Here is a 71717-nt window from a genome sequence, read left to right on the forward strand (position 1 = left end):
TCAGCTGTCCTGCTTTATACAGCCTTGTACTTTTTCTTTGGCCGATTTTCCAAGGAAAGAGGGAGGGTGCTTTAGTCCCTATAAATAATGGTTTGTTTGGTGTCCTAGCGATAACAGCTTTGCAGGACATAGCAAACGTGATTAGATCCACATAAATACATACATCAAAAGCCTGTGCTAGAATGTGGATCGAAACCCCGGCCCAAAGATCAGGATCAGACTGTACACATCAGGACACCTGCTCACGCGTATCAATGCAGTTAAGAACATAAGAACATAAGAAATTGCCTTGCTGGGTCAGACCAAGGGTCCATCAAGCCCAGCATCCTGATTCCAACAGAGGCCAGAACCAGGCCACAAGAACCTGGCAATTACCCAAACACTAAGAAATCCCATGCTACTGATGCAATTAATAGCAGTGGCTATTCCCTAAATAATATTGATTAATAGCCATTAATGAACTTCTCCTCCAAGAACTTATCCAAACCTTTTATGAACCCAGCTACACTAACTGCACTAACCACATCCTCTGGCAATAAGTTCCAGAGCTTTATTGTGCGTTGAGTGAAAAAGAATTTTCTCCGATTAGTCTTAAATGTGCTACTTGCTAACTTCATGGAATGCACCCTACACCTTCTATTATTCGAAAGTTAAAATAACCGAGTCACATCTACTCGTTCAAGACCTCTCATGATCTTAAAGACCTCTATCATATCCCCCCTCAGCCGTCTCTTCTCCAAGATGAACAGCCCTAATCTCTTCATCCTTTCCTCATAGGGAAGCTGTTCCATCCTGCCACATAAGGCTCTTCCCTAACAATCCCCTTTATCATTTTGGTTGCCCTTCTCTATACCTTCTCCATCGCAACTATATCTTTTTTTGGATGCGGCGACCAGAATTGTACACAGTATTCAAGGTGTGGTCTCACCATGGAGCGATATAGAGGCATTATGACATTTTCCGTTCTATTAAACATTCCCTTCCTAATAATTCCTAACATTCTATTTGCTTTTTTGACTGCTGCAGCACACTGAGCTGACGATTTTAAAGTATTATCCACTATGATGCCTAGATCTTTTTCCTGGGTGGTAGCTCCTTATATGGAACCTAACATTGTGTAATTACAGCAACGGTTATTTTTCCCTATATCCAACACCTTGCACTTGTCCACATTAAATTTCATCTGCCATTTGGATGCACAATCTTCAAGTCTTGCAAGGTCCTCCTGCAATGTATCACAGTCTGCTTGTGATTCAACTACTCTGAAAAATTTTATATCATCTGCAAATTTGATAACCTCACTTTCCAGATAAATTCCTTTCCAGATCGTTTATATATATATTGAAAAGCTACGGTCCAAGTACACATCCCTGAGGCACTCCACTGTTTACACTTTTCCCCTCAGAAAATTGACCATTTAATCCTACTCTCTGTTTCCTGTCTTTTAACCGGCTTGTAATCCACAAAAGGGCATCGCCTCCTATCCCATGACTTTTTAGTTTTCGTAGAAGCCTCTCATGAGGGACTTTATCAAACGCCTTCTGAAAATCCAAATACACTACATCTACCGGTTCACCTTTATCCACATGTTTATTAACACCTTCAAAAAAATTAAGCAGATTTTTTAGGCAAGACTTCCCTTGGGTAAATACATGTTGACTATGTTCCATTAAATCATGTCTTTCTATATGCTTTACAATTTTGTTCTTGAGAATAGTTACCACTATTTTTCCCGGCACTGAAGTCAGGCTCACTGGTCTATAGTTACCTGGAACGCCCCTGGAGCCTTTTTTAAATATTGCGGTTACATTGGCCGCCCTCCAGTCTTCAGGTACAATGGATAATTTTAATGATAGGTTACAAATTTTAACTAATAGATCAGAAATTTCATTTTTGAGTTCCTTCAGAACCCTAGGATGCATACCATCCGGTCCAGGTGATTTGCTACTCTTTAGTTTGTCAATCTGGCCTACTACATATCTTCCAGGTTCACAGTGATTTCGTTCAGTTCGTCTGACTCATCACCCCTGAAAACCATCTCCGGAACTGGTATCTCCCCAACATCCTCATTTGTAAACATGGAGGCAAAGAATTAATTTAGTCTTTCTGCCCCTCTGTCATCTAATGGTCCAACCGACTCCCTCACAGATTTCTTGCTTTGGATATATTTAAAATAAATTTTATTATGAGTTTTTCCCTCTATGGCCAATTTCATTTCAAATTCTCTCTTCGCCTGTCTTATCAATGTTACATGCAAAAGGTGAAGCACTCCGGGGCGAACGGCATGTTTCACACTGCAACCAGAGCAAACTACTCACCCTGGAGCGTCCCGTTCTCCGGCTATCGAGCCTAGGGGCTACGTGAAAGCGAAAGCCGTGCTTTTCTTCCACACGTCAGTCAATGACATCACCCAATCAGTGCCATGCGGGCCGGGGCCGGGTGCTCCTGAGCTTGCCCCGCCTTTCCTGCTGTCACGGCCCCGCCCCCTTCCGTCCCTTTTACGTTTCTGACGTTGACGTTTGAACGGGTGGACGTCGGGCGGCTAAGATGGCGACGACCGGTGGGAATGGCAGCTCAGCCGGAGCGAAGAAGGCTCACCTGGGCATCCCCGAGGCGGTGTTTGTGGTGAGGGCCCGGGTGCTTTCCTCTCCCCCGCCGCATGCTTACATGGCAGTTAGTCGCTGCCTGCTGCTGCCCTGCCCGTGCCACGGCCGGGGGTCGCGCCGCTCGTACAGGGAGTGTGGGGTTTAGCCAGACGTTTCAGGCCTTTTGCTGAAGGTGTTTTTCAGCAGCTCCCTTCCTGTGCCGGCGCAGGGCAGGAAACTTACCCCCCTCGGAGGTTAGGTGATGCTCCTTTTGTACTGAGTGGAACAGGGAAGCAGGATCTCGGCTGTACCTAGATTAAGTGATGGGTACCTGCTCCTAGCTTAGGTTAACATCAGTCATCCGGCTCGCTGCCAAGAAATAATGCGTTAACGTGCATTTGATGCCACTTACTATGTAAGCTGTCCATTTCAGAGTTATAGCAAAGTGATGATTTCTCTTCAGAACTAAGTATAAAGATGTACGTTTGAGTCCCTGTTGAAAAGAGCAATGGAAAATTGAAACTAGTTCGTACCTTTGAGCCATGTGTGGTACCGTTCATCTTTTCTGTTAGCAAAGGTTAAAAATTTATTTTTTTGTACGGTATTAGTATGGTGAGCCCTAGTGTACGTTAGGCACTACCAAAATTAGTAATGGTTTTCACACTCGGAGCATAGAAATTAATGGTAGCATGGGATAGCTAGTGACTTTCTATTCCGGATCTGAAAAGTCCTCCAAAACGTGCTTGTCAGGGATAAAAGGATCTTGCCATGTACTTTATCTTTCTCCTTCCTCCCCCAAACATATCCTTTTTTGGAGGGGAGAGAAGGGTTAGGAATGCTGGGAAAATATGGTAGTACAGTTCTTCCTTGATAAGTGCACATTCCCATACAACCCTTTCCCACTCCACCTGGGTGCAGCCCTCTCACTCTCCTCCCATACTCCCCATCCTGGTGTAGCTCTCTCACTATCCCACTTTTCATCCACTGCACTCTTCTCACTCTCCTCCCTTTCCCACCCCATCAGGGTGCAGTATTGTCATCCTCCAGTCCTTTCACTTCACACCATACCCTGCAGTCCTTTCAGTCTACACCCTTTCTTCCCTCATCCCTCTCACTCTTTTAGTCCTCCCACCCTTCCTTCAGCCCTCTCTTACCTCCCTTTTGCCTTGCTGCTGCCCTGATCACAGCAGATGATGATTCTTTTCTATCCAATCCCAATTGGGGACCATTTATACTTCTGCTGCTTTTTGCACCACAACTGGTTTGTTTCTTTCTACTCCGCTGTTTCACTCAATGGCAGAGTAGTAATGTTCCCTTAGTTGGCCTTGCTGAACTACTTCTACTTCCCAGCTTACTATGGAGGTTCTTTGGCCTCATTCTACCTACTTGCTGGCACTCAGTCAACTCAACAGCAATAGGTGAACAAGTGTATTTTCGAAAGCCTGGCAACACTGTAGATTGAATTTGGTCTCCTGCGTTACTATCACTTCCCCATTGCTGAAGATCATCTGTGTTTATCTTGTGCCATAGTTATACTTCTGAGGTATTAGAATGTCTATCTTAAGTTGTTATGGCTTCAATGGAAATCAGGTATATACTTTTTTTTTTATTATTTATTTATGAATTTTCAGTAATCCAGTACACACATAATTTGTTGTCTGAAATTACAGAAAAAGAAAAAGAAATAAAAATAAACAACAAAGGAAAAACATAATATATGTCCTTAAAATAATAGCATTATTTTTTTTTCCTTGTTCAAAACTAACTACAGGAAAATAGAGTAAGCTCTGTGAAAAACCGCAAGTGAAATTATTATATTGTAATCTTAACCTATTTGGTAATGCTATGGGGTTCACCATTTATTTCTATACTAACCGGATGTTTTCCCCCCAAGAAAATTTCTAAGCTGCTTTGGGTCTAGAAATGAATAATTCTTTCCCTCACACTTGATAATACACTTTTCCTGCTAAGCTGGGTGGCCCTAACCAGATCAGGAAACATCCACATTTTTGGTCATTAAAAGGTTTTAGATGTGTTACGGAAAAAGAGTTTCAATATGTTGTCCTTATCTATAATAAAGGCAAACTGTTACATCAATGTACCTCTGTTTTTTACATCTAATTATTCTTGTGATTTTTGTATTAAATCTGAGATATTAATGGAAGATTCTTTCTGTGATATTATTTGTATTTGTTCTATTCCCACCTGTTCTTTATTCCTTATACCTACAAAAAAAGCCCTCACAATAAATGGGTAATTTGCGTCTGGTATTTTAAGAATTTGGGTAACATATTCTTTAAACAATTACCTTGGTCCCAGCTGTTTTATTATAGGGAAATTTGTTACCCTTAAATTAAAGCCCTAAGATTATTCTCTAGATTTTCAGACTTTTTGAAATTCATCTTCTTCCTTAATTTGATGTGTTCTAATTTTTTCCATTTGCTCACATCTCTTAATTAACTCTTTAATTTTCTTATGGTGACCTTCAACTTCTTTTAAATTCTCTTTAAGAGAATTGTTTGTTTCTGTAACTTCTCGGGTAAGTTTAACAATTGAAGCATCTAGCTTTGCAATACAATTCCATAAGTTTTTCAGTGTAATACTAGGAGCCTTTAATATCACAGTTCCAATAGTGTCCAGTTGGTTGGTTCCATCTGCCTTCACAATCTGTGTACTTTCTACTTTAGGGAGTAACCGATAGGTGTCAATTTCTTCCAAGGATTCACTTGCGGTTTGTGCTAGTTGTAATTCAGTCTCAACTAATTTAAGATCTTTAAATATTTCATTTACCTCCAGAAACTCCAGAGGGTTTGAAATATCTCGTGTTATCCCCGGCTCAGCCGAAGGGAACATCCCTTCACTGCCGGGTGGGGGAGGTGTCTCCGGTGCCCCGGGACTTAAAGATGTTTCAGGGACCATATAAGTAGGATTTCACTCTATTCCTCCCTCTAACGTGGTCGGTCCATCAGGGTTTGCTACTGGGGTTCCAAGCCATTCTGAAACACTCCATTGCCCAGAGTCAATATTTCTGGAAATTGAGGAAAGCATAAACTAGGCTTTCCTTTTAGTATGAGGCATATTTGAAAACTTATAATTTCTCTGGGCCCTTTATGGCTTCAGAAGGCCCATAACCAGGAGGAAGTGACGTCATCCCTGCAGATGGCAGCCTAAACCCGAGGCTCCTCTGACCTGAGACAGCATCTAACTGCATCAAGCACTCCAACGGGCTCTACTTGGTGCCAAGACGCACCCGGGACACCACAGCATTTAACTGATGTCAAGTCGGAATAACCGCTAGATTTTAAAAAGTATTCATACCACAAACTGGCGCTGGCTGAGGAATTGCTGGGAAGCAACATGGCGGCCGGCTGCGTGGAAGCGGCAGAATCGTCGGGGGAGATGGCGGAGGACCGGCTGGATACCTCGGATCTGCCCACTAAGGCGGATATGAAACGGTGGTTTGCGGACCTGAAGCAGGAATTAGCTGCTAACACAGCTGACCTTCGCGCCTCGATAGACGATATTAAAGGGGACTTGGCAGAAAACGGGCGGCGCCTTTTCGAGGTGGAGACCAGGGCGGAGGCCAATAGCGAGGAGGTGAAGGTAAACCGCGATAATATCACCCTCATACAACCTGAAGTGGAACGCTTGCATGAAAAGGTAGAAGACCTTGAAAATAGGTCACGGCGGAACAATCTCCGTTTTCGCGGCGTGCCCGAACTCCCTGATTATACAGACTGTGACGCTGTGGTGAAACAAATTTGCACTATGTTACTAACCGATGGGGCGACGGACCAGTCCCTGGCTGAGGAGGCAGAGGTCAAGCTCGTCCGGGCGCACCGTGTTATGGGCCCGAGGGTCAGTAATTTACCCAAAGACATCATTGCCTGTTTTCAGGACTATGTGCTAAAGGACAAAATAGCCGGTATTGCTCGGCGACAAAACAGGTGGCAATGGCAAGGTCACGAGGTTATGATTTTAATAGACCTTTCACCGGTGACCATTAAGAAACGACGGGATTTCAAACCAGTCACGGAGCTTTTGAGAAGGGAAGACATTCGTTACAGATGGTTGTTTCCCTTTGGGATGTCTTTTTCTGTGAAAGGTGAAGCGCACCGAGTGACAACTCCGGCGGAGGCTTTGCAAGTGTTACTGGCGGCCGGATATGGAGCGATTGCGGAGCTGCCTGCAGCCCCTAAGCCACCCACTCGCAAGGAAGACACGCCAAGATGGCAAAGGGTTAATCGACGGGACAAGAGGCTGCGGAGACATCCGGAAAAAGAACCCCAGGGCTGAGCTTCTTCTGGTGACCTGGCTCGTTGCCATTTTGTGCCTGGATAGTGCAGATAAAATTTCCTGGCGCTGCGCTAGGAAGGCGCAGTGAATGTCAGGATTCACAATTCCTGCTTTGTTGCAGGTTCATCAGGACTGTTCATCTTCATTACTATCTTATTAGGCACTGTTTCCTATCTTTGAAATGTTGATCATAGTCTGTTAGGTTTGTATTCTGTTATCCTATATACAGGAGTGCTTGAATGTTTATCTTTGTGAAATATATCAGGTTAATAGCTGTCAGGGGGGTGGCTACTGCTGGAATGATTGTGTCCTCCCATATTTACAGGTTATCGGCCTTTACGGAGGAACATACTACTCGGGGGGGGGGGGGCCGCGGGGAGGGGGAATAGAGGTGGGTTTGTATTATGTCTCATTAATTGTCAGGGGGAATGCCAGATGTTTGTCTCGGGGGCAGGCTGGGAGTTTGCTCTTGTTCTGCTCCAGTCCGTCTAGATTACGATTACTACTATTACTTTGCCATGACGACCATCCATATCCAGACGCTAAATGATAAGGGACTCAAAACTCCCTTAAAACGCCAGTCCCTTTATTCTGATTTGGCCCAGCAACATACCATGATCGCGTTCCTACAAGAAACGCATTTGAAAAAACGATATGAACGCTTGCTCCGCAATGGTAACTACCCAGGGCAATACTGGGCGGCAAGGCTGCTAGCCCACAAATATCTGGGGGTGGGTATCCTTATCCATTAGAATTTGCATTATGAATTTCTCGCTTGCTACCCAGAGGGAAGGTATGTTTTAGTAACTGTGGCCATTGCGGGTGTGAAATACTCTCTACTTAGTGTTTATGCTACTAATGCGGCTCAGGATATCTTTTTGGCTCGCTTGTCTCAGTTTATCGATCAGAGCGCAGAGGGCCACCTCATTATTGGAGGGGACTTTAATCTAACGAATCACAGGCTAGATCATTCTAATGGCTGCACTTCCAATAAGTGGAGGGAGCGCCAGATTTTCCATAGCTTCCTACGACGTTATAGTTTGACACCTGGCAGGTTTGGCACCCAAAACAGAGACATTATTATTATTATTCTTATTAGGGCCCATAAGACATACTCTAGAATTGACTATCTCTTAGTCGACTAGGGCTGCTCTAATCAGGTTACTCAACCTGCCATCGGGGCTATCACATGGTCAGACCATGGTCCAGTGTCCTTACAACTAGCTGTTTTGGCATATGATTCTGGACAACGATATTGGAAGCTAAACGATAGCCTGCTAGAGGATGATGGCTTCTGCGCTCTTTTGTATTCTGATATTCAGGAATATTTATTAATTAATGATACCCCTGATATAGCTCCGACCACGTTATGGGAATGTCTCAAGGCAGTGATCCAGGGTAATCTTATAGCTAAAGGGGCATCCCTCAAGAGACAAAAGCAGAAAGATAAAATGGAGACTATACAACAGCTACAGAGGCTTGAGCTTATACACTCCAACACTGGGGATGCTCGCATCTTGTTCCAGATGGACCAATTGCGTCTGCATCTGGTGGAAATAGAGGCGGCCCAGATAGCCTATCAATTGGCACGAGTAAAACAGCTCTTCTATGAAGGTGGGAATAAGGCAGGGAGAAATCTGGCCCGTAAGTTGAAGGCTAGGCAAGCCCAACGCAATATAGTTAAGGTGAAGGATGAAAGGGGGGAGATTCTTACCTCCAACACAGACATCAGGCAGCGATTTACCCGTTTCTATTCAGAATTGTACGCCTCTAATTCTCATATTAGCCCGGAAGCTATAGATGACTATTTACAGTCTATACCGCTTCCACAGGTATCTCTGGATGATCAAAAGTTCTTAACCCGTGATGTCACGGCGGCAGAGGTCCTGTGGGCGATCCAATCACTGAAAGTGGGCAAGTCCCCAGGTCTGGACGGGTTTAATGCAGTTTTTCATAAAAAATTGGCTAATATATTGGTGGCCCCCTTAGTAAAATTATTTAACTCGCTACAAGACCAGTGCTCCCTGTCCAGGGAGGCCAACCTAGCTGGGGTGACCCTGATAGGCAAGCCTTGCCACGATCCTACGGTCTGTGGTTCTTACCATCCCATCTCCTTAATAAACTTGGATATGAAACTCTTAGCGAAAATACTAGCTCAACGGCTTAACACCTTTCTACCTGCTTTGGTTCATTCAGAACAGGCTAGTATTATTCCTGGGCGGATGGCATCCGATAATGTCCGCAAGGCCATCGATGCTATGTGGTGGGCAAGAACCCAGAATATACCCATGACCTTGTTGGCCATTGATGCCGAAAAGGCCTTTGATTATGTGCACTGGCCTTTCTTATTCCAAACCCTACAAAAGTATAATTTAGGGGACACATTTTTACGGTGGATCCGCAAATTATATGAGGAGCCGACAGCCTGCTTAAAAATTAATGGCGGCTACTCTCCCCCATTTGCTGTTCAAAGGGGGACCCGGCAAGGTTGTCCCTTATCCCCCCTCCTATTTGCCCTTTTCTTGGAACCCTTTACCTATAGAATCAGGCACAATACTAGCATTTCGGGGGTTCGGGCCGGTGAGTTCTCCTCTAAACTGTACCTATTTGCGGACGATTTATTGTTTACTATTACGGACCCCTTGATATCTTTATGGATCATCACGAAGGAACTACAGGCTTTTAGTGCGGTTTCCGGTTTTTCCATCAATTGGGAAAAATCTGAACTTTTCAATGTCTCCCTAGACCCAAGGATGGTAACACAGATCGCACAATACTTTCCATATCGATGGGCTAGGAAACAGTTAAAATATCTGGGAGTCAATTTGGGGCTGGGCACCGATTTGTTTCAATTAAACTACCAGCCGTTATTGGCTAAAATATATAAGGATCTTGAGGATTGGGACCGCTATCATACTTCCTGGCTGGGGAGACTGGCGGCCCTAAAAATGAATATTTTACTTCGACTATTGTATTTGTTTCAAACTTTACCATTAGTAATTCCAGCTAAACTCCTGGACAAGTGGCAAAAGCGGTTGAATAAATATCTCTGAAGGGGTAAGAAGCCCAGGATCGCCAAGGAGACTTTAGATCTCCCGCGATGGCAGGGAGGTATGGGTATGCCCAATCTTGCTAGGTATCTAGGGGCTGCTCAGCTCAAAGCGGCGGTTGACTGGCATTGTGTTCAGCGTTGTAAGCCTTGGGCACAACTGCAACAGGCGATACTTGGTTCTCTGCCTATGGGGGCCTTGCTGTGGCAAAAGCGGTCTTCCTGGCTCCCTGTGGTGCAGTTGCCGGGATCAGTAGAGGCAACCGTTACCATTTCGAATCAGTGGAAAAAAGCATTGGTGGGGACGCAAACTGTTTTTCATAGTACATACTTATTTCATAATAAAGCTTTTCGGCCGGCGGGACACCCATGGGTCTATTCACATTGGATTACGCAGGGAATAACCCAATTTGCCCACATTTGGGAGCCAGGGGGGATGATACCATTTGCCTCACTCAGAGACCGATTCCAATTGCCTAGGGGGGATCAGTTTAAATACCTACAAGTCAGACATTATTTCCAAAGCCATCAGGTGGAAGGTGAACTGACAAAGGGTATACCTTCCTTTGAAAATATGTGTCGTCACGCGGATAGAGTGGATAAACATATTTCTAACATATATGGTTTATTAAGTGGTAGATTTAACTTATTGGCACCCCATATCAAAGCCTGGCAATTGGATTTGCAATGTGATTGGGAGGCGGAGGACTGGTTGCGGGTGTTTCAGGGATTGCGGAAAGGTTTAATATCAGCTATGCATATTGAGAATGGTTACAAACTGTTCTTTCGGTGGTACCTTACACCTATCCATCTACAACACATTGTACCGGACTCCGAAGGTCTCTGCTGGAAGTGTTGTGGGGAAAAGGGAAATTTTTTCAACCTTTGGTGGACGTGCCCTGTGATACAACAATTATGGTCCTCGGTTTCTGATTGGATTACTACAATACTGAAAATTCAGTTCCAGTTGACCCCATCGCAAGCCTTGCTGAATGAAGACAGGAAGGATGGTTACAAATATCATGATTACTTTATTAAATATGTGGTTACGGCAGCGAGATGTTTAATAGCACAATTATGGAAGGACCCACGAGTCCCAACGCTACAGATGGTACAAGTTTCAGTTCAGAATATGCACAGTTTGGGGCGAATAACAGCTTACAAGAACAAGTCACTACATTCCTTTTATAAGACATGGGGATTATATGAACGCTGGCATCAGGTTTCTTTTGGTTGACCGTTGCCTTCCCAGACTGGTTCATAGTACTTCGCAGGGGAGCGGCGTCAGATACAGCACACTCGCGGATCTTGGTGTCCTTTGGGATACTGGAGGTCTGGTGGCCTTTTTCTGGACTGAAGTGTTGAGCTCAGCTTCTTAACTGTCCTATGTACGCACCTTATTATGTTTTCCTTTGCATTGCCCTCTTTATTTTGCAACTGGTAGTACACCTCTATGGGGTAGGGGAATTGGGGGTCTCATTCTTATACTGGCATTTGCTGTTCATATGGTTAACTCACAATTCTCGTGTATGTTTTCTCACTGTTTTGTTTCTAGTGGATTGTGTATACGTTTTATACTATTGCCAATAAAGGACTTAAATATAAAAAAAAAAGAAGGCCCATAACAACATACAACATTCAGAGGTTTACTCTTATAGGAGGAAAGCTGGGAGTTTGAACAAAAGCAAATGTCCTATCTGAGGTATGATATGGAGTTCTTGAATGGTCAAGAATAAAATTAAAATTTGTTGCAAATCAAAGTCCAGAACAAAGTCCAGGCTAAACCATCCTTAACCATGCGCCCCTTTAGGCGGTGTGCCGGTGTCGGCTGCGCGCCGCAATCAAGCCCGATCTTATGGGGCTTGTTTCCGGGTTCGCCCTCTCACGCTGTGCGTCAAAAACGACTTTTCTTCATCGGGCTTGAGAGCCTCTCGCGTCTCGATTTCAGTTCAGCCCAGGTAATCTGTCTCACCTCCAAGCACACAAAGTATGCAAGCCAATTCCAATCCAATTTCTCCTCAGGTAACAGAGGCATATACCTTTTAAAGCCTTTTATAGTTTTGTAATGCCTTGTTTGATGAAAAAATCCCTCAGTTTAAAGGGGCTTCGTGTTAGATGTGAAGATGAGAAAATCTAAAGGAAACAGTAAGGTGTTTTCTTTATCTGCTGGCTTAGCCACTGATTCACTAAATTCCCCCCATATACACAGAATGGTAAGAGAAGGTATAAAAAATCAAGCCATTGATAGATCTGGCTTTGTGAATGCAGTTCCACTGCTGCTGACTGTGCAGAAGAGATTTTCATGACCAGAGTACTTTGAGCCTTCATTGTACCCATTGTTCACCACTTGGAGAAGATCATACAAGAAACACATGTATGAAGATTGCTTCTGTAATTGTACAAAGAAGATATCAAATTAGCAATCTCATTAACTCATGAATGATTGACCAAGAACACTAAACGAATGTGGCCAAAAATGTGCTAAGTGCCTGGGTATGCTGAAAGTGACTTGCTTTAGAAAAATACCTTCCACTGCATGGCAGGAGAAATAACATTGTAGTCAACTGACTAGAAGTAATTTTAAATTAATTGACTCAGAGTGATAGAATTTGAATGCCAGAATATTTAAAAATTAAGAAATCTAGCAGTTACTTAAATGGTAGTCATGGCAGATACTGGACAGCCTCTGACAAAATAAGAATGTTAAGGGGTTTGTCTAAATGGTACAGGAATAGTTTGTTGACACAAAATCACAACTCCTATAGTCCAGCTAGTAACTTCCTAGATCTAGATTTAGCTCATGGCTTTTCCTTGACTGTTCATGCTGGGTTACATTCAAGTATAGTAGGCATTTACATGTCCTCAGAGGGCTTACAGTCTGTTTGTACCTGAGGCAATGGAGGGTAAGGTGTATAATCCAAAGTCACAAGGAGTGTCGGTAGAATTTGATTTACGGCTTCCCTGGTTCTCAGCCTGCTGTTCTAACCACTAGGCCATACCTAGTTCTGTAACCACATATTTACACTTTTATGCTCTCAGATCTTGAGTTGATGTTTGATTAAACTCTCTTTGTGGTATTCTTTGTTAAAGGAAGATGTGGATGCTTTTATGAAACAGCCTGGAAATGAGACAGCTGATATAGTACTCAAGAAATTGGATGAACAGTATCAGAAATATAAATTTATGGAACTTAACCTGTCTCAGAAGAAAAGGAGGTGAGTTTGTGTAAATAACTTTTGAAGGGATTGAACAGATTACAACAATTATTATTTAATGTGGATTCTTCTCGGTCTCCTGGTTTGCCATTGCCTTCGAGGATCTTCTGTGTTCATATACAAAAAAACAGATAAATGTGCTTTCATTTTGTGGCTGCAGTGGAATAATTTGGTTCCATGACTATTCCATTATGGATGATATCCTTCAGTTGAAATGATGTGATACGGACTGTTCAGTCAATCAAGTAATGCTACTCTTGGCTTAATCTTTGGATAATTGTATTAAAAATGTGTGAGGGGCATGATCTTAGCCTGAGTCTACACCCTCATCCCATGAATGAGGAGTAATGGAATAAGAGTGAAAGGGGGTAGACTCGGGAGTAATCTAAGGAAATATTCCTTTACAGAAAGGGTGATGGACAAATGGCAGAGGTAGTGGGGACCAGAACAGTATCGGAATTCAAGAGAGCATGGGACAAGCACCGAGGGAAGGGAAGGGACACTAAAGCTGAGCAGGAGATGTGATTGGCCCTATGGTCTTTATATGACACCAAGTTCTACTTTGTGTGATTTATTTTGTTTTTGTAATGTATTTCTTTAGATTGTAATTTCTATACCGCAGTTGATATTGTCACCTTGAGCCCTGTGGATAAGGCAGATTATAAATACAAGTATAAATAGATGATCTGGGATTGTATATTACCATTCTAATTTATTTTTATTTAAATATTTTTATATCCCGACATACACTTTGAGTATCCCATCAGTTTACATAAAACATGAACTTGGCATAGTAACGCTTTACAGGGAACTGGTCTTATATACAAGTAACTTGAAAAAGTATAAATGCGAACACAGGAACTTAGCTTAAAGCGAATAACGTGAGCTAGATTTACAGTATTTACAGAAGATTCATTATCAGAACGACTTGTTAGGGGTGGGGACGGGAAGCTGAGAAAAGATTACAGGGGGGGACTAAGCAGGTCAGGAAAATGAGAGGAAGGGGGTGGGAGGGAGGAGGAGGCCTGGGGGGGACAGAAGGATGGAAAAGTGGGAGGTAAGAGCTTGAGAGTGGTTCAGGGAGGTATTTAGCCAGTGTCAGTATCTGCCTGTTTAAACAGCCAGGTCTTAAGTTTCTACTTGAACTTCTTTGGGCAGAATTCCTGGCGTAGGTTAACTGGCATAGAGTTCCATAGGGCAGGACCGGCTATGGAAAGTGATCGAGCCTTTGTTGATGCAAGGTTGTAGAGTTTGGGCGAGGGCGTGCGTAGGGTTGCTAGGTATTGATTTCTGGTTGCTCTTGTGGAGGTGTGGAATGTTAATGACTCTTTGAACCAATTCATGTCGGGCTTTGTGGATGATGGAGAGAGTTTTGTATTGGATGCGTTGTTCAATGGGGAGCCAGTGTAAGTCCCTGAGGACGGGCGATATGTGTTCGTTTCTACAGGTGTTGGCGAGGATGCGGGCGGTGGCATTTTGAAGGATTTGGAGTGGGTGGATGGTGTTCTTGGGGAGACCTAGTAGGAGGGAGTTGCAGTAGTCAATTTTCGAGAAGATGGTTGCCTGTAGTACTGTACGAAAATCGGATAGATGGAGAAGGGGTTGTTTCCTGCCAAAAGGTGGGTAATACATTCAAATACATAATACTATACTCATCACTTTATTGACTGAACATTCCATATCCTTTTGATTGAAGGATGTCATGCGCAATGGAGTAGTTACATAATCAAATTATTCCACAAAATGGGGGCTTGTTTATTTTGTATTAAAGTGCAATACTTTGAGTTCTTTATTCTTACCTAATATAAAGTCCCTCACTTCAAAGGAGATTTGTTATGGCTTTTTTTTTTTCTAGAATTTTACCATTAAACCTTTGTGTTAAAACATTACTCTACATACTCCTGTAAAAGTGACTTTGTATTGGTCTGTGGTTAGCCACTAAGAAAAGAGATACTGTTAAAATTGTGAGCAGGCCTCCAGGTCTGATCTCTTGACTCTTGCTCATTTACAAAGGCTCCTCCAACATGCACAACAAATGAAGGTAAAATTACTTCCTGTAGAAGCACAGGCATCATTTTGAGGATGCTATAACCAGTCTATATCTGTGTGGCTTGGATTGCATTGGGAAACAAAGCACTAACTTCTTGCAAATATCATATGTGACTTCATGAGATAGGGATGTGTTGGACTCTAGTCTCACTTGCGCAGCAGATGGGCTTTGTAATAGTTCTCTGACAATGCACATCAATACATGTTTGTTTTATGTTGGGGATCTCCCATTATGCTATTAATGAAACCTTTTTAAATGAGAGAAACTTGTGATTACAGCTTTAGAAATTCAGGTGAAAATGATTTACTGTAATAGGAGTTCCAATGTGTATTTGTGTAAAGTATCTTAACCCCATAATGTTTATCATTTTCTTTCAGGCTAAAAAGTCAGATTCCAGAAATCAAACAGACGTTAGAAATTTTAAAACATATGCAGAAGAAAAAGGTAAATCGGTTTTACTTTTGAAGCAAGCTACCAGAATAGAGAGAGGTAGAGCTGACTCCTCATCTGTGCTGAGGGCTTCCATGTAGAGGTACCGGAGTTTGAGAGCCGGGCTTGTAGTATAGTCTTGAGTCAGCCGGAGGAAGGCTGCATTTGCTCGCTGGTGATATCTAGATGCCAGATTTGGGTCCATGTTAACCACTGTCTGAGGGAGCAGCTTTCTGATGCTCCTGGCAGAGGAGCATTGCTTTCTTTTGCAGGGGCTAAATCAGTTGGAAAAATCTCTAGGTATTTATTAAAGCTCAAAAAGAAGCGGATTTTGAATGAGCTTGGAAGCCCTAAAGAATGGGAGGAAACTGCTTGGTCAAGAAATCAAAAAGAAAATAGAGAAAATTCTTTCTTTTGTGTTTCCTGAAATAAACGCGTGTTACATGCTGACACAGATGAGCACGCTGAAACCAGAGCTTCCAAAAAATAGGCAAGACTTGGCTGTTGGAGCATGTCTTTAGGATAAATGAATTCTTAGATTGTGTTTAGGCCATCGATTTATTAGAGGTGCAGGTCTGCACCTTAGCTTAGAGCTTCCACCTGTTCCTTGGGGGAGGTGGGGTGAGGAGAGGTTGAGCTGTAAGTGGGAATGTGGATTTCTGCCTGCCTGTAGGATGGAGTGGGATAGGAAGGGTGAGGGTGGCTTCTAGAATTGTTGGAGCAATACATTGTACTGAGGGTATTTTGTATGGGGTTAGTTGGGGTGGGAAGAGGGTAGCTATATATTTTATGTATTATTGGGAACTGGATACCTGGATGGGGTTATATTTTTATGATGTGGCTTTGTTTTTTTGAGGTTGCTATAAACCACTGAGAAGTGCCATGGCAAGTAGCAGGCACTCAAATGTAATTAATAAATGCTTTGCACTTCCCTTATTCTCGTCGTCATCCTCGTTTCTGGTCACCTGGCTAACTGGAGAAAGGTACTGATCATGTCATAAGCAAATGACATTTAGTAAAAATGGAGCTCATGGTTGCTGCACTAATTAATCTGGCTGAGGGATGCAGATTTTATGGAACTTGTGCAGAATGGTTCCATATTCCAAGGTGGGGGCCTGGGGACCTGCCTTTATCACACAGGTCAGAGAGATTTTCAGTGCTTTAACAGTACATCTGTTCTCCATATGCCCTAGGAGTATTCCTGAACTCTGGGTTTTTGTGTGTAAAACGCTCTCCACCCAGATGTGGAAACACTGGCATGGAGGCAGACGCTTGGCTGCTAGACAGAAATAAGGAACAGATGATGCATGTAAGGTTAGGAGGAATCCTATAGATGTTGCTGGTCCTTGGGCTTGTTCCTGAGAGCTTTTATCAGTAAAAACCCACTGAGAAATATGCCCCTGCTTAGGAAAAGAAAGGCCATAAGTACCTGTGTTGCTATCAGGAAGCATTTACATATATACCTTATGGGTTTTCTCTGCGCCATGGCATGTGTCATTTTTTATCTTCAGTTGGGGATGAGCCTTGTTTCCTGTACGTACCAGGATCAGTCCAGACCGCTGGGTAGTGTCTCCCTTCCCGCAGATGGAGTCAGAGAGAAAACTAAAAAGGCACCTTCTTCTTAACCTGGTGTGCTACCTGCGAACCTTCTGTATTTTCTCTGACTCCAGCAGATGAGGGTGACGGAACCTGCGGTCCTGATCCTTTAACAAAAAAAACAAAACAAAACCTTTTTAGTTAAGGAGTTGTTTTCTCCAGAGGTGTTCAGCCTCATCAAATGAATCTTTGGTTAAATCAAGTTAGTTGAAAAAAAAAAAAAAAAGGTTGGGTGTTAGTTTTATTGTTGACGTGAGCGGTGTTGAACCTCTCGAGGCTCTGACCTTGGTTGAGGCACGGCTAGGGTTGGACACCCCGATAGCCGTCTCCTGATCCCGGTAAGTAGGGGATTAACCGGTGGGCTGGTCCGTCCCCTTGCACTCTGAAACGGGTGAATTCCTCGAGTGCCGCCTCCTGTGCTGCGATTGATGGCATTTGTTAAAAATATTTTATTTCTTACTGTGCACAGGTTCCTGGGACTCTGGAGGGGCAATTTCACCATTTTTTTCAATTGTCTCTGGGATGCCGCGGGGCTCTTCATGTTCGCTGGTGATCTAGCTCTCCCGCGACGGTCTTTGTGCACGTTGCCTCCCTGGCAGTGAAGGACCGTCGGAGAGTAGCTCTGGAGCGATTTTAGCGTGCTCTCGTAGTGCAGGCAGAAAATCTCGTCCTTGCCGGGCTTGGGCGGGAACGGCGGCCGTTTTGCTTGCACCACGATCTCCTGTGGAGCTGGATGCAGGGGGAGGGGAGGCCCCTCCTCCGCTTTCTCCACCAAACTTCAGTCCTGTTAGGCCTCCAATTCAGGTGCCCGCTTCCCCTCCAGGTTCTGACCCCCCACCCCCCCCCGCGGAGGGGGGCCTTAAAGGGCCAGACTTCCTTTCATCAAAATTCGTGCTTTTAATCCACAAAGCTTTTTTGGAGGCTGAGGCAGAGTTGCAGGCTGGAGAACCTCCGCCAGCAAAGGTTGCTCGGCTCTCGAAGGGGTCAGATGCCCCTAGAGGGAGGACAGGCCATGCACCTTCAGACTCATTAGGGCCTCCGGCTTCCGTTCCTTTTGATCCTCCTTCGCGGCACCAGCTCCTCGGAAATTTGGACAGGGATGTTGATGGGTCCAACCCAGTGGAGGGGGATGATCCATGGGTTCTCCGGTTATTTCGGAGGGAACAGCTGGATCCTTTGATTCCTCACGTACTGGCGGAGCTAGGTATTGAGGCTCCGCACTACTACAGTGGATCCCGTCCTCTCGAGGCTTCGGGTCCCCCCTAAAACCTTTCCTTTTCATCCTATGCTACTGCAGCTCATGACCCGGGAGTGAAAGTCTCCTGAGGCAAGCCTTCGGGTAGGGCGGACTATGGAAAAGCTCTACCCATTGTCAGACAATTCCTTGGATGTCCTTAAGGTCCCTAAGATGGACGCAGCGGTCTCTGCCATCACTAAGCAAATGACCATTCCGGTGGCAGGGGCTACCGCTCTTAAAGAGTTGCAGGATTGGCAGCTTGAGGTTCTTCTTAAACGGATCGTTGAAGTTTCGGTGCTGTGCGTTTGAGCGGCGGTGTGCAGTAGCCTCATGCTACGGGCGACCCTTAGATGGGTGCAGCAGTTGCTCACTGCTCAAGAGTTGCCTCCGGCGGAAGCGGAGCAGGCGGATCGAGTGGAGGCAGCTGTTGCTTACAACCCGGATGGCTTATATGATCTTCTTCGTGCCTCCTCGTGCACCATGGCTTCGGCAGTCTCTGCTAGAAGGCTTCTGTGGCTCTGTAACTGGTCAGCTGATGTTTCCTTCAAAGCCCAGTTGGGCAATCCTCCCTTTAAAGGAAAATTCTTGTTTGGGGATGATCTGCAAGCCCTTATCAAGTCCCTAGGTGACAACAAGGTGTACAAATTACTGGAGGATAAGCCAAGAACCTCCAGGGCCTTTGGTTCAGCTTGTCCTCTGTTCCGGAAACAGCGCAGGTTCTGCCAGACCAGAGCACCTGTCTTTTCTCGCCGGCTCAGAGGTCTCAGTATTTCGGTCACGTGGATCGCTTTTGTCTAGCAGCCTGGCTTATGAGAGGAGGCAGTTGAGGAAGAAAGGTTAGGTTATCCTGATTCGGTTATTTCTACCCTCCTGCAGGCGCGGAAGACGTCTACTTCGCTTGCCTATGTTCGTGTCTGGAAGGTTTTTGATGCCTGGTGTAGCGGGTTGAATGTGTCCCCGCGTCGCGCCTCTATTGTTCATATTCTGGCATTCTTACAGAGGAGGGTCTGAAGAAAGGCTTGGCATGCAGTTCTCTCAGGGTGCAGGTTGCGGCCCTGGGCTTTTTGGGGGGAAGATTGATGGGATGTCTCTTGCAGCTCTTCCGGATGTGTCAGTTTCCTGAAGGGCACTAAACATTTGAACCCTCCAGTTCGACCAGTGTGTCCTTCTTGGAGTTTGAATCTGGTTCTCCGTGGATTGTGCGATCTTCCCTTTGAGCCTCTCAAACGGGCCATGTTGAAAGACCTGACTCTCAAGGCGATTTTTGCTGGTGGCTTATCACTTCGGCAAGACGAATATCGGAGCTTCAAACATTGTCCGGGAATCTTTTCTCTAGATTTCAGACTCAGGAGTGTCTCTTAGAATGGTGACCTCTTTCCTGCGGAAGGTTGTATCATGGTTTCACTTGAATCAGACCATGGAGTTGCATGCTTTCACGGATTTGCATCGTGATTCTCCTCAGGCTTGCGACTTGCAAAGATTTGATGTGTGGCGGATTCTGCTTCACTATTTGGAGGTGACCATTGTCTTTCGGTTGTTTGACCATCTGTTTGTCATATGGAGTGGTCCTAAGAAAGGACAGAAAGCCACCAAGCAACTATTGCCCGATGGTTGAAGGAAGCCATATCTTCGACATATATATGTCTTGGGCTCGCAATACCGAACGGTTTGAAGGCGCATTCAATCCAATCTCAGGCGGAATCTTGGGCGGAGAGTCAGTTTGTTTCGCCACAGGAGACTTGCAGAGCAGCTACCTGGAAATCTTTACATACTTTTGCTAAACATTACCGTTTGGACGTCTGTGATCTGGATGTAGCCTACTTTGGCAGCAGTGTTCTTCGAGCGGGACTCTCCAGGTCCCACCCCGTTTAGGGCAGTTTGGGTATATCCCAGTGGTCTGGACTGATCCTGGTACATACATGGAAAGGAAAATTGGTTCTTACCTGCTAATTTTCATTCCTGTAGTATCAAGGATCAGTTCAGATGCCCACCCATGGAGCCTGGAGAGTCTGTTCAGTCTCGTCCTTTCATTCTGCAGAATACTTTAAAGTGGACAGCATTCAAGTTGCATATGGAAGTACTTCCTACATGTACATAAGTTATGCAGTTTTCATTAGGCAGTTTGATATAGCCATTGGTTCTTAAGTTTGGGATTTTATGATTATATTTCATTCTGCCATGGTATGAATTATACTGGCACACCAGGTTAAGAGGGGGTGCCTGTTCAGTTTTTTCTCTCACTACATCATTTGGAAGGGAGACACAACCCAGCGGTCTGGACTGATCCTTGGTACTACAGGAACAAAAATTAGCAGGTAACCAATTTTCCTTTATCCTGGGCTCCTACTATTAGATATTTCGTCACCATTTTGCTGCTCTCTTCTTAGATGAGTGTGCTAATTGCTTAGTTCATAATTACTCCTGGGGGAATTCTGTGCACAAAATCTTAAAATTCTGTAACTTTTATATTGGTCAAAATAACACAATTTACATTCGTCTTTAAGTAATTTACATTCAGGAGCGGATTGGCCTGTCGGGGATCGGGCATCCCCTGGTGGGCCAGTCGCGCTAGTCACGTGGTCTGCCGAGCGCGGCCGTGACAGAGCCACGCTCTGCAGACCACGTGGTATCTCCTGGGTGGCGAATCTCCGGGTCGGTCTTCATCGGGAATCCGCCGCTGATTACATTTTAAATTATTACTTAGAGATGCAGAATTTTAAAATATTTTGAGCAGAATTTCCCTAGAAATTCACTGTAAGAGTGTCCCTTCCACTCGCTCTCCCTACTCCCCAGGCCACTTTGCCCTCTCAGGCCCCTACTCCTCCACCTGCCAGTATCTCTCCCCTCCACCTCTAGGCTCAACCTCTTCAACTCTATTGCCAGTCCCAGAGTTTGACCCCGTTCTCAGTACTGCCCCTCACACAGGCTCCCTCTGTCCCTCCCTCTCTCACGCACACGCTCCCTCTCTCTAGTACACATACACCCCACCTCATACAGGCTCCCTCACTCTCTCGCACACACACATCTCCTCATACAGGCTCCCTCACTCTCTCACACTCATCCCCTCATAAAGGGCCCTCTCTCTTGCATGCACACCTACTCAAGCTCCCTTTCTCTTACACATACATCCTCACACAGGCTACCTATGTCTCTCTCTCTCGCACCCCTTCACACAGGCTCTGTCTCACACATACACAATCCCTTCACACAGGCTAGCACCCTCACTTACACACGATCCCTTTTTCATGTACACCAGCTCCCTTATCTCTCTCACACACACACACACACACACACACACACACTCCTTCCCTCTATCTGAAACCCACAATCAAGCATCCCCCCCACTCTCTTACCTCCCATGCTGTCTCCCCCTTCCCTCTCCTCTCACCCCTCTCCTTTCTCACACCCCTCCCCTCTCACTCACACACATTCACTCTCACCGTGGCCTTCATCTTCGCCACGAGCAGAGCACACTCCGCAGCACACGGGGGCCTTCATCTTCGCACGCTCCATTCGCGGCATGCCGGGGTCTCCTCTGCTATTTTCTGCACAGAATTTGGAAATTCTGCACAGGGGGGAAATTCTGAGAAAACTCTGCGTGCCGCAGTAGTGCAGAATTCCCCCAGAACTAATAATGGTATTGGGCTTATAATAACATCTTGGTGGATGTTGCCTGTGTGCATTTCTAATCCATTGTAAAAAGACCAAACGGCCCCATGCAGTCTGCCAGCTGAGATTCTTGTGGGACTCGGTGGGGAAGGCTTGGTAGAGGGTGGATCAGTGCAGGGGTGAGGGCAATTCCCCCTACTACTACTTCTTAACCCTTGCACTCTATACCTTGACCTGCTCCCCTCTTTCTCTTCTCACCCCATGTGGTTGGGGGTGATAGTAGGATAGATGACTGTTGGGGGACAAAAGCATGGTACTGGGTGCAGGGTTTGGGGGAATAAGTACACACTTATTACCCCTTGAACTCCCCCCCCCCCTCCCCCGGTGTGGGGGGACTGATGGAGGAGGGTGTACAGGTGGTATTGGGCCAGCTGAGCCTGGGTTGTCTGTGCTCCCACTTCCTCTACCTTTTCACTCTTATCCTCCCCAGTGGCTGTGTGTAGGAGGGGGGTGGGGTGGATTATTTGTGTGCAGCTGCGGGGTATATGGGGAGGATGTGGATAGAGGACCGTGTGGGTCACACATAACTTCCTTGTTGCACTCTTCTCATGTCCCCCTCCTATGTAACTCCTCTCTCAACCTCCCTCCCCCCTTCTTTCTCACTTCTGGCTTCGTCTTCCTGCTGCTAGGGAGGCCTGGGAAACGCCTTTGTACACTCACAGAGCCTCTTTCGCTGATGGGGTCTGGGAAACGCTAGAAGCCCACACGCACCCACACACACACACTACTGCTGCCGTGGTGCCCATTCCAGTGGCCCTGGGCCCGCACAGCCTGAAGCCCCCTGCTTCAGCAGCATGCCAACCTCTCCATCAGCCCTAGATAAGCATTGCTGTCCATGTACATGTGCAGATGTGCTGCGATGCGATACCTTGCTTTGAGGCTGTGCGAGTGGAAGGTGGTGGCACAGAGAATTTGTGGATGGGGGCTGTATGTATATAATTGGGGGGTATTTGTGCAGGTGGGTGGTGGTGTGTGTTTGTTTTGGGGGTGTATAGCTTCAGTGGTGTGAGTTGAGTTGGTGGTGCAGGGGGTGCGAGTGTTGCAATTGAGTTGGTGGTTTGTATGGTGGGTGGACGTGTGTAGGTGTTGGCGGGCACGTGTAGTGCTAGGAGGGGTGAGTGTAGTTATGTTTTTGTAGTGTGAGTGATATGTGGTACTGTTAAGGGGTGAGTAGGCATGCGGGGAGTTGTATTGCAGCTGGGTTTGCGGAGGTGTGTTGAGGTCTAGTGTTGCGACAGGGTTTCCAGCAGTGCATGTGATGTAGGCTGTTGTGGTTGAGGGTATATTTTTGTGGTGTAAAGGGGGAGGTAAGTCACCAGGGGAAGGTAGGTTTGGAGGGGAAGGGGCTGAGTGTTGTGACTGGGTTTATGTGGTGGGGTAGAGGGGATGATGGATAGTGTGGCATTCTGGTGGTGTGACTGGCAGTAGGAGGCCTTTGTCGGTATGGAGATGTTTTTGGGGTGTTGGGTGGGGCAGAGGTGTGTTTGGGGCGTTGGTGGGGCGGAGGTGCATTTGGGGCGTTGGGTGGGGCGGAGGTGCGTTTGGGGTGTGGGCACTTGTTCTCATTCTGCTTCATCCTTCCTCCTGTACACACTCTGCCCTTGACTCTCTTCCCCCCTCCCTGAGCACCAGACCTGCAGTTTCCTCCCGTCTCAGGCTTGCCTCTTGGTGATTCCCGTCTCTGCTCTCCTGTGTGAGCAGACCAGCTTTTTGCACAGTCCCTGGGACTCACTTTGCACATGTTTCTACTGCTGGGGCTTGCCCTCCAACTGTTCTTGCTGATCTTGCGTGCAGTGGTGCCTGCACATGTGCCGTTGGGCTGAAGTGATTACCTGGATCCCCTAATATTCTTATAAAATAGAGATTTATTGCCCACTCTATCCACAATTCTAGGCAGGTCACAGAGAGCACTATACAAGACAACCCAATGTCCTAGCATATAAACTGCTCGATTATGATTGGCAATCCAATGAACTCATTGCTGCTTGCGGGGCGCTGTGTGCAATTATACAAATCATTTTATTTCTGCAGGAATCCACAGACCCAATGGAGACCAGGTTTTTATTGGCGGATAATCTGTATTGCAAAGCCTCAGTTCCTCCTACAGATAAAGTGTGCTTGTGGTTGGGGGTAAGTACACTGAAAGTTTTAAGTGGGTACTTGCCAGGTTCTTATGGCCTGGATTGGCCACTATTGGAAACAGGATGCTGGGCTTGATGGACCCTTGGTCTGACCCAGTATGGCATTTTCTTATGTTCTTATGTTCTTAAGTGTTCAGTGAAGTCCTAAACCCCAGGCATTAGCCTTATTCCTGGTTCTATGATTAAGGAGAGTGATGCTGAAGCAGTGCATTCCATTGTATGTAAATTGTCATTTCCTATTGTGTAGCAGATGGACTCAGGACCAATGGGTATAGTTGATAGCAGTTGGGAGACGGAGTCAGATTTCAAGCTGACGTCAGCCTACATAGACCCATGCATAGCTCTTCAGTATTTCTTCGTCTCCTAAGCAGTTTGGGACACTACACAACACTTGCACAGTGTTAGAAAATCCAGACCAAAAAGAGAAAGAAATTTTACCTCTACAAGACGAGCCCAGTCTCCTGCGGTGAATGCTAAGGGTCCCTCCCCCAGTCGAGAATTCCTGAGGTGATTTCCGAGATCCCTCAGAGGCAAGCCTCGGTCCGGTAGCCGGTTCCCGGCATGGCCTTAGCCCCCAGAGTGGCTGAGAGGCAGCTGGTGCAATACAGAGCACGGCGATGAAGGTATATTCCCTCTCCCCCCGAAGCCGGAGACCACCCGGCACAAGACCGGGTAGAAAACTTTCTTAAAGTCTCTGGTCTCCGAGGCTCGGATAGCCGCACAGATCGTCCTTCCAGCGTCTGTTACATCGGGTTGAGCATCCCCGTCTGGGCTAGTCCCCGATCCGGTCTAGGGTCCACACTCGTGGAGACTCTCCGGGGGGGGGGGGGTCGCCATCTTGTCCGCGTGGTCGTTGGCGCCATTTTCCCCCCTTGATTGCCGTATGGTCCGCATAACTGAGTCGTGCACACAGCAGCTAGCCGGGCGCACAAAAGACTTGTGCGTACAACGGTGCCGGGCGCATAGCAGCGCGCACAATGGTGCCGGGCGCACATACGCCTGTGCATACAGCGGCGCGTGCATCCCCGCTAAGCACACAAATAGTGGCCTGCACGCACATCTTCCACATCCTGCATGCACATCGTCAGCGCTCCCGGAGCGCACAACTAAGTCTCCCAGCGCACGCACCTATGCGCACAGACGAGTTTTGAGCCACTCCACACGCACAAATCATGGCACCGCCGGCCAAGAAAGCCAAAGGAAAAGCCCTCTGCCCAGCCTGCCACCTGAGAGCTGCGCAACCTGAACTGGCCTCTGCCCTATGCCTGCAGTGCGAAGAAACTCAGGGGGAACCGAAGCAAGGCCCCTTTCAGCCAGTAGAGGAATCTGGCTCCACCAATGATAGTACCCCGGACCTCTGTATCTCTCTGACCCAGCCCCTTCTCAGATGGGCTCCTCGGGGAACTCCACTGGACCTTTTCCTGGGTGGAATTCTTCAAAGGGCTACAATCCTTTCTCCAGGCACAATCAATGCAACCTGCGATACAGCCACAGTCACCACCAGAAGCGCAATACCTTCCAAGCCCCTCCCGGGTCCCCTGAGACATGCCCCAGCCGGGCAAAAGCCTCCCCCTAGGGGACACAGACACCTCGGGGGAAGAGCCTGACTCCCTGGAGGAAGGGGAAATCGCTCCAGGGATGGAACCATGCTGAACCATGATGCTGTTCTTCTCCAAAGACGAGCTGCCAGATCTCGGGTCTCTGAGCTTGAAGACACTGGCCATTCCTGATGCAAGTTCCACAGCAGAGCCAAAGATGAACCCAGTCCTGGTCGGTCTCTGTCAGGCCTCATGCTATTTTCCAGTGCTGCAGGCTGTACAACAACTGATTGACCTGGAATGGAATGCCCCGGAGGCCAGCTTCAAAGGAGGATGGGCTCTAGAAGCCCTATACTCCCTGGAACCCATGGCCAAACAACTCCTAGGTTTCCCAAAAGTGGATGCCATGGTCTGCGCTATCTCAAAATGCACTACCATCCCAGTCAAGGAGCTGCACTCAAGGATGCTCAGGACACATCAGGAATCCATCCTTTTTTTTTCAATTATCTTTTATTAGGAACACCCAAACAGGAAAATGTAACCATAATGAACAACAAAACAATAACCAGGGGCGAAGTTCCATATTTTCCCCCATTTTACAACCCTCCCCCCTAGGAATCCATCCTTAAACAATCATTTGATGTTGCAGCAATGACACCGCAAATCGCCTCCTGCTGTGCCGTGGTGACTTAGAACCGGCGATATCTTTCCTCACGGATGCGCCCTCAGACCTGGTGTGCACCTCTATCAGGGGCGTCTCATCCGCAGTGGCAGCCATAAGGCAACTATGGCGCCGAAATTGGTCAGCCGACGCGACCTCCAAGACGAAACTCACGAGAATGCCTTTTAAAGGATCCCTCCTGTTCGGAAGCGCACTGGAGAAGTTAGCCAACAAATGGGGCGAATCCCCAGTCCCTCGGTTATCGGAGGACAGGAACAAAAGAACCCAGCACCCCTCGGGCAGAGGAGCCCAGCGTTTTAGACCATATAAAAATGCAGGCAGGGCCCAGTCCTTTCAGAACAGGCACAACAAGAGGGGAGCCGGCTCAGGTACAGGCCTCGGCCGCAACCCACAATGAGAATCAACAGACCCATCCACAGGAAGAAGCCATAGGGGGCAGACTTACCCTCTTCTACCAAAGATGGGTTGAGATAACGTCAGACAAGTGGGTCCTAATCATCATTCAAGAGGGATACTATCTGGACTTCCACAGCATCCCTCCAGACAAATTTATGAGATCACCGTGCCACTCCCTCTCCAAGACGATGGCGGCGGAAACCACACTGACAAAACTACTTAGCCTAAAGGCGATAACATCTGTGCCCATGCACCAACAAAGTACTGGTCACTATTCCATCTATTTTTTTTTTTTTTTTTTTTGAAATATATGTTTATTAACTTTTTGTAAAACACAAGCATTAATACATACAAAACAAGAGATAACAACTACAAGCATAAATGCAAATAGAATCTGTGTAAGTCATACAATTCCCTGCAGGTTAATAGCAAGTGAGGTAACTGTTTGTACCGGGAGTTATGCGAAGCCTGAGATAGCGGACACTGAACAGAGGTAGTATAAAGCAAAGAAAACAGGCCACCTAGGCTGTGTTGCGTAAATCAGGTGTGAAATCCTTATAGTATGACAATAAGCATGACAAACCAGTGAGTCATCTCTATGGCTAGTACAGTAAGTCCCCTATAACCTCCTTTCCCCTCTCCCTCTACTTCGGGGATCCCCCTCCCACCCTCCCTGCCTGCCGGGGTAGCTAAGTTGAGCTGTGAAGAGGAACTTCAAAGTTAGATCCTGCAAAACACACTTCCTTCCAGAGAACACAAACCCGTAGGGAACGCAGTAAGCAGATGTGTTGAGATAGCTGGCATATTCGGTGAGGAATGAGAGTACTATCCCATATATGCAAGTAAGTGAGCTGGAAGCTCAGGGACACCACTACATAACTGGTCGTATAAGCGACTTGGTGACCAGGAATTAATGAATTTATCCAGGGTGAACAGTAGGTTTTAGGTATTGAAACAAGGGCTCCCAAATGTCTTGTATGAGTTTGAACTTCTTGAACGAGGTGTTCCGAGCCGTGGTAAATTCAAGACTGCACAACGAGATCAACCTCGAAAACCAGGAATCCACCGAGGGTGAGTTAGCAGAGAGCCAGTGTATAAGAATCTGTTTTTTGCCCAACAATCCCACTCTGTGTAAGTAGTAAATGGATGGCAACGAAGGTTCCCAGGTCAGCAGCGTGTGGGAGCCAAAAAGCCAGAGGTTGGGATCCACTGGTAAGGTATGGCCTATGGTCAATGAGCAGAGATGAGCCAGTTCTGTCCAGAAGGTGCGTATGTGGGGACAGTCCCAAAAGCAATGGATGTAGGTGCCTGTGTGTGTATGGCACTTGGGGCATAGGTCTGTAGGTGCAATATTGAGCAATTTGGCTTTGGAAGGAGAAATAAAATACCTCCAAAGGAACTTATAATGCGTTTCTTGTAAAAGTACATTGTCGCTAATATGCTTGGTCATCGTGAAAAGTTGTTGAAAATCCTCAAAGGATACGTTAAAAGATGGCCATGTTGACCATTTGTGGTAGAGCTGTCGAATTGGTTCAGAGGTACCTAGCTTAGAGAGAGCCTTATAATACCATGTAATGATAATTTCTGCGCAGGGTGTTCAGGGAAGAGCTCCTTAAGCTTGAGAAGAGAGGGAGTAGGCGAGAGACTCTCTCTTTGACTGTTGAGGTAGTGCTGAACTTGAAAAAAGGCAAAATAGGCGTCAGTAGACAAAGCAAAGCGGCCTTGTAATGTAAGAAATGAGTTAGGTTGGTGGCTGGTATCATCAAAAAGTTGGTAGATAAAACGCAACCCTTGTCGGTACCAAGTGTGGAAAGGGGAGGCCTGGGCTCCTGGCGCGAAATCTGGATTATGTACGATGGTGATAAAAGGCGTCAATCGAGAAGGTGACCCAAAAAGGTGGAGTAGGTGGCTCCACACTCTACGACAAGTTCGCAGCAAAAGGTTGAATTTAAGATTTCTTGGTAAGTGATTCGAATCCAGCTGCAGGAGGGGATTGAGCCCCGGAACGCCATACCAGGCTTTGAACATTTGGGTAGGAACGTACGTGGAATTAGAAAAAAGCATGTTCCGAACCAAGCGAAGATTACATGCCATGTTGTACCACAAAAGGTTCGGACAGCCCAGCCCCCCTTCTCCTTCTGGTCTATACAAAATGTCCATCGAGATACGGGGTTTCTTTGCCGTCCATAGAAAGGTGCGGAGCGCTGTAGTGATACAAAGCAGATCCAGTTTGGTTATCCAAAGGGGAATCATCTGAAGGATGTATAGCCATTTGGGCAATAGTATCATCTTAAAAAGTTGGATCCTGCCTTTTATGGACAATGGCAAATGACGCCAACGTGTGAGTGTTGTTGAAGTGTATTCGAGTAAGGGTTGAGATTAACCTTATATAAATCATCAATATTGATTGGAACTCGTATTCCCAGGTACTTGAGTGCAGTCGCGACCCATCGCAATGGAAATGGGCCTGTCCACGTAGTGCGAACCGTGCCAATAACATCTACTGCCTCCGATTTTTCATGGTTGATTTTTAATCCAGCAAAGGAGCCAAAAAGTTCTTGTAAGCGCAATACGTCTGGTAAGGATGATTCCGGATGCAAAATAAAAATCAAAATGTCATCCGCGAAGGCCGCAACCTTGAATGGGTTACCAGAGTCTCCAAAACCAATGACCCTGGGGCTCGCAGCTATCTTCCGGAGAAGTGGATCGATGGCGATGATATACAAAAGAGGAGAAAGGGGGCAGCCCTGGTGGACTCCTCTACAAATAGGCACGTTTTGGGATACCAATCCATTGGCCACTATTCGGGAGATCGGAGATCTATACAAGAGCTCGATATACTTCAAAAAAGCCCCTTCAAAGCCCATGGATCTTAAAGCAAAAAACATGTATTTCCAAAAGACACGATCAAAAGCTTTTTCGGAGTCAAATCCGATGGCCAACGCAGGGGTGTTCGTGGATCGACAGATCTTCATAGCCGTAATTAATTGAAGCATGCTAGCGTTACTCTTGCGTCCTTTTACAAAACCCACCTGATGATGGGAAATCAGATGAGGAAGAATCATGTTAACGCGCTCCGCCAAGACCTTTGCTAAAATTTTAAGGTCGCAGTTCAGTAGAGATATTGGGCGGTATGATCCCGGCAATAGGAGATCCTTACCTGGTTTGGGCAAGATAATAATGTGAGCAAGATTGAAATCAGTTGGGAACAAGTTCTTATGCAGGCCATCTCTGTAAAAAAAGGTCAGGGTATCGGTTATCTGGTGTCTCAAAAGTTTATAAAAGTCATACGAAAGGCCGTCAGGCCCAGGGGACTTCCCCGTTTGAACCGCGGCTATGGCATTGGAGACTTCAATAGGTTGAATAGGGCGGTTGAGAAAGGCCAAACGTGAAGAAGAGAGGTGAGGGAGGGAAAGGTCTTGAAAAAACTCCTCTTCTGCCGACCGATTTTCATGTTGCTCAGCAGCATAGAGTTGCGTATAAAATTCCCGGAATACATCACAAACTTCATCTTGTTGCGTAACTCGATGACCTCTAGCATCCTTCATCTGAGAGATGAAATGTTTCGGACGCTCCGCTCGGACCAAATTATCCAAAAGCCGTCCTGCCTTATTACCAAACTGGAACAGTTTGTGTTCTCCTCGATCCAATTGTTGTTGCGCCCTGGTGTGTAATAAGGTATTTAGTTGGCTCAATGTCTGATAATATTCCTTCGTCGGATGATCCGGTTGGGAAAGCATGTTGAGTTTGTGACGACGAAGCTATTGTTCCAGTAGTAGGATATTGGAGTTTAGTCGCTTACGGAGCGAGTGAGTATATGAGATGATTTCACCTCGGAGGACAGCTTTAGAGGTTTCCCACAGTAGTTGGGGATTATCGGCATGTTGATTATTCTGTTGAAGAAAGTCGTTCCATTTATCTTGCAAGAATTTTTTGAATTGAATGTTCTGTTTAAGGTGGGTTGGAAATCGCCACATGCATGGCCCTGTTGTCCCACGTGTCGTATGAATCTGCAGTAAGACTGGAGAGTGGTCAGAAATAGCTTGTGTGCTGATAGTAGCTGAACTGATGCGGGCGAAACTGCTATGGGAGACCAGGATGTAGTCTATGCGGGATAGAGAAGCATGCGCCCTGGAGATGTGGGTGTAGTCTTTCTCGGTGGGGTGCAACACCCGCCAGATGTCCAGGAGGTCCAGCTGAGAGCAAAGATATGCAATGCCTTTCAATTTTTTGGATGGCGTCTTCAATACAGGGGGGCTGCGGTCCACACTGGCATCATGAACACAATTGAAATCCCCCATTAGTAACAAAATACCCTGCGTGTGAGTAAAGTAGCAGATTCCCCAAGCATTCAAAAAAACTATGCCGATACTCGTTGGGTGCGTAAACAGTGCAGATGGTAACTAACGTGCCATTCCAGAGACCTGTGACCAAAACATAACGGCCGTCAGCGTCAATAAGTTGGTTAGTAACAGTAAAGTTGAGATTTTTATGGATTAACACTGCAACTCCACCTTTCTTCCCTTGTGCTGCGGAGGAGATACAAGTTCCCACCCAGTCTCTGCGTAATTTTGCACTCTCGGGTCCGGAAAGATGCGTTTCCTGGAGACAAGCTATGTCTATCTGCAGGTATTTTAAGTGATTGATAATTTTCTTTCGCTTGATGGGGGACCCCAGGCCATTCACATTCCATGTTACTATTTTATCCATAAGCCTGGGGGACCCAAAAACTCTGGGGCCCAGGCCCCTGGTAGCAGCGCTGTGTCAAGAGCAGGGAGGCCCCCAGCCTAGTCTCCCTGCGTCTCTGCGGAAGGAAATGTCTAGTTCCTGAAAAGAATTGAGAAAGGTTATAGCATCCCCGGCAGGTCCCCCCCAACCCCCGTCCCCAATCCCAAGCATCAGACTAACAAACCACTGTTTCAGTGGTGTAGAGATCACGAGTTACATGTGTACGGGTGTCACACCCCCACTATGATGAGAAACATAAAGTGCTCTAACTTTAACAGCTATGACAGTACTTCACAGGTACTTTTTCAGGCATTGAAGGAAATATATCACAAGTAAGACATAAGAACCAGTGAAGAAAAGAGAACACAAGAAAACAGAAACATCAGTTTAAACTGTTGAATAAGTAACTGTTATACCATATCCGCAGTTTTAAAAGTCCAAAACGCAGAAACTGGAACACGTATGCAGCCTCCGTCTGCCAGGAAACTTGTGCTGCACATGGTCCTCGAAAGCCAGTATATAGAGGGCCAGTAAAAGTGTCCTGAAAACTGGCAGGCAGTCCGTAGTCTGTTTGCAGATGGGGTTTACCAAAGAGACCTAAAGTTAAGACCCGATGAGGAGACAGACCCGCTTTTGAAAGCCACTGCCCAGATGGCACCAGCCTGCTGCCCCTGGCCGGGAGGACCCTCTCCCTCTCGAGGTGCCCAAGGTCGCAGGTGAGGTCTGACTCCAACGGGTGACGATCCAGAGTGTTAAGTCGTCGTTCTAGCAGACAATCAAGGCTTCTGGAGGTACAGTCTAGCCGCCGCCGGGGTGTCAAACAAATGAATTTTATCGGCTCCCCATATTTTTAGTTTCGCCGGGTAGAGTAAAGAAAAGCGTACCTGTCGGTTGTATAATTCCGTGCAGATCGGGGAGAACGCCTTCCTCTGTTCTGAGACCCGCAAAGAGTAGTCCTGAAAAACTCTGATTTTTGTCCCGTTATATGCTGCTTCTTTCTTCACTCGAAATGCCTGCCAAATGTCTTGTTTGTGTCTGTAATTTAACAACTTGGCGATCACTATGCGGGGCCGAGTCGCTGTATCTTTCTTCGGGCCAAGGCGATGTGCCCTTTCAACCACCAGACTGCCCTGCAGTGCCGCCAAACCAAGTTCCTCCGGCAGCCATTTTTCGAGGAGGGGGCATAGCTCGTTATGTTATGCTTTCTGGAAAACCCAGAAAGCGCAAGTTAGCCCTGCGATCCCGGTTCTCCAGGTCATCCAATTTTTGTTCGAGGTGTTGAATTTGGACTTCGTGCGCCGACAGAGAGGTGGGGAGCACAGTGTAGTTATCCTCCAGCGCCGACACGCGGCCTTCCACGAGTTCAATGCGGGGGGTAAGTTCCGTGAGAACAGAGCACACCGTGGTGAGCCTTTCCTCTATCCCAGTGATTTGTTCACCGAATTTTTCATCAAGTGCCGCCTTAACTGTCTCCTTGATATCAGCCAGCGTTATAGGAGTCTGTGTCCCCTCCGCTGTCGGTCCGGCCTCCGCCGCCATTTTAGGATCCCCACCTCGCGGTTTTTCTTTATCCTTTTTTGTGCTCCTTGCCGCCATAGCCGAGGGCGATTTCTGCATATAGCGAACGATGGACATAGGCTTTTTTCTCACCAGTAGTTTAATTGGGAGTCATCGCAAAATAAGAGCAGATGAGAGGCGATTGTGGGGGCGGACACCCGGAGCTCGAGAAAAAACCTCTTCCCGGCTCACCACATCACGTGATCTCTCCTTTCCATCTATTTTATTGTCCCCAAGGAGGGAACGTTCCGGACCTCCGCATGGAAACCCTGCGCTCAGTTATAAGGGCAGTACAACCGGGAGAATTCCTGACTTCCCTGGATCTATCCAAAGCCTATCTCCACATCCCGGTCCACCACGACCATCAGCGCTTCCTACGATTTGCGATACTGGACCATCATTACCAGTTCTGGGCGCTACTCTTCGGACTAGCTACCTCTCCTCAGATGTTCACCAAAATCATGGTGGTCGTGGTGGCGACACTGAGGAAAGAAGGAATCCTCGTACATCATTATCTGGACGATTGGCTGATCAGGGCAGAATCTCCAGAGGAAGGTTACCAGGCGACCACCAGAGTCAAGAATCTACTGCAGAATCTCAGGTGGGTCGTCAGCACAGCCAAAAGCTGCATGCAGCCCTCCCAATCGCTAGAGTACTTGGGAGTCCGGTCGACACCAAACAAGACAAGCTTGTTCTTCCCCCTACAAGGAGAAGGAAACTAATGGACCAGTTGCAAAAACTGTTGAACTATGTTCGCCTCAAGGTATAGGACTACCTCCAAATCCTCGATCTCATAATATCAACCCTAGAAGTCGTCCCATGGGCAAGGGCCCATATGTGCCCACTACAATGTTCCCTGCTGTCACAATGGAATCCGATGTCCCATAACTATTCCATCCGCCTCCAGCTACCAGCAGAGGTTCAGACCCAGCTCCAATGGTGACTACAGGAAGACCATCTGAGCAAGGGAGTAAGACTATCCCCACCGACCTGGATCTTGCTCACCACGGATGCGAGCCTGCGTGGGTGGGGAGCCCACTGCCAGGATCTAACGGCCCAGGAGCAGTGGGACAAGGACGAGTCGATATGGAACATAAATCAACTGGAAGCCCAAGCAGTCAGGCTAGCCTGCCTACAATTCAGTCACAGATTCCAGGGCGAATCTGTCAGTCATGTCAGACAACGCCACAACAGTTGCCTACATCAACCACCAGGGAGGAACCAGAAGCCAACAGGTGTCCCTGGAAATAGACCCCCTAATGGCGTGGGCGGAAGCAAACCTGCAAGGGATCTCAGCTGCCCACATCGCGGGAAAAGACAACGTCATTGCGGTCTACCTCAGCAGAGAGAGTCTAGACCCAGGGGAATGGACGCTGTCGACCACAGCCTTCCAGTTGATAGTAAACCACTGGGGAACCCAGCCATGGATCTCCTGGCAACCCGGGACGAGAACTGCAGTCACGAGGCCTCGTCCAGACCTGGCCACAGGAAGACCTGCTGTACGCTTTTCCCTCATGGCTACTACTGGGCGGGATCATCCGCAAGATAGAACACCACAGGGGGCTAGTACTTCTAGTGGCCCCGGACTGGCTAAGAAGGCCATGGTACGTGGACATGCGAAGACTTCTTGCGGGGAACCCTCTGTGCCTACCTCCACACAGGGACCTTCTCTGGCAAGGACCAATCCTCCACGAAGATCCAACTAGATTCTCTCTTACGGTCTGACCATTGAGAGGACTCGCTTGAAGAAAAGTGGATACTGTAAGGCAGTGATTGACACCTTGCTCCGAGCACGCAAGTTTTCCACGTCTCTAGCTTACATACGAATATGGAGACTATTTGAAGCCTGGTGTGAGGACCGCGAGATCCTTCCACGGATGGTCAAAATCCCCATGATCCTGGAATTTCTGCAGGACGGCTTGAAGAAGGGGTTGTTCCTCAACTCCCTCAAGGTTCAGGTGGCCACGCTGGCCTGCTTCAGAGCCAAAGTGGATGGCATCAGTCTATCAACTCATCCAAATGTTTCCTGCTTCCTGAGAGGGGTCAACAAACCACCTAAGTGGCCAGTGCCCCTATGGAATCTCAGTCTAGTACTAGACTTCCTAGCGGGAGCTTCCTTCAGACCTACTCGCGTCTGTCACTACAGCTACTGACTTTGAAGACTGCATTCCTAGTGGCAATATGTTCAGCCCATTGCATCTCCGAGCTTCAAGCCCTATCCTTGTCGAGAATCGTTCCTCAGGTTCACACCGGCATCCATACAACTATGCATGGTCTCCTCTTTTCTTCCGAAGGTGGTTTCTCAATTTCATCTCAACCAAACCATATCTCTACCATCTTCAGTCGAACGTAAGGACTCTGAAGACTCATGCCATCTTCGCCACCTAAATGTCGGCAGACTCCTAGTCCAATACCTGGAAAGATCAGAATCAGTATAAAAGACTGATCACCTATTCATCCTTCACAGTGGTAAGAAACAAGGGGAAGCGGCCTCGCGGGCAACCATAGTCCGCTGAATCAAAGAAGTAATCAAGGCGGCCTACGTAGAGGCAGGGAAGCCTCCGTCTCTACAAGTCAAGGCACATTCCACAAGGGCCCAGGCAGTGTCCTGGGCTGAACCTGCCAAGATCTGTCGGGCGGCGATGTGGTCCTCCATACATACCTTCTCCAGGTTCTACCGCCTGGATGTCCAGGCCCAGGAGGACACATCATTTGCTAGGGCAGTACTAAATGGGCCACAGGCAGCCTCCCACCCGGTTCAGGAGTAGCTTTTGAACATCCCATTGGTCCTGGGTCCACCTGCTACACGCTAGGAAATGGAGAAATTACTTACCTGATAATTTCATTTTCCTTAGTGTAGACAGATGGACTCTGCATCCCGCCCACGGCTGCCCCAAAATCAGGAAACCTCGGGTGACAATCCCTGAGAGAAAGACAAGCACGGGTAAGCCAGGTATTACCCCTAGTTCAAGACACCCATAGTTGCCAGGTGTCTGCGTTATCCGATAGAGTGCACTGGCGGTCTCCAATTGGAAATCAGTTGAACCAGTCCTAGTTAATCAAGTTAATCAAGCTATTAGAGCACACATATATCCACAATTGCTTATCAAGGAGAATACTGAAGAGCTAAGCTTCCTGCACGGGTATATGTACTGGTGCTGCCGTGAGATTGAAATCGGACTCAAGTCTCCCATCTGCTATCAGGAGTACACTACACCCATTGATCCTGAGACCATCTGTCTACACTAAGGAAAACGAAATTATCTGGTAAGTAATTTCTCCATTGATAACTTTATATGCGGTTTTATTTGTGAAATTCATTTTGATTTTGCTACAGTAAATCATCTCAAGCTTTACCAGAGAAGGGATGATTTAAAAATATGAGTGTAAAGTAAAAATAAATGGCCATTTATACCAGCATTGTTGAGCAGAAGACATTTATTTATTTATTTATTTTTCTATGCCGATGTTCATCGTACATATCACACTGGTTTACATAGTAAAAGTGGGGTCTATCGATGTAGATTTCCTATTGTACATTGCGCTTTGTAACATTATTTCATTATATATTTTGCATCTAGTTTAGCAGTACAACAGCATTTTTAGAAATTAGTTCTGTAACTTGCCAGTGTTTCATTTGTCACTTGCTAATTTTGTTATGATTAGTTATGTCTTATTAAAGTATTCTTCTCATAAGAGAAGTAAAAAAAAAACAAACTACTGCATAAATCTAAGCTCATGCAAACTCAGTTCAAAAAGTATACTTGGGCTCTTAGCACTTCTAGGGATCAGGCAGTAATGGAATTATTTAAAAACAGAAGACCTTAGAATCGGATTTAGTGCTGAGCAGATGACCAGGGATACAGTAACATCCCTGGAATATTGAGGCTGAGACTGCTGGAGAAGGAAGGCTTGTCTGCTCCATGGGACAGGGGTAACATTTAGCAACAACATGAGAGCAAAATTAGATTATGCATCTGAGAGAGCTGTATCCTGCCCTCCTCAGCAATAAAGGATCATAGCAATGCTGGGTATGCAGTTTAAATAGGAAGAAATTTTGAAGGAAAAGCAATTTCACAGCTAGTAAGAATACTCAGAAGGCTGTAGCTTGGGAAGAGAGATTTCTTTGTAGTCTTAGCCAAATCTGGGGATTAAGCTGGAAAACAAACAAAAGAGAAATAAACAACTGGATCAGATAGGGGAAAGATGAAGTATGGTATCACACTGCTGACACCATTTCCTCCCTCGGTGCAGGCCTAACCAATTTGCCAAAAAGAAAACCTTTTGCTTTTATACCTGCACTATGCTTCTGTTGTCTGGAGGGCTTTGCAAAGGTAAAAACACATTTGCGCCATCACCAAAAAGTTCTGTTTGTTTCTGCCAGGCTAATGTGATGCTGGAATATGATATTGATGAGGCTCAGGCTCTGTTAGAGAAAAATCTGTCCACAGCTACAAGGAACCTCGATTCTGCAGAAGAAGATTTGGATTTTCTTCGCGATCAGTTCACCACAACAGAAGTCAGTATCCTTTTAGGATGGGAAGAGAAAAATCTACATTTCTGATGTGTTCCGTGCTGTTTTTCTTGTTCCTATAGAGAGCATTCCCTTAGTCCCTTTCGAGAAGGTTGTTGACCAGTGGATCTCCTTAGGTGCCTCCAGACAAGGGATTTGTGTTTTCACTGGGCTTGGGCCAGTAGCAGCTGCCGTGCTCTCACAGCCTTGGAGCCAGGAGGGGTCTGCTCCTGTAACAACTACTACTGACCAGCCTAGAAAGTTTGAGGGTGAGCTGGGGTGGCAGCAGTGTCCTGCCATCTCCGCCTCAGGAGGCTGTTGCCATGCCCAGGGTTTTGGTGCTTCTAGGAGTTAGGTCACGACATGCTGTAGGGTCCATACAGAAAACCAGATTTAGTAGTGCGTCGGTGGCTGTGCAATTCCAGGATGATCGGAATGCTGCCTTTTTCTCCCTTATTTAATTACTTAAAATGTTTTATACTGGCTCAGTGAACAACCCAACAGAAGTGCACTTGAGCATCTTATACAATCAATGACAAAACAAAATATATTGCAAACAGTGGAGTATTAATTTGCTTAGCTGTTAGCAGTTAACTTGTTTTGTTACTATTTCGGTTGCTTCCAAGGGGACCTTTTTTTCATCTCCTGTGGTATCTCGGGGACTTGGGTAATGTGTTAAGATTTGTGCTGTTTATTCCTGACTGGGATGGGAAGAAAGGCGAAGCTGGGAGTCCTGAATTTAATTTGTAGTTCTAGTATTTTGAATGTATAATTTATGTGAGCGCACAAACTGGGATGGTGGGAGGAAGAATGGAGAGTGGGACTGCATAGGCAGCAGGCTGATCCTGGGAGAGAACGGTCTCTCTTTTTTTGGTTCTCTTTATTCAGTGTTTAAGCGCTTGATAATTGCCCTTGAATGACTCTGTATGCTGTTGGTAATTTAGTCTGTGGAATGATGGGGGGAGGAGGAGTGGCCAAAGGGTTAGAGCAATGGGCTGAGAACCAGGGAAGCCAGGGTTCAAATCTCAGATCTTCCACTGCCACGCTTTGGATGTTCTCTCCCATTAACACCGTAAGATGATGCTGATTTATTTGCTAGAACTCTTTTTTTTTTCTGCAGTTGCATTCTCTGCCAGAGCTTTGCCCTGATGAGATGGGAGAAAGCATGTGAGGTTAAGCTGGCTAGGGCAGCCAGGGCAGAGTTCCCCGTGGCATGGGCCCAAGCTGACTCCTTAACTCTCTTCCTCAGATATGGCCAGAGTGTATAATTGGGATGTAAAGAGAAGAAACAAGGATGACCCCTCTAAAAGCAAAGCATAGTTCTGCCAATTTTTAAATGTGGTTCAGATTTCCAACCCCACCATTCTGTTTCTGTTTTAAAGAACCCCAGCACACGCCCCAAAGGGCAGAGTTATTTTGCTCCTTTCCAAAAAAGAAAAAGAAAGAAATGTGGGGAGGGAAGAAGAAGGTAATCTGAAAACAATAAAACCCCATTTTATTTATTTGTCAGCTCAAACTGGTTTCATGCATGCTTCCTGATCTTCATGGACCCCAGCTAATGTCCAATAAAAGGTCCGACCTATAGTTTGTCATTAACGTCTGTTACCTGAAGTCTGTCTAGAAATGTGAGCTGCCTGTATGACATGGAAAGGAAAGCTTGATTGGATTTTTCCATGACTATGTGTTGCACACACTTGGCAGGATTAACCAGTTAGAGGTACATATGAGGATGCTGTTTTAATGGCTGGAACAGCAGAGTGCAAACCTTTATTTTTCCAGATTTTTTTTTTTTTTTTTTTTTATTACTTGGCCCGCTACCCGTTCGGCAGCATCCATTGATGGTCTTTCCCACCAAACAATTTTGCTCCCGATTTTTGGGGAAAAGTGATGACTGACCAACAGATTGCCAGCTCCTGATTTTCATGCACTTTACATAGAGTTGAGTCATTCATGACCTGTCTTGGCAGGAAGAAAGCAGAAACGGTGAGAGATTAAGCACAAGGTGTGTCGAGACTGCACTTTCTCCTTCTCGGTACACACGCGTGCAGTCAATCTTTGCGTTGGGTACTAATCTGCAGTGATGCAGGCATGACTCCCGTTCCAGCTCCTTAGACAAGTGGTCGTCTATTTTAAATGTCTTAACACTCTGGCAAAGTTGCTTAAAGAGTGAAACCTGTCTTAAATTCAGGCTGCCTCTGTCGGAGTGATTTCGGTTGCACACGGATACTTTTCACTTGTGATGAAACCTTTTACCTCTGCGATTTTCATAAACAAACCTGTTGCAATGGTGGTGGTGAGTGGGTCATATTTATAGCTCGGAGCAGCTGGTGATGCAGGTTTTATTGCAAAAGTTAACTGTTCATGTAATAAATACAAGACACCTGTAAAGTTTTTGTACTTTTATTTCATGATATTAAAATAGTGAAACTTAAAATACGTGGCCTTTTCTTCCTCTTTTTTTGAACCCGATTTTGCCTGAAGAGCACACCTGTCTTTGGGCGCAGTGACTCTTACCTAGCTGCCAAGCCTTTCCTGTTTTTGAAACATTTTTTTCCCTTTGTTCATGATCTCTATATGTAGGGAATGCAGAATTTGAAATCATGAGTGTTTTTCCTTGCTATGAGGAAAGGCCCTACAAAAGGTGATCGTAAGCTCCAGGTGGACGAGCTGGAGCCAGTCCTGGTTTTACTCCTTGGCTTGCACAGAGATGTAGCTCTGATTTATGTATTTTTTTCCCCCTTAGTATGTTTCCTAAGAAAAGCAGGACTACATCTCCCTGAATGCAATGGACTGAAACTAGGACTGGCTCTGCTCATCTCCCTTGACACTGTTTCCCTTACTTATGAACCCCAAACTGCCTGCTGCTCAGAGCAAGTAGAAAGCAGTTTGAGGGTTCTGCCTGTAACCTTGAGCAAGTTTCTGTATCCACCATCGGTGAGTTTTAAACATTAGGGAACCTATCGATGTTTTGCCGCATTGGAATATTGCTTCAGATTTATCACAATAACATAGTAATGACGGCAGAAGATGACCAAATGGTCCATGCAGTCTGCCTAGAAAGCTGCTTATGGGAATAACTGCTGTTTCATGTAGGTTACCACCAAGCTTTATGTTAAGGGTAGTGATTATATTAAAAATCAAAACCAAGCAAACCCTCAAAAATATTATTTCTAGCATTTTTACAGAGTGAGCAGCCTTCCTGCTAACTTATACAATATGTGCTTTGCTTTTGCACTTCGCCATAGAAGCAGTCCTGCACTCTTTCCCTAATGTCTGCAAATCAATACCCCGAACCGTAAGAGCCCAGTGTTGGCTGTCTTCTGAATCCTATTCCCCTCCACCGCTGTCAAAGAGGAAAGTGATGCTGCAGTTGAGTTAAAATCATTTGTTAATTGGTTAAGGATAGTAATCCTCATGCCTTCTGTTAGAAGTAGCAGCTGCTGCTCCATGCTGGTCATCCCCCATGCACCTTTTTCTTAATTTCTAATTCTAGCCTTTAGAAATCCAGTGTTCATCTCATGCCTTTTTGAATTTATTTACGGCTTTTATGTTCACCACCTCTTCTGGAAGGGCATTCCAGGGATCCACCACCTTCTCCGTGAAGAATTATTTCCCACCATTGGTTCTAAGTTGTCTCCCCATGAAGTTTCATATTGTGACCCCTAGTTCTACTGTTTGCTTTTAAGGAACACGCATCATTATTTATTTATTTTATTTAAAAACTTTTCTATACCGTTGCTAAGTTAAGTACCATCGCAACGGTTTACATGTAGGCACATATTTAATGAGGGTAAAAGCGTACTATAGTACATTCTAACAGGTGCCGTTAAAGGTTCGGTTACAATATATCATTAGACATAGACATTTCGCGAAGTAGTTCATGACCAGTTATACCAAGGTACTTACACGGGTGGTTTTATCACACATAGTATTATAGTTATGTTTGTTGTGGTGTAGAGTTCATAGATTAATCTATTGTAAAGTTCTACTTCCTGTGTGTCTGTGCCTTAAAACATTCAGGTATCTGGAGATCTGTGTCGTATCTCTCCTGCACCTCCTCTCTTCCAGGGTAATCATATTCAGTTCCTTCAGCCTCTCCTCACAAGTCAATGAAAATTCTCCTCCACTTTTTTTTTTTTTTTATATCAGTGAGGGAATTGGAGGAGCACAATTTTGCACTGGAGGCAAACCTTTGTTACTGCTTGTTGGGAATATTGACTTGGAAGGGCTGAATGAGCCAAGGGCACAAGCTGAGTTGACCTTTTCTGGCATAGGAAGTTTGGCTGTGTGGCCCATATTCCACTATGTATGGCTTTGACCCCCTGTGGTTCCTGATAAGACAGGCTAAGAGAGAATTTGAAAAGAAGTTGGCTGTAGAGGCAAAAACTCACAGTAAAAACTTTTTTAAATATATCCGAAGCAGAAAGCCTGTGAGGGAGTCAGTTGGACCGTTAGATGATCGAGGGGTTAAAGGGGCACTTAGAGAAGATAAGGCCATCGCGGAAAGATTAAATGATTTCTTTGCTTCGGTGTTTACTGTAGAGGATGTTGGGGAGGTACCCGTAATGAAGAAGGTTTTCATGGGTAATGATTCAGATGGACTGAATCAAATCACGGTGAACCTAGAAGATGTGGTAGGCCTGATTGACAAACTGAAGAGTAGTAAATCACCTGGACCGGATGGTATACACCCCAGAGTTCTGAAGGAACTAAAAAATGAAATTTCAGACCTATTAGTAAAAATTTGTAAGCTGTCATTAAAAACATCAATTGTACCTGAAGACTGGAGGATAGCAAATATAACCCCAATATTTAAAAAGGGCTCCAGGGGCGATCCGGGAAACTACAGACCGGTTAGCCTGACTTCAGTGCCAGGGAAAATAGTGGAAAGTGTTCTAAACATCAAAATCACAGAAAGACATGGTTTAATGGAACAAAATCAGCCTGGCTTTACCCAAGGCAAGTCTTGCCTCACAAATGCTTCACTTTTTTGAAGGAGTTAATAGACATGTGGATAAAGGTGAGCTGGTAGATGTAGTGTACTTCACTAGTACACTACATCTACACTAGTACTTCCTAGTGTACTTGGATTTTCAGAAGGCGTTTGACAAAGTTCCTCATGAGAGGCTTCTAGGAAAAGTAAAAAGTCTTGGGATAGGTGGCGATATCCTTTTGTGGATTGCAAGCTGGCTAAAAGACAGGAAACAGAGTAGGATTAAATGGACAATTTTCTCAGTGGAAGGGAGTGGACAGTGGAGTGCCTCAGGGATCTGTATTGGGACCCTTACTTTTCAATATATTTATAAATGATCTGGAAAGAAATACGACGAGTGAGATAATCAAATTTGCCGATGACACAAAATTGTTCAGAGTAGTTAAATCACAAGCAGATTGTGATAAATTGCAGGAAGACCTTGTGAGACTGGAAAATTGGGCTTCCAAATGGCAGATGAAATTTAATGTGGATAAGTGCAAGGTGATGCATATAGGGAAAAATAACCCATGCTATAATTACACAATGTTGGGTTCTATATTAGGTGCTACAACCCAAGAAAGAGATCTAGGCGTCATAGTGGATAATACATTGAAATTCAGTGTGCTGCGGCAGTCAAAAAAGCAAACAGAATGTTGGGAATTATTAGAAAGGGAATGGTGAATAAAACGGAAAATATCATAATGCCTCTGTATCGCTCCATGGTGAGACCGCACCTTGAATACTGTGTACAATTCTGGTCGCCGCATCTCAAAAAAAATATAATTGCGATGGAGAAGGTACAGAGAAGGGCTACCAAAATGATAAGGGGAATGGAACAGCTCCCCTATGAGGAAAGACTAAAGAGGTTAGGACTTTTTCAGCTTGGAGAACAGATGGCTGAGGGGGGATATGATAGAGATGTTTAAAATCATGAGAGGTCTAGAACGGGTAGATGTGAATTGGTTATTTACTCTTTCGGATAATAGACTAGGGGGCACTCCATGAAGTTAGCATGGGGCACATTTAAAACTAATCGGAGAAAGTTCTTTTTTACTCAACGCACAATTAAACTCTGGAATTTGTTGCCAGAGGATGTGGTTAGAACAGTTAGTATAGCTGTGTTTAAAAAAGGATTGGATAAGTTCTTGGAGGAGAAGTCCATTACCTGCTATCAAGTTCACTTAGAGAATAGCCACTGCCATTAGCAATGGTAACATGGAATAGACTTAGCTTTTGGGTACTTGCCAGGTTCTTATGGCCTGGATTGGCCACTGTTGGAAACAGGATGCTGGGCTTGATGGACCCTTGGTCTGACCCAGTATGGCATTTTCTTAGAGGAGCTCCATCCCTATGCTCAGTCAGCTCTCTTGCAGCCCAGCTGGTAATGTTTAGGTGGGGAATGAAGAGTAGTCTGTGTAGGATCACTGGTGCCTGGACCTTTCTCTTGGACGGTTCCCCCAAAGGGTAAGTGTGCGGAGGTGGTGACATGAAATAAAGCCTATCACATTGTTTGCTTTGTCCAGAAATCTAAATTGTTCTCACAGCTCCTGTGTAATTGCTGCTTATTTTTCTTATTTATTTATTTAGCATTCGTTTATATACCGAGGTATAGCAGACATTGCCTTCACTCCGGTTTACATTATAACAAACCAGTTACATTTAAATTCATAACAGTATAACAGAAATTGAAACAGAATGATAACTTAATAAAAAGTCAATAAATATATTATACATTAGATATATGACTGTATGCAAATCTTGAAGGGGGACGGTTGAGACCGAATCAAAAAACGAGAAAAGGTTTCTGCGAGTCGGGGCGGTCGTCATAGGAGGGGGATTGTTGGTATAAAATGGGACATGTAGTGGATGTGATAAAAGATTTATGTTCTGCTGACATTGGGTGAGCAGCCATTGCAAGACTGTGTGAATAGCCAAGCTTTAAGTTCTTTTTTAAAAGATTTAAAGTTTTCTTGCGAATTGAGGTGTAGAGGTAATGAGTTCCATAGTTTTGGGCCGACGATAGAGATGGCTGTATTTCTTGTGGAGGATAGTTTGGCTTGAGGTAGTGAAGGAACATCCAGCTGAATTTTATATGTTGATCTTGTTGTACGTGATTTATGTAGATGTATAATGTTGTCCAGGGCAGTGTAGTCTGCTTTATGAATTGTCTTGTGTAAGATTGTGAGGACTTTGTACTCTATTCTTTTTTCAACTGGTAGCCACTGTAAGTTGTAGAGTACTGCGGATATGTGGTCGGATTTTCTTTTACCAGTCAGGACTCTGGCAGCTGCATTTTGGAGTAACTGCAGCGGTCTTAAGGTTGATTTAGGAAGGCCTATTAGAAGGGAGTTGCAGTAGTCCAAACTGGAGAAGATGAGGGCTTGAAGAACGGTTCTGAAATCCTGGGGGTGAAGCAGCGGTTTTAGGTGTTTGAGTATTTGAATTTTGTGGAAGCCTTCTCTTGTTCTTGTTGTGATGTGTTTTTTGTAATTTAGCTCATTATCTAGCCAAATACCAAGGTCTTTAACGTTGTCTTTAAGTTGAATTCGAATGTTGTCAAATTGGAAGGGTGGCATGGATGTTATACCAGAGTGTTTTCTTCCAATTAGTATACATTCTGTTTTGCTCATATTTTAAACATAATTTTAGGTTGTTTAGCAGCTTTCGTATTGCTTCAAGGTGTGAGGCTGCTTTTGACATTGCTTCTTCTAAAGACGAAGTTATAGGAATGAGAAGTTGTATGTCATCAGCATACATGTAGAAAATGATGTTAAAGCTTGTTAGGAGATGGCATAAAGGTAGAAGGTAGATATTAAAGAGAATTGGTGATAAAGCCGACCCTTGAGGAACTCGTGTTTCTAGAGGGATAGCCTCAGATGAAATGCTGTTGTAGGAGACTTTGAAAAACCTGTTTTTAAGGAAACAGGTAAACCAGTTAAGGGTTTTTCCAGCGAGTCCGATGGATTCCAGGCTAGAAATAAGCCTTTTGTGGTCCACTGTGTCAAAGGCTGCTGACAGATCGAGGAGGATCAGAAGGTGATCTAGTTTATCAAAGCCTCTTAAGGTGTCAGATTGAGTAGAAGGGTTTCTGTACTGAGGTTTTTTCTAAAACCGTGTTGTGTGGGAAATAGTATTTTGTGGTCGTCAAGATGTTCGTTTAATTGTTTCAGAACCGCCTTCTCTGTCAATTTAGCAAAGAGGGGCAGGTTTGAGATTGGGCGGTAATTGTTTAAATAGAAACATAGAAATGACGGCAGAAGAAGACCGAATGGCCCATCCAGTCTGCCCAGCAAGCCTCACACATTTTTTCTCTCATTCTTATCTGTTTCTCTTAGCTCCTTGTTCTATTCCCCTTCCACCCCCACCATTAATGTAGAGAGCAGTGATGGAGCTGCATCCAAGTGAAATATCTAGCTTGATTAGTTAGGGGTAGTAGGGGCAGTAACCGCCACGATAAGCAAGCTACACCCATGCTTATTTGTTTTACCTAGACTATGTTGTACAGCCCTTGTTGGTTTTTTTGTTTTTTTTTTCTTCTCCCCTGCCGTTGAAGCAGAGAGCCATGCTGGATATGCATTGAAAGTGAAGTATCAGGCACATTTGGTTTGGGGTAGTAACCGCCGTAACAAGCCAGCTACTCCTCGCTTTGTGATTGCGAATCCTTTTTTTTTCTTCACCCCTGTCGTTGAAGCTATGCAGGATATGCGTGAAGCATCAGTTTTTTGTTTTTGTTTTTGGTTGTTGTTTTTTTTTTTCCCCTGCCATTGAAGCAGAGAGCTATGCTGGAAATGCGTGATGTATCAGTCTTTCGCCCATGCCGATGAAGCAGAGAACCATGCTGGATATGCATGGAAAGTGAAGTATCAGGCACATTTGGTTTGGGGTAGTAACCGCCGTAACAAGCCAGCTACTCTCCGCTTTTTGAGTGCGAACCCTTTTTCTTCTCCCTTGCCGTTGTAGCAGAGAGCTCTGCTGGATGTGTGAAGTATCAGTTATTCTTCTCCCCTGTCATTGAAGCAGAGAGCTATGCTGTATATGCATTGAAAGTGAAGTATCAGGCACATTTGGTTTGGGGTAGTAACCGCCGTAACAAGCCAGCTACTCCCCTCTTTGTGAGTGCAAATCCTTTTTTCCATTACCTCTTGCTGTTGAAGCTTAGAGCGATGTAGGAGTCACAGTAAGCATGTGTATGTTTATTTAATAAGGGTATTGTGTCAATAGCCATCATTCTGGCGAGTCACCCACTCTTCATTGGCGGCCTCTTGACTTTATGGATCCGCAGTGTTTATCCCACGCCCCTTTGAAGTCTTTCACAGTTCTGGTCTTCACCACTTCCTCCGGAAGGGCATTCCAGGCATCCACCACCCTCTCCGTGAACAAATACTTCCTGGGTTGAGGTTTTTTTTCTTTAGTAGTGGCGTGACTGTAGCGATTTTTAGTTTGGTAGGAAGCTCACCCTCCATAAGAGATTTGTTGATGATTGCTGCTATTGTTGGGGCTATGGGATGAGCGATTTCCTTTAATGCTCGGGTCGGGATGGTGTCCATGTCATGACGTGCAGGGTTTATTTTTTTCAGCATTTTCTCTGTTTCCAAGCTGGTGATAGGATTGAATTCAAGCCAAAGACTTATGTTTATTAAAGTTTGCTTTTCTATGATTGATGGGGTGTTGAAGGCATCAGTAATTTTTGAAATTTTGTTCTTAAAGAAGATGGCTAAGTCTTGGCTCAAATTTTTGGTTACAGTGGTCTTGGGGTTGTTGTTGTTGCTTAGCTGATGCCAACAATATTCTTTCAAATTTTTCCCTAGCATGAGGCGTGTTTTTTTCAGGTTTCTATGCTCAGTCTCACTTTCCTTGCGATGTGTGCTTTATTTAGATGGCTTTTTTTTTTTTAGCACATATAAACGAAAACATAATATCTACATCAAACACATTTGTTATTTTAGCTGCTTATATTTAATGATTTTATTATGCTTATGTTTTGTATTTAGTTTTAGAAGCGTAATCCATATGTGTGTTCAGGTGAATTTTCAAAGTTGCGTGCATAAAAATCAGCAGATGTGTGTGTGCATGTAGCACACATTTGCATAAATGCTGTTATAAACCTCAAACGTACAATTAAGTGATGGTGGGTGAATAAACTTGCTCATATAAGAAAAGAGAGGCCCGGCATGTAGACAGGTGAACTCAGGACTAGTGGGTTTTATGTTCCCCTGCTAGCAGATGGAGACAGAGCAAGCTGATGTCACAGTGTATATAACCCTGCAGTGACCCCAGCAGATGGTGCACATGCATCTCCTTATGGGGATTGCTTCGAGCCTTTTGGAAGGAGAAATTTGAAATTCCCTGTATATACCCGGATCAATCCAGACTGCTGGGTTATGCCTCCCTTCCAGCAGATGGAGACAAAAACTTGAAGGGCACCCCCTCTAGGTATGGTGTGCCACCTGCGATCCTTCAGTATTTCTCTGTCTCCAGCAGATGAAGGTAGTAGAACCTGCGGTCCTGATCCTATAGTACTATTCTCAAAAAAAAAAAAAAAGATCTAAAATTGATATCTTCGGCTCTATCAAATGGATTAGAAAAAAAAAATTTACCAGGTAGGAGTACGTTCTTCCCAGGGGGGGTTGGTAGCTCCTAGTGGGACCATCCCCCTGGTTGTAGGTAGGGCTTAGGGGTTAGTGACCCTGATTGCTCCTGTTCCCAGGCCTGGTGACTGTTGATATTTGGGGGGCATACCAGTGGTGCGGTCCGTCCCCACCCAGGGGAGAAGGAAAATCCCCCTCCCCCTGTAAGCTGATCCTCCATGGCCAGTAAGGGATTCAAAATGGCCGCTGTTTCTGCACTCTGCGGGAACGGAGAAGGCCAACTTGTGACCGGGCTGCTGAACACCCGCACCGTGGGCCCTAGCAGACGCCCTTCCCTCCCCCCCGGGAAGACATCAGGAGCAAAGGCTATCGCAGGAGAGCCACGTTGTCGGCTCCCCACAGGCCGAACAGTGGGACGCTCGAGGCATGGCTCGGCGAGTGTGTGAGAGAGGGAATCCCAAAAATCACCTCCAGAGCCTGGGAGACCTAAACCAACGATCTGTATTTATATATATTTTTTTTTCCAAGAAAGGTTTCACCAGAGGAATGTTACTTCCCTGGGTAGGGGAGGGAATGGAGAAAGGGGAGGAGGAGTCCTTGGGGGGGGGGGGGGCTTAAAGGACCAACACCCTTTTTCGCCAGACTGTGCTTTTACTGCACAAAGCCTATATGGCAAGTCTTTGACAGCAGGGGGATTCAAGGGGGTCAGCTGTTGGTAGACCCTCCTCCATTGAAGGTTCCTAGGGTATCTGAGTCTCAGGAGGCCAATCATATCCGCATGGTGTAAAACGGAGCCTTGGATCTGCTGGAACCCCCGGTCGTGGATCCACTGGACATGGCGGCACCAGACCTTCCCCCTGCAGATTGAGATGACGATCGGCTGCTCAGGTTGTTTCACAGGGACAAGCTTGATCCAATGATCCCTCATGTCCTAGCCGAGCTGGGGATTCCGGCCTCCCTGGAGTCTACAGGTCTCGACACAGTGGACCCTATCTTAGGTCTTTGGGCTCCAGCTAGGACTTTTCTTTTCCATCCAATGCTTTTACAATTGATGTTCCGAGAGTGGGATACTCCGGAAGTGGGCCTGTGGGTCAGAAGGGCCATGGATAAACTCTATCCTTTGCCTGAAGAGTCCTTGCAGCTTCTCAAGATTCCCAAGGTGGACGCTTCAGTGGCTGTCACGAAGAGAACTATTATTTTGGTGGCAAGAGCTGCGGCTTTGAAGTATCTCCAGGACAGAAAGCTCAGTCCTTGTTAAGAGGATTTTTGAGGTCTCTGCGCTCTGTGTCAGGGCGGCTGTATGCAGTAGCCTGATGCAGCGAGCTAGCCTGTACTGGGTCCAATAGCTTCTGAGTGCCAAGGATTTGACCCCTCTGGAAGTGGAGCAGGTGGAGCGCTTGGAGTCTCCTGTAGCGTACAGCGCAGATGCTTTGTATGACCTCCTCCACACCTCGTCCTGGATGATGGTCTCAGCGGTTTCAGCCAGGAGGCTTCTGTGGCTCCGCAACTGGTCGGCCGATGTCTTCTCCAAATCTCAGCTGGGGGAACTTCCTTTCAAGGGGATGTTCCTCTTTGGGGATGACTTAGAGAAGCTCATCAAGTCCTCGGGAGGCAATAAGGTGTATAGGCTGCCTGAGGACAAGCCTAGGCTCTCCAGGACTTTTGGCCCATCCCATGCTCATTTTCATGGTCGGCACAGTTTTCGCCAGAGCAAGGCACCATCTTTTGGACAGCGGCAGCCCTCTGTAAGGTCCCAGGCTTGGGCTCATTCCTTTCGCAGATGTAAGTCTTCCCGCGACGGAGTCTCCCAGGGATCCTCGGGAGCTAAGTCCTCCCAATGAGAGAACACTGACCCATTCCTCCGATAGGAGGGTGGCTCTCTCTGTTTCTCGAGGAGTGGGTCAAGATAACATCAGACCAGTGGGTTCTAAACATCATAGAACACGGTTACACTTTAGATTTTGCTCATCCTCTTCGAGACCTGTTTTTGGTGTCTCCTTGCGGTTCCCCAGTGAAGAAGCGGATTGTGGGGTAGACCCTCCCTTGGCTGGAAGATCTTGGAGCGATTCTCTCTGTCCCCCGGACAAGTGCAGGACCGGCAGATATTGTCTATTTCGTGGTTCCCAAGAAGGAAGGCTCCTTCCGGCTGATTCTAGACTTGAAGAAGGTGACCAAAGCCCTGCGAGTGCCTTGCTTTCGAATGGAGACTTCACTCGGTCAATGCGGCCATGCATAAAGGAGAATTTTTGCCTTCTCTGGACTTAACGGAGGCATATCTGCACATAGGGATCCACAAAGATCATCAACGGATCCTGTGCTTCATGGTCTTCGGGAGGCATTTTCTGTTTCGGGAACTCCCATTCAGTTTGGCGACGGCCCCCCGCACATTCACCAAGGTGGCGATGGTGGTGGTGGTGGCGGCTGCAGCTCTTCGGCGGGAGGGGGTGCTGGCTCACCCATATTTGGATGACTGGCTCACTTGTGTGAAGTCGGAGGAACTTTGCAGGTTGGCGGTCCACAAGGTGTTACACCGCCTCCACTCTCTCGGTTGGATCATCAGTTATGCCACGAGCCAGCTGATCTCTTCCCAGGTCCTGGATTTTTGAGAGTGCAGTTAGACACCTGAGTTGGCAAAGCCTTCCTCATGCAAGATCGAATTGATCTTGCATGTCTCAAGTTCATCATCTCTTGTCCCTTCCAATGCCCAGGGTCTGAGATTGCTTGCAGGTTCTTGGTTCTGTGGCATCTACTCTAGAGTTGGTCCCCTGGGCTTTCGCTCATATGAGACCTTTGCCAGAGGGCTTTGCTTTCCCATTGGGGTCTGAGGATTTCCAGATTCCCTTGCTTCTCCTGGAGCCCGCCAGGGGCAGTTTCAATTGGTGGCTAGTCCTCGACCATTTACAGCATGGAGAGGACTTGGCGGTGCCTCAGTGGGTGATTGTGATGTCAGAAGCCAGCCTCTCTGGTTGGGGCGCAGTTTGTCAATCTCAGTCGGCCCAGGGCCAGTGGCTGCACCAGGAAGCACCGAGGTCCATCAATCATCTGGAAACGAGAGCGGTGCGCTTGGCATTGTGGAAGTTTCTTCCTCTCATCCATCATCAGGCTGTACGGGTCTTGTCCGACAATGCAACGATGGTAGCATAAATCAACCGTCAAGGCGGAACGAAAAGTCGTCCAGTAGCCTGGGAGGCAGACAAGTTGATGGCCTGGGCGGAGCGCTATCTCGTTCGTTTGGCGGCCTCTCACATTGCCGGGGTCGACAACGTCCAAGTGGATTTCCTGAGCTGCCAGCGCCTGGATCCCGGAAAGCGGGAGTTGTTGGCGGAGGCAATGTATCTTCTCTCTCGTCTATGGGGGACTCCCCATTTGGACTTGATGGTGACTCGAGCAAATGTGAAGGCCCCAAGATTTTTCAGTCGCAGAAGGGAGCATGGAGCAGAAGGGGTGGATGCCTTAGTACTTCCTTGCTCCACGACGTTCTGCTTTGTGTTTCCTCCATGGCCGCTTGTGGGAAAGATTCTGAGACAGACAGATGGTCATCCTCGTTGCTCCAGAGTGGCCCCAGAGGCCATGGTTTGCAGACCTAGTCAATCTGGTGGTGGAATGTCCGATATGCTTGAGTCATCTTCTGATGATACAGGGACCAGTGTTTTTCGACCAGGCAGCTCGCTTTTGTCTAGCGGCCTGGCTTATGAGAGGAGGCAATTAAGGAAGAAAGGCTATCTTGATGCGGTCACCTCTACTCTTCTACGGGCAAGGAAAACCTCTACTTCTCTCACCTATGTCAGGGTGTGGAAGGTCTTTGATTCTTGGTGTAGTGGGCGAGGGATCCTTCCTAGTCACGCTTCCATACCACACATCCTGGCCTTTTTATAAGAGGGCCTAGGCGAGGGATTATCTTATAGTTCCCTCAGGGTACAGGTTTCGGCCTCGGGCTGTCTTCGTGGCAAAATTCAGAGGGCATCTCTGGTGGCCCACCCCGATGTGGTATGCTTTCCCAGAGGAGCGAAGCACTTAAACCCTCCAGTCCATGCTGTGTGTCCCTCGTGGAGTCTGAATTTGGTGCTCCAGGTGTTGTGTGAGCTTCCGTTTGAACATCTAAAAAGGCGACTTTGAAGGATTTGATACTCAAGATGGTGTTTTTGATAGCTATTTGCTCCACCAGGAGGGTCTTGGAGATTCAGGCCCTTTCCTGCCGAGAACCCTTTCTGCGTTTTTCTGATTCTGGGGTGTCACTTCGAATGGTGCCATCTTTTCTTCCGAAGGTCGTCTCTGCTTTCCACTTGAATCAGTCTGCGCAATTACCGGAGTTTCCAGGTTTGGATCGAGATACTCCTCATGCTCGAGAATTGAGGCGGTTGGATGTTAGGCGGGTTCTCTTGCATTACCTGGAGGTCACCAATGAGTTTAGGGTTTCAGATCATCTTTGATCTATGGAGTGGTCCCATGAAAGGGCATAAGGTGTCTAAGACTACCATCGCCTGCTAGTTGAAAGAGGCTATAGCGTTGGCATATATCTACTGCTGGCGGCTGGTTCCGGATAGTCTCAAAGCTCATTCGATTTGGTCACAAGCTGCTTCCTGGGCAGCGAGCCAGTTGGTTTTGCTGCAAGAAATTTGCAGGGTGGCAACTTGGAAGTCTCTGCATACCTTTGCCAAACATTACCGTCTGGATGTATGGGCGTCGGAGGTTGACTGTTTTGGGAGCAGTGTCTTTGAGCGGGACTCTCTAGGTCCCAGCCCATTTAGGGAAGCTTAGGTACATCCCAACAGTTTGGACTGATCCGGGTACGTACAGGGGAAGGAAAATTGGTTCTTACCTGCTAATTTTCGTTCCTGTAGTACCACAGATCAGTCCAGATGCCTGCCCATCGGGTGTTCTGCATTAAGAGTCCGCTTGTTTTTTTCCTTTACATTTGGAAGAAGGTTACAATTGTGATTGCAGTTTTCAGACTACTCTTGATATGTACATAGTTTTTCTTATCCAGTTTGATCGAGCCGTTTGTTTAAAATTTGTTCTTCTGCTATGGTATTGGTTATACTGAAGGATTGCAAGTGGCACACCGTACCTAGAGGGGGTGCCCTTTAGGTTTTTCTCTGTCTCCCATCTGCTGAAAGGGAGGCATCATGCAGCAGTCTGGACTGATACGTGGTACTACAGGAATGAAAATTAGCAGGTAAGAATCAATTTTCCTTTCCAAATTAAGGAAAAGAGAGCCTCACTCTCCTGCGGTGATACCTAAAGGTCCCTCCCCCAGTTGAGAATTCCTGAGAGAATTTCCGTGATTTCTCAGAGGTGTGCCTTGGTCTGGTAACTGGGTTTCCCAGCATGGACTTGGCTGCTAGTTCAGCTGAAATGCAGCGGGTGCAGGGGGCCGAGCACGGCGGTGACGGCAGATGCCCTCTTCCCCCCCCCCCCCCCCCAGCCAGAGACAGTCTCTGTATTTGGCCAATAAGCACTGAGCTCAGGAAAGGTATTTAAAAAAAAAATAAAATTTTACCTTTGAATCAGAGACAGAGGGATTTCAGGACTTCCTCCAGTCTCCGTGCTCGGCATGCATTCCGAACGTTCATTCTTGCTTCCGTTGGGGTTGGGGAACTGGGCAGCCTGGCGGGTTGAGCAGCCCCCGGTGGGCTAGGCCCCACACGAAGAGTTTTTCCTTGCACGCCGTGTGGTAGGCCGCAGTGGTAGTTTTCGCATGCTCCTGTGCGTGTTCTGCCCTATACAGACTGTTGGTGTGCGCGGTGCGCTTGGTTTTTTGGCGCTGTTTAGCTTGGCACACGAGCATGTGCCTTGCCATGCTTCCCCCGTTTAGCTTGGCACACGAGCATGTGCCTTGCCATGCTTTTTTTTTCTAGGTGCTTGCTTTTTGTGCATGAGCCGTTCTGATGAACGTTTACCACTGTGATGGTGCCAGTAAGCAAGAAGCCTGGGCATCTTCCTATTTGTGTTGCCTGTCATATTTGGGGTTTCTCAGCTTGACCTGGCTTTCTAACCTGTGTCTATGCTTCTCAGATGCTCAGCGAGAGTTGTCTTCCTCTGATTTTGCTAAGCCTGGCTCTTCCCATTCTGATGATGGGTTGGACACAGCCTTGACTGGGGGAACGCCAGATCTTTGTTTCCCCTTGGGTGGTTCCTCCGCTGGCGAGGGCAGTTCTGTGGGACCCGTTCCATTTCCTTCTGGGCTTGGTCTGGACCCAGCTGCTTTTTCTTGGGTGGAATTTTTTCAAGGCTTACAAGCCTTTCTTCAGGCACAGTCCTCCGTTTCCCCCATTCCTGTCCGGTAGACCCTCAGTCAATGGCTCCTCCTTCCAGCCCTATGCATAAGTGCTGGAGCTCGTCTCGGCTCCCTGCAGATGTTCCCAACTGAAATCCGGATCGCACTGAAGATGAGGTTGATCCTGATTCCCTGGAAGATGGGGAAAATCCTCCAGGGATGGATCCGTATTGAACCATGTTGCAGTTCTTTCATAGAGATGATCTGCCAGCCCTGATTTCTCAGATCTTGAAACAGCTGGGTGTCCCTGGTTTGGATGCTATGTCAGAGCCGAGGAAGAATCCCATTTTGGTTTCCTTACTTAAAGCCTCTTGGTTTTTTTTTTTCTTTATCTATTTATTGCTTTTACAAATTTAAACATCAAGCAACACATTACTTAAGTCAAATTATAGGTATCAGAAAAGAAAAAAAATTAAACATTTTACAGGAATTTTAAACTTCCAAACCTGTCTAACAAGCCCACAATATTCATCCAAGTTTACACAATTTCAGGTATTATATATGTAATTCAACATATAAAACAGGCAATTTTAGCTATAGAATGGTGACTATCTTTAGAGAGATTTCTTCACATAAAAAGAGCGCATTATGTGGTTCCTGGTGTTAGAGCTCAAGCCTGGTTTTCCCTTGGTGACTATAAACTGTTAATTGTGAAGGCTGGGTAAATATATACGTATTACCATTAAACTTTATTAAGCATTTGCATGGGAATTTCAAAATAAAATACATCCCAAGTTACAATACTTGCGGTTTTAACAGCAAAAACTGTTTCCTGCGCTTTTGGGATCATGAAGATAAGTCTGGAAACATCTGGACCTTACAGCCCAAGAACTCCGTAAGCCTGTTTAAGAAATATTTCCTAAATACCCAGTCTGTCAGACTCAAGCATAAATGTCACCAATAGTGTTGAAGGCTTCACTAAGTTAGTCTTTGTTTGTTCCAATATCTCAGATACATTAAGACTTGCTTCTTGGGGCAATTACAATTCTTGCATTTGAATATTTTCTTCATTCCTTAATTTGGAGGTCTTCAACAGAGGTAGGTAATACAATTACCTACTTTCTCCCCTCAATTTGAGGAAACACGTTTTTGTTATTCTGTCCTTTCCTAACTATCTCTTACCCCCTCTCCCAGTTTTGACTCCCCTGTTAAAATGTAATTTCTAAGCTTAACCAGTTTTACTGTAAACCGGCATGATGTCCACAACTAATGCCGGTATATAAAAATGTTTAAATAAATAAATTTGGAAATTTTGGTACTGTTGCCTTAGGTAAATTTAAAACCTCCATCAAATATCTTCTCCAAATCTGCATTGGTGTTTGGGTAGGAAGTTTAGGAAAATTTATACAGCGAATGTTCGAATTTCTTGAAATGTTTTCCAGATTTTCCATCTTGACTTGTAAGACCTGATTCTCCTTTATTAAAGCACATTGCATGTCATTTACTTTTCCCAAATCAGCCTTTACATTTGCCAGTTCTCCTTTTATTTGAAGATTTTCCACTTCCAATTTTTCAATACTTATCTTTGTATCATTCACTGTTTTCAATAATGCAGCAATTTGTATTCCCATATTCTTATTCAAGTCATTTATAGCTTCCCAAATAAGCTCTAAGGAAAAGGTTTGTGGCCTTACCAGTGCTTTAAGTTGTAACGGGGAAACCTCAGTGTGGTTCTCTCCAGGCCCCTCAATTGCATCTCCGGTGGAAGTTTCGCCAGGTCCCTGGTTGTAATTTCGGGCCGCAGGATATTCCTGGTGGATGTCTTACCTCGTGGGGGATTCCATCGGGCCAACACTTTCGGATAGTCCTGGGACTTCTCAGGAGCCTTGCGGCTGGGTTTACCGGTGGCACTCTCTCCAAGTGATGTCATTAATTCAAGAGCGTCGGAGGACTCCTCTTCCCTCCTAACGCTCAGCGAACACTCTTCCCCCATTTCCATCCTATGGCGAATGTGAGCATCTATCGGGCCCACAGTTGGAGTAACCCCTGTCGCATCAGAGACCTGACGCTCCTTGGCTCTTCTCTTGCGGGCTGAGTGAGGCAATGTTTTGCAAGTAAAGGCGCACGGTAAGAAGGACGCTCAAACCCACCATGCTACCAGTGCCATCTTGGATCTGTCCCAATGGGGGAACCTAACCAAGCCTCTTGCTTTTTAACCTGTGATGGATGCCATTCAGGAATTGATTGATCTGGAATGGGATGCCCCAGAGGCAAATTTTAAAAGGGGTCGGACATTGGAAGGCCTGTACTCTCTGGATCCAGCTGTGAGAGAGCATTTGCATTTTCCCAAAGTGGATGCTCTGGTATGTTCCATTTTTAAGCAGCTATCCCTGTAGAGGAAGGAGCAGCCTTGAAGGATGTACATGCTAGAAGGATTGAGGCTCTTAAGCAAGCCTTTGAGGCGGTGGCAATGACTTTACAGATTGTTTCCTGTTGCACCCTAGTGTTGAGATCTCATCTGCTTCTCTCTCAAGTTGTTGAGTCTGGAGGGAATTCCAGAGAGGTTATGGAGCTGCTGCCTCTTTTTTTTTTTTTTTTTTTTTTTTTAAGCAGACACCTGGCTGTGATTTGGTCCGTACCTTGGCCAGAGGAGTGGCTTTGAAGATAGCGACCAGGCGTCAACTCTGATTGCGAAATTGGTCAGCTGATGTAGCCTCCAAAGCCAATCTTACCAAAATGCCCTTTAAAGGCTCACTCGTTTGGGAGCAAGTTGGAGAAACTGGCCAGTAAGTGGACGAGTCTCTGGTTCCTCGGTTGCTGGAGGATAAGAAGCAGTTACAGCACCCTTTGATATGAGGGGTCGTCTTCGGGGTTCCAGATGTTTTCATCCCTACAGAGGGACGAGCTTTCAGTGGACTCTGCCTTTCAGTAGGTCTCATTCTTTTCATCCCCAACAGTCCAAGAGGAGCGGGCTCAGGTGGCAGACCTTCCCGAACTTCCCAATGAAGGTTTGCTGACCCACCTTCCAGAACAGGAAATTGGGGGACGTGTGTGTCTCACTTTTATCAGAGGTGGGTCAAGATCATGTCAGACCAGTGAGTCCTGGAGGTGATACGAGAAGGATATGCACTGGAATTTCACAGTATTCCTTGGGATGTGTTCATGGTGTCCCCTTGTCTCTCCCCACAGAAGAAGCAGGCAATGGAATTAATGCTTCAAAGGCTCCACAGGCTGAGGGATGTGGTTTCTGTGCCCACATCTCAAGAAAGGGAAGGAGGGGAGATGGGTGGGTGGAGGGGAGGAGGGTAGATGGATGGGTGGAGGGAAGGGGGGTACCTGGGAAGATGTGGCAGAATTGTTGGGATTTGAAAGGGTTTAGTTTAATATATTTTTAGTCAGCTAGCTTTTGGTTTTAATGTATTTTAGTCATGTACCATGTTTTGTTTTTAGTATATATGTGTTTGAAGGTTGCTACTGCAACTTCAATCAATGTAAACCGCCTTGAAATGAACTTGAAAGCCGGTATATAAGATTGAATAAATAAATAAATAAATAAATAAAGTATGGAGCGATTATTCCATTTATTTTGTTGTGCCCAAGAAGATCCATCCTGGATCTCAAGAGGGTCAACCATTATTTATAGGTGACTCATTGGGGGCATTTCAAAATGGCCGCATATGCAGGATCTGAGCTTGGTGTTTCCTAAAAATTTGTTGAAACTTAGTTATGCCGGCAAAAAGGAAGGGCAAGGTAAGGGTATATCCTGCGGAACCATTGCCCATAGTGATACAACTGGAAATAACCAAATTTATGTCCATACCTGGGAATGTACTGGCAACAGAGGATCCTGATGGGCAGAGTGTCCTGGGAGAAACACCTGTCCCAGCAGAGGAAGCTTCACTGAATCCGGAACTGAGAAGGCAGGGGGAGCACTGCTGAGGGACCGGGAAGTGAGGTCACTTCCGTTATCGGACGCGGAATAGGAGCTGAAACATCGGAGGAGATGCCGCTCCAGCAGAACCCCTCCAGAATAATACAATCTGCGGATACCGCTGTGACCTTGGAGGGAAACGGAGTTGATTCAACAACTGAAAGTGTGGCTCCCAATGTTATAGGGAGTTCAATGGAACCCGGAACCCAGTCCACTGCAGGTATTGAAGGAGGGGCTGGGAGTGGAGAAGTTGAGGGCCCCCCCCCCTCCAGACTGTCTGTCGTGACCCTAGACTGCTTGTGGGACATGATGGCTGGGTTTACCGTGGAACTGAGAAATATTAATCGTAAACTTGATCAAACTACCCTAAAACAACAATGAGAGTTGAGAGAAACTCAGGAAAAACTGGATAAAGTGTTGGACAGAGTTGTAGAACTTGAGAAAAGAGATAAAACCCAAGAGTTTAAATCTGTCATTGCTAAAGATAGAGAAATGCTGGCAAGAAGGCTTGAACGGCTTGAAAATAATGCCAAAAATCTTAATCTTCGTTTCCTTAATTTCCCAAGAATTCTGGGTGAAATTCCTTTTGTTACCTTGAAAAAATTTCTTCAAGAAGGACTGGGGTTTTCAACTGATGATATGCTAGCAATTAACACATGTTACTTTTTGCCAAAGTCTAGAATCTCAAACAGACAAACCAACATGCAATTTCAAGGAAATTTGACACATTTCTTGGAAAATTCTGAGCTGGAAATCCTCGATAGAGGAACGCTGTTGGTTACTTTAATTTCAACACATTATATAAAAAAAATGAAAGCATATTTCAGAAAATTCCCAGTCAATTTCCTAGAAAATAATATAAAGATTTTTTCAGATTTGGCATTAGTAACACAAGCCAGAAGAAAAGGTTTCCTTGAATTTCGTCAAGGAGTGATTGATCTGGGTTACTCCTTTCAACTTAGATTTCCGTGCAAGTGTTTTTTAAAGGGAGAATGTTATATATTTCTTATGCTGGATGATTTTAAAAGTTTCATTGACTCAAAGAAACCCAGTACTTCAACCCCTGTGCAGTCTAATTAGAGAATACCAGGAATGCTATGCTTTGACCATCTGTATTTCTAATAGAAATTCTTGTTGATTATAAATTCCTAATTTCTACCCCCTTATTTTTTTTTTTTTGTCAAAATAATTTTTATTAACAGGGATGGCAGAAATAACCAACCAGTACAGTATGAAAACTGCTAAGCACAGTACAGAAACACACGGTTACAACAATATCACCGGTGGGCAACCAAGCAAGGGCTCTTTCAACTGCCCCCCTCCCCAACCCCCACACATCCATCCATCCATCATTCACACTTTACTTCCCTGCCCCCCTTTCCCTGTCACTTTAAGGGACCATTTAGTAGTGTAACCATTACGGCACAATTCCTCCCGCAAGGCCGTGGGAAAATTAGCAAAACAAGTGTCCCAACAGTCACAGTACAAGGGGTCCGGCCTCCTTTTGCCAGCCAAGTAGTCCAAGCGTTCCATCTGTGCTAGGGAGGCCATTCTCCCAAACCAGTCGACTACGGTGGGCACAATCAGGGCCTCCGTCCACCTGGCCAGGATAGTACGGCAGGCCATCAAAACTGCCAGCCTCTCAAATCGGGCCTTGGCACCGCTGCCAGGTTGGTTCCGCGGAGCCCTACTCGAGAGCAACAGCCAGCCAGTGAGTTGAATATGCACCCCGACGCACTTCCCAATCACCTCCAGCACTGCACACCAAAAAGGTTGGAGTTGCAAACAGGTAACCAAACGGTGTAACAAGGTGCCATCAGCAGTGCCACACTTAATACAGGTAGGTGAGGTAGCCAACTTCATCGATAATAGGTAAAAATTACTGGGTTTTTGTGACTTAAATTGGAAATATTGTATTTTTTTTTTCTTTTATATACCGACATTTGATCTCAATCGAGATATCACACCGGTTTACATTCAGGTACTGTAGGTATTTCTCTGTCCCCAGAGGGCTTACAATCTAAGTTTTTGTACCTGAGGCAATAGAGGGTAAAGTGACTTGCCCAAGGTCACAAGGAGTGACAGCGGGACTCGCTGTATCTTTCTTTTGTTCAGTTTTTGTAGATTTCCTGAATGAAATGATTTATTTAAAGTACATGTATTAGTCTATTACAAACATTGGTTAATTTTTATTTATTTATTTATTTATTGTTTTTGTTATACCGAGTTTCATGATAGGCATCACATCAACCCGGTTTACAAATAACAAGGAGTGTAAAGCATAACGTAACGTAAAAAACAATATTTTCAATAAGAACCTTGAACTTTAAATACAGTGAATCAGAAAAAGGGAGAGGGAAAGTTACAAAAAACAAGGTAAATAAACTTGGGATGGAAGGGGAGAAATTGAACAGCACAATATTTACATTTCAGCCTATTGATACATTAGAATAGCAAGTGAAAAATGAAACGGTACATAGGTAATCAAATGAATAAATATGACAGTTGTGAATGGTAATAGTATGATAAATATTCAGCAGGAATTAGTGAGAGAGGGTTTGAGGTTGGTTGATTAATTGTAAAGTAAAATTAAAGTTGTAAAGTTGGTTAATTTTGTAAAGTAAAAATTAATAAATAAAGAATTTTAAAAAAAAGTGACTTTTTCGCATGGAAACCTTATGCTCTGTGATAATGGCGGTGCAGTCGGGATTTCTGATCTCCTTGGATCTGTCGGAAACTTAACATTAAATTCCCATCTGATTGGAACATCAATGCTTTCTATGCTTTACGGTGTTGGGGTGCCATTATCAGTTTCAGGTGCTGCCCTTTGGTCTAGCCATCGCTCCCAGAACATTTTCCAAGGTTATGGTGCTAGTAGCAGTGGCCTTGGAAAAGAAGGAATCCTGGTACACCTGTATTTGGACAACTGGCTGATTTGAGCCAAGTCTCAGAAAAGAGCCGCCTGGTGACAACAAGGTGATCTCATTGTAGGAGCTCAGTTGGGTGGTGAACCTCACCTTCAGCCACCCCAGTCGTTGGAGTATCTGGTGGTCCGGTTCGACAAGGGACAAGACAGTTTTTTTTCTACCGGATGTTCGGATTCAGAAACTGATGTCTCAAGAGCATCAGTTGGTGAACACCATACATCCAACGGTGTGGTCCCCCTACCTACAGGTGCTTGGTCTGATGGCTACCCTGGAAATTGTCCCATGGGTGAGGGCGCTTAGGCGTCCAGCACTCTCTGCTATCTCATTGGAACCTGCAGTCTCAGGACTATGCGGTTTGGCTCTACTTGCCGATGGAAATCTGTTCCCACCTCCGGTGGTGGTTGCAGGAGTATCATCTGAGAAACTGAGTTCCCTTGTCCTCTCCGATCTGGTTGGTACTCACAACAGATGCAAGTCTCCATGGTTGGGGGGCTCACTTTCTGGAAATGGCCCAAGGGCATTGGAATGCCGAAGAGTCCGGGTGGAACATCAATCACCTGGAAGCCCGGGAGGTATGGCTGGCATGCTTACAGTTCAGCCACAGGCTGCAAGCTCAAGCGGTTTGCGTGATGTTGGACAACACGACGATGGTGGCCTACATCAATCTCCAGGGATGAACCAAGAGCCAGCAAGTGTCGCAGGAAATAGATCAGCTTATGGAATGGGTGGAAGATCATCTGCAGATGATCTCAGCCTCTCACATTGCAGGAAAAGACAACATAATAGCAGACTTTCTCAGCAGGGAGAGTCTGGACCCAGAAGAGTGGGTGTTGTCAGCCAAGGCATTTTAGCTGATAGTGGATCGCTGGGACTTCTCACAATGCAAAGGAGCAATTAGTTCAGGAACTGACGAGAGAAGGAGCAATTTTAGATCTAATTCTCAGTGGAGAACAGGATTTGGTAAGAGAGGTAACGGTGGTGGGGCCACTTGGTAATAGTGATCATAATATGATCAAATTTGATTTAATGACTGGAAGGGGGACAGTAAGCAAATCCACAGCTCTCATGCTAAACTTTCAAAAGGGAAACTTTGATAAAATGAGAAAAATAGGAAATAAAACTGAAAGCAGCTACAAAAGTAAAAAGTGTGTAAGAGGTGTGGTCATTGCTAAAAAAAAACAAAACAAAACCATCCTAGAAGCACAATCCAGATATATTCCACACGTTAAGAAAGGTGGAAAGAAGGCAAAACGATTACCAGCATGGTTAAAAGGGGAGGTGAAAGAAGCTATTTTAGCCGAAAGATCTTCATTCAAAAATTGGAAGAAGGATCCAACAGAAGACTGGAGGATAGCAAATGTAACCGCAAAAGGGCTCCAGGGGCGATCGGGGAAACTACAGACAGGTTAGCCTGACTTCAGTGCCAGGAAAAATAGTGGAAAGTGTTCTAAGCATCAAAATCACAGAACATATAGAAAGACATGGTTTAATGGAACAAAGTCAGCATGGCTTTACCCAAGGCAAGTCTTGCCTCACAAATCTGCTTCACTTTTTTGAAGGAGATGATAAACATGTGGATAAAGGTGAATCTGTAGATGTAGTGTACTTGGATTTTCAGAAGGCATTTGACAAAGTTCCTCATGAGAGGCTTCTAGGAAACATAAAAAGTCATGGGCTTGGTGGCGATGTCCTTTCGTGGATTACAAACTGGCTAAAAGATAGGAAACGGAGTAGGATTAAATGGACAATTTTCGAAGTGGAAGGGTGTGGGCAGTGGAGTGCCTCAGGGATCTGTTTTGGGACCCTTACTTTTCAATATATTTATAAATGATCTGGAAAGAAATACAAGTGAGGTAATCAAATTTGCAGATGACACAAAATTGTTCAGAGTAGTTAAATCACAAGCAGATTATGATAAATTGCAGGAAGACCTTGTGAGGCTGGAAAATTGGGCATCAAAATGGCAGATGAAATTTAATGTGGACAAGTGCAAGGTGATGCATATAGGGAAAAATAATCCATGCTATAGTTACACAATGCTAGGTTCCATATTAGGTGCTACTACCCAAGAAAGAGATCTAGGCGTAATAGTGGATAACACATTGAAATCGTTGGTTCAGTGTGCTGCGGCAGTCAAAAAAGCAAACAGAATGTTGGGAATTATTAGAAAGGGAATGGTGAATAAAACGGAAAATGTCATAATGCCTCTGTATCGCTCCATGGTGAGACCGCACCTTGAATACTGTGTACAATTCTGGTCGCCGCATTTCAAAAAAGATATAATTGCGATGGAGACGGTACAGAGAAGGGCAACCAGAATGATAAAGGGAATAGAACAGCTCCCCTATGAGGAAAGACTAAAGAGGTTAGGACTTTTCAGCTTGGAGAAGAGATGGCTGAGGGGGGATATGATAGAGGTGTTTAAAATCATGAGAGGTCTAGAACGGGTAGATGTGAATCGGTTATTTACTCTTTCGGATAATAGACTAGGGGGCACTTCATGAAGTTAGCATGTGGCACATTTTAAAACTAATCGGAGAAAGTTCTTTTTCACCCAAAGCACAATTAAACTCTGGAATTTGTTGCCAGAAGATGTGGTTAGTGCAGTTAGTATAGCTGTGTTTAAAAAAGGATTGGATAAGTTCTTGGCAGAGAAGTCCGTTAACTGCTATTAATCAAGTTGACTTAGATAATAACCACCACTATTACTAGCAACGGTAACATGAAATAGACTTAATTTTTGGGTACTTGCCAGGTACTTGTAGCCTGGATTGGCCACTGTTGGAAACAGGATGCTGGGCTTGATGGACCCTTGGTCTGACCCAGTATGGCATGTTCCTTGATTCTTCAGTCGCAGGAGAGATCAGTGGTCCCTGGGAATAAACGCTCTCCTACAGGTCTGACTAGAAGACAGATTGCTTTATGCCTTTCCTCCGAGGCCCTTGCTGAGCAAGATAATTTACAGGATTGAAGGCCACAGGGGGCTAGTACTCCTGGTGGTGCTGGACTGGCCCAGACATCCATGGTATGCAGATTTGCGAAGCCTCCTGGTGGAGACGACCCCCCCCCCCCCCCTTTGTCTTCCCTGCACATGGATCTGTTGCAGCAGGGACCAGTTCTTCACGAGAACCTGACTCTGTTCTGTCTTATGGTTTGACCCTTGAGAGGACTTGCCTGTTAAAGCGTAGTTATAACTGTGTGGTGATTGTGCTTTTAAGTTCTCCACTTCCTTGGCTAATTTGTGGGTTTGGAGAGTTTTTGAGGCCTAGTGTGAGGAATGGGGTGTTCTGCCTTGTTCAGTTAAGAACCCTCTCATTCTGGATTTTTTACAGGATGGGTTGAATAGAGGATTAGCCCTTAATTCCTTAAAGGTTGAGGTTGTGACTTTTGCCTGTTTCAGAGGTCTGATAAATGGAGTTTCATTGTCATCTTATCCTTATGTGTCCCGTTTTTTTTTTTTGTTTTTTTTTTTTAAGGGAATGAAGCATCTTAGGCCTCCCTTGAGGTTACTGGTTCCATTGTTGAGTCTTAACTTGGTGCTGGATTTTTTGGCAGGCCCTACATTCCAACCACTGCTTAGCCTTTCCTTACAGTTTTTGACCTTGAAGACTGTGTTCCTGGTGGCTATATGTTCTGCATGTCGAATCTCTGAGCTGCAGGCTTTGTCTTGCCGAGAGCCGTTCCTTCCACTGACTCCTGGGGCATTACGGCTGCACACTGTTCCATCCTTTTTGCCCAAGGTTGTCTCGGACTTTCATTTGAATCAGTCCATCTCCTTGCCATCTCTGGATAAGGTCAGGGATGTAGAGGAGTATCGCCTCTTGCGCTACTTGGATGTCAAGACACTTGTGGTGCGGTTCCTGGAGGTCTCTCAACCTTTTTGAAAGACGGATCGCCTATTTGTTCTCCATGGCGGGAGTAAGCAGGGCGCTCCGGCTTGGCGGGCTACCATAGGTCTTTGGATTAAGGAGATAGTCACAGCCTTGTATGTGGATGCTGAAAAGCCATTGCCTACTCAGCTTAGGGCTCATTCCACTAGGGCTCAAGCAGTGTCATGGGCAGAGGTTAGTTTGTCATCTCCCATTGATATCTGCCGAGCTGTGATGTGGTCCTCTTTACATGCTTTTTCCAGGTTTTATTGTCTGGATGTGCAGGCCTGGGAGGATGCAGCCTTTGGACGTGCAATGTTGAATGGACCACAGGCATGCTCCCATCCTTTTGGGGAGTAGCTTTGGTGTACATCCCACTGGCCCTGATTCTATCTGTCTACACGCTAGGAAATGGAGAAATTACTTACCTGATAATTTTGTTTTCCTTAGTGTAGACAGATGGACTCAGCTTCCCGCCCTCGGCTGCCACATGACTGTGTCAATAGTCCTCTTGTGGGGCTCTGGGTCCCAAGGGCTTATTGGTAAGTGTTTATCCAGTCCCTAGCTTGGGGTATCTAGGATCTTATATGAGTTCAATGTTTATGGCTGGTTGACTACAGTTCTGCTTTTCTGTTTTTAATCAAGTTTTTTTCTGGTCAGTCCAGTTGCTTTTGAAGAGAAGAATACGAGAGAAGGCTTTCATAAACTCCAGATCCTCAAACATCTCAAACCTCTGCTGTACCCGAACGACTTCAGAACAATTCTTCAAACCCTCATTTTCTCAAGCCTAGATTATTGCAACTCAATTTTCTTAGGACTTCCTAAATCTACCCTAAAACCGCTACAATTAATGCAGAATGCCGCTGCACGAGTGCTCACTGGCAAAAATAAGTTTGATCACATCTCTCCAACTCTAAAAAACCTTCATTGGCTTCCAATTTCACAAAGAATTAAATACAAGTCCTTAACCATTCTACATAACGAAATTTACAAGGACAACAATTCCTTTCTGGATAACATGATTGCAATTCACAAATCACCCCGCTCTTCAAGGTCTTCTGACAAATTACAACTAATCATTCCCCCACTGTCATTTGCGAAACTATCCACTACAAGACATAGAGCCTTCTCGATAGCTGGACCGACAGAATGGAACTCCATCCCAGGATACCTAAGTTCTATCAGAGATTCCAAAACCTTCAAAAAAGAATTAAAAACATGGTTGTTTAGACAATCATTCATGGTCTGCTATGATTAATATCAATTTTTCATCTTGAACCCTAAAGGTCCTTTAATAAGTATCTTATAACCAAGTCTTAAATTGTCTCCTGATAACATGTTACACTCTGCCTTTTGCCGAGATGTTATAGTTCTGTTATCTGTACTGCGTTATTTCTTATAACATGTTCATTGTATAATGTTACTCTGTAAACCGGGGTGAAGGCACACAGCTATACTTCGGTATAAAAAAGAATATAAATAAAATAAATAAATAAATACTGGTAGGGTGGGTTCACTCCAGGGTTATATATACCGTGATGTCAGCTTGCTCCATCTCCATGTGCTGTCAGGGAAGCATCTCTCTACACTAAGGAAAACAAATTTATCAGGAAAGTAATTTCTCAGTTTTATAACTTGCCAAATCAGTGCACGTTAGTTTACTTGTTTATAGTTATACCTGCTAATTCTGGTGTAAATGAGAATAATATTCCTTATAGCCAAACATTGACTGGGTGAGGGGTCTGAGTAAACTTGGGAGTTCAAGCTAATGAACCCAGGGTGTTCTTGATGACGTGGAGGTAACCTAGGCAAACTGGTGGACTAATTGGTAAAACTGGTAATTTCTTTCATGCATAAAAGCAGACAAGTACTATGGAAAATAAGTGAGTTAAATTTCCTTGTGTAAATTATTAAAATTAGTAGCACAAATATAGATATATATATCCAGATAAATTTTGACTTCTGGTAAATGGTAGCTTTACTGCCACTTAGCTGGATACATCTCAAAAACAGCTACTTATCTGGCTATATTGAAAATACATGCCACATATCTTTTAGATATGTGAGAATTGTTGTTGGGTAGATTTATGAGTGTATCATATAGTATGCGCACATTTGCATGCATGATATAACTTGCATGAGCGTGCGCATCCTCTACATGCATATAAGGGCATGTGTACACATTTTAATGTTATCTTCCCTATCTTTAATTTTGTACTATTTTGTTTGTTTTTAATGATATGTTATGTGATTGTTTTGTTTATTGTAACGTGTTGAAGATGGGATTTTTCCCATCAAAAGATGTAAAATCTAATTCCGTCTGTTTTGGAGTGATAGATTTCAGTGTTAAGATATTGTCTCTTATCTCTAGATATCATTAGCCTGCCATCGTGTGTAAATAATAGATTATTAGGGAATTTAGTACAGTCTGTTCTAGAGGTTTCACTGTTTATCCCTTTGTCAATGGGAAAAATTGTAGTCTCTATTACTTATTGTCTTTAATTTTTTTTTTATTAATGTTGGCATAAATGTCTTGAGATTGGTTTCATAATAAGTCCATTGAGTCTATGAGAGTTCATATCAACTGTGAGTGGATTTAATATGATTTAAGAATTTTGTGGTGAAAATAATCATTCTAGCTTTCTTTTTTTTTTCTTAAGGTTTCCTAAAAGTATTACTATCATAGCTTTGCCACAGATATATTTGAGGGCTATTTCATGTTGTGTAGATATAGGATGGGTTTTGATAAATCAGACTCAATAATGGAGATGAATGAAGGCTTAAACCACCCTTGACAATTTGACTAGAAACTATGGTGATCTATGGGACTTCTCCCCCAGAACCAGAGTTCTGCTTCTACCTACTGACTGAGGGTAGCTTGATCGTTATCCCAAATTATCTCAGGGTGAGTAACATAAATGTATATCTTAACCAGAACCCTCAACAAGTGTTTGCTTCTTTAATCTATAATGCTTTCCCGACTGCCTGTTGACATATGGAATTATAGTATTACCATTAAATGGTGAGCCTCTTTCTTTGGTAGAAAGCTTGGCAGACATGGTGCGCCAGCTCTCTGCTCAACTTTCCTCTCTACGTCATCCACATTTCTGAATCGTGAACGCTTTTTAACGTCCTTGCTCTACTTTCCTCTCCTTTCTCTTGCCTCCAGTGTAGATTAGCTCATTTGCCACCAGACTCTGGCCAGGTCTCCCACCAGAGTTCATCCAGCTCCCATTATATCGTGCACCCTTTTGTTTGAGATTCACCTCCCTTTAAGCCAATCTTCAGAATTCTTCTGTAACCACGTTTCAAATGCCTGTATTTCTTTATCGGTCTCATTACTTAAGTCCAGGTTTTTCACGTCCACATCCTACCTCTGAGACAGCATTAGGCACTTGCAGGGACAAGCCCGTGCCAAGTTTGCATAGGAGCCGCTAGTCCTTTAGAATGGGGCCAGCGCCCCATTGCATCAACTCTGGAAAGAAAACTGAACGTGAGGCCAGTGAGCTGTCCTGCTCTCCAAAGCTCTGCGGCCAGGTTTCTATAGTAACAGGAGGCGGAGAGGCATTACAGGGCCGCCTCTTCTTCCTGGGGTGGGGCTAGCGCTGTTGTATAGGGGAAGGAGTAAGGGGGACTCCCATTGCCTGTGGCCACTCAGGGTTTAAATCCAGCCCTGTGCTCTTGGCAGCCTTTCCTTTAACTCCTAATTTGCTTCTGAAAGGTGAATTGGGATAAAGCTAACTCCCCATTTGAACTAAATATCAGGTCATTATAATTCCTGCCTGTGCATAGAAACGCCCCGCTTTGCTAATAAATGGAAGAAAAGATGCAAGTACTTCTGCTAATAGCGGTTCTAGACCAGCGCTTCTCAGCCGGTGCCTCGCGTGCTCCCGGTCCCTCCCTGCTGCCGCTGCCGCCGGGCTTTCAACACGTTCAAGCCCAGTGGGAACGGCAGCGACGCAAGAAGAAGCAGTGGCACCCGCGGCTGGGCCTTTCCTTCTTCCCGCGCCGCCCCCCCCCCCCCTCCGTGACCCGGAACAGGAAGTGATATACGGTGCGCGGGAAGGAGAAAGACCGTGCCGCGTGATAAAGTAGAAGCGGCGGCTGCAGCATCGGCCCCCGAGCAATCGAAGCAGCCGGTAATCGAGAAAGGAGAGAGCAGCATAAGCCTCCCGCGGCCGATGGGATTCTTCCTTCTTGGCCTGCGGGGGCTGGAGGAGGAGGAGGAGGCTGCTGCAGCTACCATTTGTGCTGGGGGGGGGGGGGGAGAGAGGAAGTGAGTGAGAGAAAGAGAGAAGCAGCCAGCCTGTGTGTAAGTGAGAGAATGTGTGTGTGATTGAGAGCCTGTGTGTAAGTGAGAGAATGTGTGTGTGACTGAGAGCCTGTGTGTAAGTGAGAGAATGTGTGTGTGATTGAGAGCCTGTGTGTAAGTGAGAGAATGTGTGTGTGATTGAGAGCCTGTGTGTAAGTGAGAGAATGTGTGTGTGATTGAGAGCCTGTGTGTAAGTGAGAGAATGTGTGTGTGATTGAGAGCCTGTGTGTAAGTGAGAGAATGTGTGTGTGACTGAGAGCCTGTGTGTAAGTGAGAGAATGTGTGTGTGATTGAGAGCCTGTGTGTAAGTGAGAGAATGTGTGTGTGATTGAGAGCCTGTGTGTAAGTGAGAGAATGTGTGTGTGACTGAGAGCCTGTGTGTAAGTGAGAGAATGTGTGTGTGTGATTGAGAGCCTGTGTGTAAGTGAGAGAATGTGTGTGTGTGATTGAGAGCCTGTGTGTAAGTGAGAGAATGTGTGTGTGTGATTGAGAGCCTGTGTGTAAGTGAGAGAATGTGTGTGTGATTGAGAGCCTGTGTGTAAGTGAGAGAATGTGTGTGTGACTGAGAGCCTGTGTGTAAGTGAGAGAATGTGTGTGTGACTGAGAGCCTGTGTGTAAGTGAGAGAATGTGTGTGTGATTGAGAGCCTGTGTGTAAGTGAGAGAATGTGTGTGTGACTGAGAGCCTGTGTGTAAGTGAGAGAATGTGTGTGTGACTGAGAGCCTGTGTGTAAGTGAGAGAATGTGTGTGTGACTGAGAGCCTGTGTGTAAGTGAGAGAATGTGTGTGTGACTGAGAGCCTGTGTGTGATTCAGAGAAACTGGTCAGAGAGCTGATGTGTGTGTATATGTGAGAGACAATGAAAGTGACTGCTCAAGGAGATGACTGATGTGTATGTGAGAGTGTGAGACAGTCAGGGATGTGACTGAGAGAAAAAGCATGGAAGTGAGAAATCTGGGTATGTGAGAAAGCATGGGAGTAAGAAGCCTGGTGTTGTGGGTGTGTGTGTGAAAAAGCATGGGAGTGAGAAGCCTGATTATGTAAGAGAGAGCATGGGAGCGGGAAGCCTGTGTGTGTGCATGCATGAGCGAGAGATTGGTTGGTAAGGTGACTGTGTGTGTGAGAGAAAGAGACTGGTGTGTGTGAATGTGAGATAAAGAATGTGATTCAGGGAATGAGAAGCCTGTGCAGTGGAGAGCGAGCATGGAAATGAGAGAGAGACGTGTGTGTGTGTGTGTGTATGTGTGTGTAACAGAGAGAAAGTGATTATGGGAATGAGAAGCCTGTGCATGTGAAGAGAGTGAGCATGTGAGTGAGAAACCTGGGTGTGTGTGACACAGCATGGGAGGGAGAAGCCTGTATATGTAAGACAGAACATGGAAATGGGAAGCGTGTGTGTGTGTGTATGCATGAGAGAGATCAGGTGACTGGTGTGTGTGTGTGTGAGAGAGAGAGAAAGAAAGTGATTATGGGAATGAGAAGCCTGTGCATGTGAAGAGTGAGCATGGGAGTGAGAAACCTGTGTGTGTGTGAGACACAGCATGGGAGTGAGAAGCCTGTATATCTGAAAGAGAACATGGTAGTGGGAAGCCTGTGTGTGTATGCATGAGAGAGATCAGGTGACTGGTGTGTGTGTATATGTGTGTGTGTGAGAGAAAGAGAAAGAAAGTATTATGGGAATGAGAAGCTTGTGCATGTGGAGAGAACAAGCATGGGAGTGAGAGACTGGTGAGTGTGTGTGTGAGACAGAGAAAGTGATTATGAGAGTGAGAAGCCCATATATGTAAGTAGAACACAGGAGTGGGAAGCCTGTGTGTGTGTGTGTATGGCATGAGAGAAACTGTTCAGGAAGGTGACTGGTGTGTGTGTGCCAAAGACTGTTTGGGAGATGATTGGTGTGTGAGAGACAGAAACTGGTCATGGGGTCATGACTGGTATGGTGTGTGTGTGAGAGACATGGGACTAAGGAAGAGGACCAGGAGTATAGAGCTTAGCCTCTACTGCTGCTTCTGCTATGTGCTATGGCCTGCATGGAAGAGGAGTAGGAGAGCTGCTGGAGGGGGTAAGTAAAGGAGGCTTTTTAAGTTTATTTTTCTTGATTGACTGCCATTTTAATTATTTAATATTATGTGATGTGTCTGCTTTTTTTGAAATATTTTATTGGTGTTTGGAGAATTTTTAATAATTTTTATGAGTTTTTAATTGTTGGATGTTATTCT

At 45.5% G+C, this 71717-nt stretch overlaps 1 protein-coding gene across 2 annotated transcripts; it reads left to right on the forward strand.

Moving 5' to 3' along the window:
* Positions 1 to 2483: 2483 nt before the first annotated feature.
* Positions 2484 to 40117, forward strand: VBP1 (VHL binding protein 1). 2 transcript variants are annotated; one of them, XM_029586045.1, is made up of 6 exons: positions 2484 to 2625; positions 13021 to 13145; positions 15573 to 15639; positions 24158 to 24256; positions 37553 to 37691; positions 38931 to 40117. In XM_029586045.1, the coding sequence occupies exons 1-6, from the start codon at positions 2548 to 2550 to the stop codon at positions 38999 to 39001; spliced, it is 579 nt and encodes a 192-aa protein (XP_029441905.1). In that variant the 5' UTR covers positions 2484 to 2547; the 3' UTR covers positions 39002 to 40117. The 2 variants fall into 2 exon arrangements, with proteins under 2 accessions (XP_029441905.1, XP_029441906.1); XM_029586046.1 differs by having other exon boundaries at positions 2529 to 2625; positions 13025 to 13145.
* Positions 40118 to 71717: the final 31600 nt, after the last annotated feature.

The sequence above is a fragment of the Rhinatrema bivittatum genome, unplaced genomic scaffold, assembly GCF_901001135.1.
Source record: "Rhinatrema bivittatum unplaced genomic scaffold, aRhiBiv1.1, whole genome shotgun sequence".
Taxonomy (NCBI): domain Eukaryota; kingdom Metazoa; phylum Chordata; class Amphibia; order Gymnophiona; family Rhinatrematidae; genus Rhinatrema; species Rhinatrema bivittatum.

What these genes read in the sequence shown, in the direction of transcription:
- VBP1 (XM_029586045.1), top strand. Translation starts at nt 2,548, where the DNA reads ATGGCGACGACCGGTGGGAATGGCAGCTCAGCCGGAGCGAAGAAGGCT. An exon ending in CTGTCTCAGAAGAAAAGGAG is followed by an intron (nt 13,146 to 15,572) that starts GTGAGTTTGTGT and finishes ATTTTCTTTCAG; the next exon opens with GCTAAAAAGTCAGATTCCAG. An exon ending in AACATATGCAGAAGAAAAAG is followed by an intron (nt 15,640 to 24,157) that starts GTAAATCGGTTT and finishes TTATTTCTGCAG; the next exon opens with GAATCCACAGACCCAATGGA.